Raw genomic sequence first — 72,089 nt, forward strand, 5'->3', positions numbered from 1 at the left:
AAAATTCTAGAGAACCGAGAGGAACGGAAAGAATAAAAAGAGAGGAAAAGAGCCCAGAAAAGATTATAGAAAAGTAATAGGCATAGAGGTATAAGAAGAACCAGGAGATAAACTACTTAGATAGTAAATATATCCAACTCCCTAGTTTCTTCAGTTTGAAATCTTCAGAAAGTAAGCAAATGTTTTATATAGTTAAATATTTCAGTAGTTCAGAAAAACAGTGTGAAAAGGAAATAAATTTGTTTAGCTATCCCTACCATCGAGTCTGGCTGCCCACTGGCTCCTGATTTCATCTATAAGCAAAGCATTTTTTAAAATATCACTTATATTTATATAGTGTTTCATTAGGACATAAAGTTTTTTTTCTGTGCAACCAGCTTATTAATTCTTACACTAAACCTATAGATAGGGATTCTTTTCAAGTGGAGAAAACCAAGGTTTGAAGCCCAAATAACCAATCCAGGAGAAGTTCCCAGATCTTCTGACTGAGTGCCATGTTGCCTCTACTAATATTATCCTCAGCGTCCTAGAGGTAAAGTCTTTCATTCACACCAAACCACTTGGCCTTCTCTGAAAAACTAAGCTCATTTACAGATTGGCAACTCTATGAGCTGCCTAATTGCATCTCTAGGGTTTAGTCCTATGGCACAGACAATGGTTTTTCAGCTGAAAAGACACTTTGATGATAACACTAGGAGGCTTAAAGGGATGTGTTGAAGAATCACATGATACTACAATGACCCTTTAAAATTTCCAAGAACTCAACTGAAATGTCAGCTTAAACCAGAAGTCTTAGAAAACTAGAGAAAAAGTAGGCCTACTTGATTGGATGTGGTCATGAAAGCTCATTGCAATTTGTGGCCAATCAGCTTTGCAAGGTATGAAAAAATAAGGAGAACGTTTTTATCTTCCACTGAAGAAAAGAAAAACAAAAAAACAAGCAAACATGTTTCTGGTGCTGTTTTTTCATGTCCCAGGTTCAAAACACTGTACCTTTAAGACTGGCCTAAGCCATGATCTCCGTGGCCAAACCTGAGGTCTTCAAAACAAAACTCCATGACAGAACCCACAGATTCTGAACTCACTCATCCCTTCAGACTTTCTGCTTGACGGACCCTAGAATACCTTTCTGTGTGACTTGGCCTCTGACTATGAACAACCTCTGGTTTTAGCTTTGCTACTGTCATCCTGGTGCTGCCAGCTCCTAACTAAGCAACCTAAGACTGGCTGTGCCAGCTGAAGATCCCAGACTCAGCCCAGCATTATAGAGAGGAGGATGAGCACAGGCAGCCAAACCAGGCCACTGCTGCCAGAGCACTGCCCTACCCTTCACTGATGTCATTCTAATTTGGGTAGGATTTTTTTAACACTTTTGTGCTACCATATAGTTGTTTTGAAAACAACTTACATGTCCATTTTTTATGTAATCCAGAAATTATAGATCAAGTTAACAAAACAAATACAACAATCCTATTGATATCATGATAAATGAGCTTATGTGTACCGCTACCCACAGATGTGAACGAGACCAGCTCGCTCACCGAGAACTCCTGACTCGTCAGCCAGGAGCTCACCAAAAGGGTACCTGAGAGGATTGGGTGGGAGACAAGAAACAAAGAGAACAGGGACAAAAGCTGGGAGCAGGAGGCCCTCAGCCTGCTTGTAACAGACTAAGACATCGTTCATTGAAAAGGCTCTGGTTATATAGGCAATAAGTTCCTCTTTGTGTAGGGCATTCTAGCAGGGGGCTTTGGCAGGGGGCTTTGAGTGTAGGCATACAGAAACCAGGAACTAGGGCTGGGGATAGAAACTGTAACAAGTCCATGGTGGAAAGTCCTGGAGCATTGTTTCTCTTTTGGGGGTGTCTGAGCCTTGCATATGCAGTTACTAAGCAGACTCTCTTATCCAGCCGCTCCTTCAGGCATAGCGTCCTGCACAGAGACATGTAGCAGTTTGCCACAGCCTCAGTATCCCCAACTGTCCTCAACTGGCTCCCAACACAGATGAAATGTGTGAGATTTTAAAAAATACATATCTTTTCATCAATTATTAGGACTTTCTCCTAAAATTAACTTTTAAGTCATCAGTTTCAGAATGCTTGTAAAACTTTTTTTTCTATAAAATAACAGAGCAGTTTCATTTAATAAATTCAATTCAGTACATGTGTATCTATTACCAATATCTCCAAAGACACCTTTTTTACAAAATGCTGTTGGATTGGAAGAAAACCCATTATTTCAAGAGCAATAGTCTCTTCAACCCTGTTGAGTATAAATTATTATTCACAGTACTGTCTAAACAGAAAGAAATTCCATGACTCAGTGATATGGCTCCTTGAAAAGTTTCAGTTAAAAAGTATTACGTACTATTACTCATGAAATGTTTGAGCCAAATCTTCAAATACACAGTCATTTAATGGATTGTATTGGAAGAATCTTTTACTATTATTTTAAGACTTTTCTATAATTATACATGGAAAACTTGTATTCAGCTGGAAAAATTTTATCTTTTCCCTAATCCACCACCTTAATAGAAATATTTCCTCTAGCAATTATGTCTTCCCATTGTTTCCATCTATATTAAAATTTCCCAAAGATCAAAATTATAGTAGAGGATGAAATAAAAGGCACCATCTATATCTATTAATCTAAGAATGACCTTATACTTTTTGACTAATTTTCCTAGACTCTGCATTAATTATTATACGCATTCATGATTGTAGCTCTAGACAGTAGAGTCAGTCCACAGCAGGATAAGACAATTAGCAAATCAATGAACTTTCCTCTTGTTTATGCTTCAATTTTATATATGCTGCAGCAGTGAGCACTTCTACTTCAATTTCAAAGCTTAAATGTTATTTTGATTAAGATGCTTTATGTGTTGGTCAGAGATGTTTCTATATGACAAGGCTGATTGGGTTTCTCCTTGGTATGAAATATAATTGTATGAAAATCAAACATACATAAGGAAACCAAGTGTGGTTTCATTTATCATATGGCCATGAACATTAAGAAGCCTGTGGAATAAATAAATAATTCAATCCATTCCATTTAAAATACGTTTATGGACTGTCTACATTGTGCAAGGCATTATGCTACCTTTGTAAGCCTTAAATCTAGTAAGTAAACCAGACACACACACACACACACACACACACACACACACACACACACACACACACAGCTAATGCATAGAGTCAGGCTAGAGGAGGGTGTGCTTAATGGCAAAAACACTGTCCACTTTCCCCCAAGTATAGGCAGGGCACCAGCACAGCAGTCCTGTTTATTGAAATGTTGAAGGAGGTCCATGCTGGAGTGCTCCCCTTCCCCTCCGCTGCTGAAGCCCCTCCACCAATCTCCCCCAAACAAGAGGGCTGCAGCTGGAGGCCTTGTGAGTTGCACTGTGGGAACCTCCCATTCTTTCTAGTGGTTGGTGCCTGTGGCTGGAAGCCAGTCTGCACACTAGTCTGATCTCTTGAGTGTTTCTCCTGAGAATAAGGTGGAGGTGCTGCGACACAAGAGAGGTGAATTGGAAGCCGATCAAAAATTAATTGGTTTGAAATGTAATCTGAAAACTATTCCTAAACCTGGGCTCAAAATCTCAAATGTCTACAGGAGCTAAGCAAATAAGGAAGTTGGCAGAGGGGACTGTGGCACACTGGAAACTCTCTGCTCCACAGAAGCTGGAAGCTGCTATTCCCATGCCAGTGTTACAAAGTCTTCTCAAGTGATACTGAAAATCTGGATATGTATGTGAAATCTACCGATTTCTAAATGTTGGCAATTCATCCAAGTAACAATCGAAACACTGGGAGAGCTAAATTATAGACCATGTCTGTTAGTGGGGTTAGATTGAAGCCTCTGGCTTAAAACCTTCGTTCTTTTTCTGGTGAGGTATGAACCTGTGTTTTCTCTTTTGACCTAAATAGTGCAAGTAGAAAAGTCAGTGTTTTATGGCCCTTGTCATTTGATCAGTTCACAGTTATATAAAATGCTGTAGAATTTTATGCCCTGAATATGATCACATGGGTTGAAATCATCTCACAATTAAAATAGTAGGGATTCTTGTGGCCAAGCAGAAAGGCAGATATTAAGGTTGCAGGTTATAATTGATACTCTCCCCACCTCCCCACATTTTTAAATGTTCAACAAGTGTATATTATTCTACAGGAACATAAATTGGTGCTTATTTTGCTTCTGGCTTAATGAAACTCCTATGTGAACCCTAGTCTAGGATTTGTACCTAAAGAAAATCAGGCCAACTCTTTAAAAAAATATATACTAAAAACATGGTTAAATATCATGAAAATAAAACATAGATGCTCACTTTCTTGTTTAAACAAAATGAGGACCAAAACAGAGCATCACTGCCCAAAGGTTGAAGAAGTATTAAAATTTGATGCAGGGAGTATGTAGCTCCTCCCTAGAGCTTTTCCTCCTGCCTGGTGAGAAAACAGTGACTCCTACACACTGCTTAGGAGAGTCACAGTCAATCTAGTACTTTAAAAAAATCTCCATCTCTGAACATGAATATTATTGGGGGAGAAATTATGTGGAGTTGTCATGTTTTGGAACTTCCCACTGACAAGTAGTATGAATATGGGGTAGCAAGTGAAGCCAGAGTTCAGTCATCAGAAAGAACTCTGTCCATCGACTATTTGAGTGACTTAAAGCAAGTTGTTTACCCTCTCAAAGGGTCAATTTGCTCTTCTGTGAAATGGGGATAAAGATGTCTACCAGAAATGTTATAAGAATCAGATGCGATTACAAAGAATTTATAAAGAATTAAATATATTTAGCATGATGTCAAGGTCATATTCATTTTCCTGAGACCTCACCCACCCACCATATGCATGCAACAGAAGCCACAGCTATTTGTAGCCAAGAAGCAAGCGAGATATCAGAAAAAAAGATTGCCAGTGAGCAGGTAGAGAAGGTGCTAGCCCAGATGACCTCTGATGCCCACACAAGTGGTCCATTATCAGGAATTCTACTCTTTGGGAATAAAAGACCTTTGAGAAGTTAGAGGGACTTACCACCCCGCTTTCCCTCTTCCATGTTTCACCTTCTCCTTTCCCCACCTCTAGATCATTAAAGTATCTGGAAGGAAAAGTGCCTTAAATAATTTAACAGGGATTAATTCTGTGACCATGGCAGAGTGACAAAGCAGGGGCAGGATATAACATATCCTCTAAATAAGCTCTTGAATGAAAAAGGTTGTGAGTGAGGTAGTAGCTGGAGGTGAACTGGCTCACCAGGATGGGCAGAGGGAAGACTCAGGTAAGTCAGCACAGCCAACGCCTTGAGACCAGTCCTATCTGATCAAGTATGGTGTAAAAATAACAGAAGCTGTCTTTATTGCTTGCCGAGTCTGTTCCTATTACTGTGTAAAGTGTATTTATAACAATGGTTTCTTTAATCTCTATACCAAACTTATCGAAGGTACAATTACCCCATTTAACGGATGCAGAAATGGGAGATTAAATAATGCATGCTGCATTCAAGAGCATATCAGAACTGAGATTTAAGTCAAGTTCTAGTCTAATTTCAAAGCCTGTGTTCTTAATCAACTCTGTTTCCTGTCTCCCTCACAAAGGAAGAGAAAAGTTTGATGATTTAAGATATGTAAGCAGCCCCTTCCATCAAAGGTATGGAAACTAGTGAAGAGTAGTGTTTGATAGAGAGGGGAAAAGACTCATGCATTTGGTTAGGGAGAAACAGCTTTTAGAGAAGGAAAAAAGGGAAACAGTCAGCATTGATAGAGAGGAAAAGTGATCGATATGAGAAAGAATTAGTAAGAAGGAGATGGGAGAGTTCTTTCCTCTAAGGGAAGTAGAGGTGCTAACAGAGCAAACTGGAGAGGTGGGCAAGTGATAATGGAGGGACATGATAAGAGGGAGTGTGGTGGCAACAGTAAAGGGATCCAGTTAACCTGGCCCCAACCAAGAGATCTGCTAACAAGCTCTGTTGAGACTGCTACCAAACAGCTGTTCAGAGAGCTTCAACAGCCTCAGAAACGCTCTGCAGCCCCAAGGGGCTGCCAGTTCCGATTCTTGAAACACAAGGTTAGAGAATCCATCCAGTTATCTCTTTTCTCATTTTATTACCTAAATCAGCCTGCTGAGGAAAGATTGGCCCAAGAGGGAATACACTTGTGCTCCGAGAAATGAAATTAGGATATATCTCTTTCCGACTATATCGAATATGAAAAGGAAAAAAAAGTGTATTTTTGTGGTCATTTTTTATATATATTTAGAGATGCATTTTAAAATACAGTATGTTATTAGTGCTAAATTATTGACCTGCTATTTCATATTGATACTTTTATAATCTTTAGTTGAAATCTCTAGACTATGATTATTTTTTTCAGGTGCCACTGTAGGTAGGAAGCAATATTTGGGCTTCGGGTTTGGCACAGAGAGAGAATGACATAAACAAGATGAACTCGTACTTCATCAAGTTTTGGCTTCAATTTTACTGAAAATCATCACTAATGCATTCTGCCAATAAATACCAGATGTTCTGTTAAAAACAACAACAACAAATGTATCTGAGTTTCTTCCTAGAGTGTGAGTAGATATCCAAAGCCAGACTTTCATTAGAAAATTCAGAGATCATGCAGAATTTTGAATTCAGAAATTCCCCCTCATACACATTGCATTATTCTAAGTGAGTCAACAGAAATAATTCTGAGTCTCTAACCCATAACTCTGATGCTGTAGCTGTTCATGTAGGGTAACATTTTGTTCACTAAAACAGAAGATTAGATTTAGATTTGAAGTATGGTTTCAAAAACATATACCTCACATGGAAATGGAACTATGTAGGTTACATTCAATCAATACTGAAAAATATTTTACAAAATGAGTTCTAGATATCACTTCTCTCACCTGTTCTTTCCTTAAATGTTGCTCTGTGTGTGTGTGTGTGTGTGTGTGTGTGTGTGTGTGTGTGTGTGAATTTACATTATGTGACCACTTGAGGGGCAACATTAGGTAAATATTTTCAGAAGCACTATGAAGGTTCCCATTCCTAACACATTTCCCACATTTCCTGAATACTGTATCAGTGGTTATAATAACAATAGATAGTGATCGCCTGTAGACATCTGACAGAAGTGCCCAGGAGCATGGGCTTTGGCATCAGAAATCAAAGCTCCACTGCTTACTAGCTGTATGAATATGGACAATCCCTCAAACCTTGATTTCAGTATCTGTAAGATACAAAGACAATTATATCTTGTGAGTTATCATGAAATTGAAATGAAATGATACATACAGCAGGCACATTATATGCTTTTATTGGGCACCTTTTAACACATTATAGCTTTTCAAAATTATTACCATTATCAGAAATAATAGGAAAAATGAGGGAGGAGAACCAAGATGGCGGAGTAGATAAACACCATGACTGCTTCCTCCCATGAACACATTAAAATTACAATGAAATTATAGAAAAATCAACCTGGGGAACCATCGGAAGCCTGGCTGAATGGGAGTTTCATAACTACGGATATAAAGAAGAAGCTATGAGGAGACTGGTAGGAGGGTTGGAGATGCGAAACAGGCTAGTCCCAAACCTCCAAGTGGTGGATGAAAATTGGGAAGGATACCTCAGCTGTGGAGAATCCCCTCAGAAGACCGGAGGACCCCAGCCCCACACTAGACTCCTCAGCCCAGAGTACTGGTGCCAGGAAGAGGAACCCCCATTACGTCTGCATGTGAGAAAGTGGGGATTCCAAACATCGGGTAGGAGAGAAGGCTGCGGGAAACCCAGATATCCTTTTAAAGGGCCCACGCATAGACTCACTCTCTCACAGGCACTCACCTTGGGCTCCAGTGGAGGGACAGTGACTTTGGGGGCATCAGAAACATATGGGGATCATACTGAGGTATGTGGCTTTGAGGTCAGGGCTGGAAGAAAGCCCCATTTTCCTTGTGAGAAGTCCTCCTCCAGTACAGCCAGCAGGCAGCCTGACCCCTATGATTACAGCCAAATCTGAATCTGACTGATCTGCTGAGCTCTGGAGCTCCACTCTGCCAACTCACTGAGGCCCTGTCCCACCCAGCTCCCTAATTGCCTGAGGCACTTTCTCTGTGACCAACCAGCCCACCCGCATTGCACTCTTTCTTAAAAAACTACTAGAATTCACAGGCCCCAGGCGGGCAATGCCTAGCCTCAGTGTGCTCTCAGAGTTTTGCTGAGTAACTCCAGGCCAATCACTGGCATCAAACCTGGACTTACAATAACCTGGTGACTAAAACACTTCCCACTGTAGTGACTCCCTGAGACCCTGCCTCACCCAAGTTGCATACACACAAGGTTTTATCACAGGTTGAACTTTAGGGGAGCTTGCAGGTGGCAGAGAAATTGGGGTGTCCTGGCTTTTTCCAGAGCTACCCCAGGCTCAGTACTCATGGCAGTTGTCTTCATTTCACAGTGTGGCCACTCCCACATGCCTCTAGTTTAGCACAGACAGTGAAAAACTGGGGATCACTTTGTAGTTCCTATCAGGTAGTCTCTGGTCAGTCACAGGCAGTGGGTAACCTGAGAAAGGTCTGAAGTTGCTCCCAAGAGGACCCAGAACCAATGTACTTGGAGGTTGGTTTCAGGTATGTTGAGCACTGCCCAATTGGCAAAGCAACACCCAATTAGCCCCACAAGTGGCACACTGAAAGGGCAGTCTCAACAGGCACCAAAACCCACTGGGGTGAATCTTTCTCAGTAAGGTAAGCCTCCCACACAGTAGTCTGTAAGCTGTGGATGTTGCCAAACACCACAGCCAGTCAGCCTGAGGGTCAATCCCATACATTGACATGCCAATGGCAATCAAGGCAAAACTATAAAATGAGAGTACACATGACCCACACAAGGGACACTCTGGGAGCACCTGGAACAGGAGACCAGGGAAGGTGCCAGGGTCCCACAGCTCACCTACTACGTAAGGCCACCTGGTCAAAACTGGGAGACATAGCCAATCTACCTAATGCATAGGAACAAATAGAGAGGCAGCCAAAATGAGGAAACAAGGAAACACATCCCAAATGAAAGAACAGGAGAAAACTCCAGAAACAGAACTAAAGAAAATGGAGGCACTCAATCTACCAGAAACAGAATTCAAAATAATGGTTACAAGGATATTAAAGGAACTCATTGAGAACTTCAACAAAGAGATAGCAAGAATAAAAAAAAGGTACAGAATTAAGAAAAAACAAAACCAAAAAAAACACACACAAAAAAACCCCACCAGTCAGAAGTGAAGAATACAATAACTGAAATGAAGACTGCACTAGAAGGCATCACCAGCAGACTAGATGAAGCAAAGGATTGAATCAGCAACTCTTAAAACATAGTAGCAGAACACACCCAATCAGAACAGCAAAAAAAAAAAAAGAATTTTTAAAAACAAGACTAGGGCTGGCCAGGTGGTGCGATGGTTGAGAACTGGCTTGGGACGCCGGAGGGCCCCGGTTCGGATCCCACATGTGAAGGCCAGTGACACTGCCCTCTACAAAACAAACAAACAAACAAACAAACAAACAAACAAAACAAGACTAGTGTAAGAGACCTCTGGGGCAATATCAAGCATAACAAAATTTGCATCATAAGTGTACCAGAAGAAGAGAGAAAGCAAGGGATTGAGAACCTGTTTGAAGAAATATTGACTGAAAACGCTCCTAACCTGGTGAAGGAAATAGACATACAAGCCCAGGAAATGCAGAGAGTCCAAAACAAGATGAACCCAAACAGACCCACCCCAAGACACTATAATTAAAATGGCAAAGGTTAAAGACAAAGAGAGAATCCTAAAAGCAGCAAAATGAAGGCATCTAGTAACTTTTAAGGAAGCTCCCTTAAGATTGTCAGCTGATATCTCAACAGAAACTTTGTATGCCAGAAGGGATTGGTGCAAAATTTTCAAAGTGTTGAAAAGCAATGATCCAAAACCAAGAGTACTCTACTCAGCAAGACTATCATTTAAAATTGGAGGAAAGATAAAGTGCTTCCCAGACAAGAAAAAAGTGAAGGAGTTCATCACCACCAAATCAGTATTACAAGAAATATTAGAGGGACTTATTTAAGATATGGGGGGGTGGAGAGAAGATAAAAAATATGAATAATAAAATGACAATAGCTACATATCTATCAGCAATTACTTTCAATGTAAATGGATTAAAGCTCCAATCAAAAGACACAGGAAGGCTGATGGATTAAAAAACCCTTACACATGCTGCCTACAAGAGAATCACTTCAGACAGGAAGATGCACACAAAGATGGAAAGTAAAGAGATGGAAAAACATATTTCAAGAAAATGGAAATTAAAAAAAAAAAGCTGGGGTAGCAATACATATACCAGAGAAAAACAGACTTTAAAACAAAGCCTATTACAAAAGACAAAGAAGGACCCAGTAATTCCATTTCTGCTACCACATAAAATGCTGCTGCTAGGGAATATGTGCATCCATATGTTAATTGCAGCATTGTTTACAATAGCAAGGTGTAAAGACAGTCCTGGGTCTCTGTGAATGGAAGAATGGATGAAGAAGAGGTGGTACATATCTACAATGGAATACTGCTCGGCCATGGAAGGAAATGGGTTTTTTGCCATCTGCAGTGGAATGGGTGGACCTGGAGGGTGTTGAGTGGAGTACGTCAGACAAAGACAGACGTAATGTGATTTCACTTATATTGGAGTCTAGAAAACAAAATAAACAAACAAACAAAACAAATAAACTCATAGATACAGAGAACATTTTGATGGTTGCCAGATTGTGGGGGGTGGGGGGAGGGTGTGGGTGTAAAAAGGAGAAGGGATTAAGAAGTACAAACTGGTTGTTACAAAGTAGTCGTGGGGATATAGAGTATAACATAAAAAATATCGTCAATAATATTGTAATAACTATGTATGGTGTCAAATGGGTACTAGATCTATTGGGGTGATAGATGGGAGTGGGTTGGGGGACATGGTGAAAATGGTGAAGGGAATAAGTACAAATTGGTAGTTACAAAATGGTCATGGAAGTGTTAAGAAAAGCATAGGAATACAGTCAATAATATGGCAATAACTGTGTATAGTGCCAGGTGAGTACTAAATTAGTCAGGGGATCACTTCTTAAATTATATAAATGTATAAAAACTATGCTGTACCCCTGAAATTAATATTACATAATATTGAATGTCAAGTGTAATTGAAAAATTAAAAGGGGGAGAGTGTGAAGGGCAATACATGGTTCAAATTTCCATGTATAAAACAAGCCGTGGGAATGTAATGTACAGCATAGGGAATATAGTCAATAATATTGTGATAGTGTGGTACGGTGTCAGATGGTTGCTGGACTTATCATGGTGATCACTTCCTTAGGTATATAAATGTTGAACAACTATGGTGTACACCTGAAACTCATAAAATATTATATTAGCTATATTTTTAATAATAATCTTTTTAAAAAAGAAATAGTAGGGGAAAATGAGAATCTTGCTGGAAGAGTTAGCATACCAACTCAAATTTAAATCAATGTTTAATGACTATCAAATATTTAGGAACTGCAGGAAAGCAAGAGGGGGTGAGGCTATTGGCCTGAAACTGCTGTGAAAAGAAAGTGCTGGAGGAATTGAAGTCTCACCCCACATGAGTGTTATTACCTATCATTTATTAGATTTTTTTTAATGATCAAAGAAAGTTTTTTCCTCCCAGGCCCTATGTCTACAACTCAAAGATACATCAGTGAAGCCAGTTAAATTATCTGCTTTCATTAGGAAGCTGATAGAAGATAAAGAGCATAATCTTTGAGAACATACATATGTGACTCTCAAACTGTAAACCATCACCATAAAAACTTTGACAAATTACCTCTCTGAAGCTCAGTTTCTTCATCTATTAAATGGGGCCATGATTAACCATCTCACAGACTTTTCAGGAATTGAGTAATCAGGTGACTAGCACCATTCCTAGCACACAGTAGGTACTCAAAAATCATTAATTGCCTTCCCTGCTCTTCTTTTTCTGGTATAAAGAGGTGATACTATAAGACAAAGTCTACACACAAGCTAAATTTTCCCCTATTAATGTTTTAACTCAATAACACAACAATAAAAGTATATATAAAAGTTATCATCTCATGCCAGTTATACAGAAATTCTTTCTTATAATAGCTAATAATCTTCTTTTTATAAATCACACAACTGTAAGGAGCAGAATTAGAATGTTTACATAAGTCGTTCAGTTGTGATCTCACATGCTCTTCATTACACCAGGAATACATAAATGTCTTTATGGAAAAACACAAAGTTAAATAAATGCAAATGCTTGCATATAGAGTGCTGCCTCACTAAACTGTTAATGAATCACTTTCAAATTAAGTGTTGGACTCCCTTCCATTCCTAGTATATCTTTACTTTCAATACAGATCTCTCAGGAGTTAAAATGCCTCGTTGCTTTTTCCTGTCCATGACTTTAGGCAAACTACCTGCAGCTTGAGCCACAAAAGCCCTTAGAGAACTTTCTCCTACATTATGTTTTAATGTAGAATCACCAATAGCTGAACTTCTTCAGTCCTGGCAGCGGGGCTCTTAAAAAAAGGCAGCCTTGCTAATTTTTAGGCAGGCCTTTAACTGATTTTTTTTTTACTACCTTCTCAATTTCTAGACCTTTTTTCTCTTCTCCATCAGAAACAAACAACATAGAGAAACAAACCACATAGAGGAACAAACTATTTGCACCTAATCAATGTAAATTTTTTATTTAAACCCTTTGATGTCATTTTCAATCAAGAAGGTTAAATAACTCATTCATTTAATTGACTTTCCCTTTTCTCCTGTATACATATTCAATGAATTGAATCACTCTGACCAAGTCAGACATTTTAACTCAATAACACAACATTTTTTGTGTTATTACAACACCATTTTTTTCCCCTAAAGGGGCCATTCCCTTTAAAAAATACTTTAAAGAAAATAAACACTTTCTCAAAAAGTTTTAAAATATAGTTACTTTGTGTTTTTTCTAATAATTGAAATTGAAATTTTAACCATCATGGAATCCTTTCTTTATAGGAAAGGATACAGATATCCTTCTGTTTCATAGACTATTACTGGCCAACAAGATAGTCCAATATATGGAGGTAATAAAAAAAATTTAAGAAAATATATGATGATGGACTTAGAAGAAAGATGATAGAGTAACATGGTTGCAACTTACTCCATGGTATATTAGAGATATAATTAGAAATATGAGGGCTACACTTTTTTAAATTTCTTAACTATGTAAGCCAACAATCTCGGGATTACTTAGATGATTTTGATATCCTGCAAGAGAGGAAAGGGACTTAGTTGGCAGATATTGTTTCTACTTATCTAAATCTCTTTTACTGTTGGATCTTATTAAATAGACTAGTACATAAAGCCCATTTGGCCATCTCTAATAAGGAGGCAGGCCTCTTATCATTGTGCAGTAAGCGTTATCTGTGAAAGCAGAGCTAACCCTGTAAACACCCTTTGTGGAATGGCCAGAACACAGTGGTGTTACGGTGCTGGGGGGTTGTGTTGGCATTCTTCTTTCTCTCAGCCTGCTATAATATGAAGGTAAAGTTTGCATGGCAACATCATTTTTAAAGTCTACTAAATCACCAGGAGGAAAAGAAAGCAAAATGAGTATAAGAATTTCAATAACTTCTTATAGATATCAAATGTTTCTTCTCTTACAATACTAAAAATCCATCTTTAAAAATCCACAAGAAATATTGTTAAGAAATGCACACTTACCAGAGAGACTTATAACGACCATTTCAACTATTAAAAAACTAGGCTAAATTATTACTTTTTCGGGATATCTATATATATGAACTAAATGTAGACTTTATATAGAAACTGTTTTTCTTCGGCTTTCTCCTTTTATATCATCCACCAGGCCTTCAGCTTCTATACTACGATGAGAGGTGACAAATTTGTTGCACTGTAACTTTGAGTTAAAAGTACATTGGCCTATTTTCTGAACACAAAATTAGGACATACAGTCTGACAAAAGATTCTATGCCTCTCCCAGTAAAAGAGATAGTCTAGAATAAGTGGCCAACACCAAAAACATAGGAAATTCTAAGATGTTTTAATAATTTTTGGTGATAGAGATAGAACATTTAGAATCAGGCCTGCCCCAGAAAACGCATGATAGTAGAATGTGATCTGTACCCTGCTTTTGAATATCTTTTCTGCCAATGTTTTGGCACCCAACTTACTTATAGACTATCTAATGTAGTCCCACAGTGCCTCACGGCATGTTGAAAAACCTATGTGTTGTACAAACTAGGGCTGGTGGCTGAGCGGTCAGTCCATTCTCTGCTAGGTCTGTTGCAGCGATATTCACCAAGAAAAATCATAAGGACTGGAGCAATAGTAGAGATGCACTTCCCTCAGTGTCTATTGCCCTTTAGTGCAGTGCAGGATGGTGAAGGAATTTCCCATATTAGGATCCCTAACTAGGGAAGCAAAAGCTACACTTCTAGCACAGTGACAGGTGTCAGTGGTCCAGGGCTAGAAGTCAGGGCTAGGTGTTTTAGTTATCTATTACTGTATAACAAACAACCTCACACTTAGTGTCTTAACTATTGTATTAGATCTCATGAGTTCATGCGTTAGACATTCTGGCAAATCTCAGCTGTATGGTTCTTCTGTTTAATGTGGTCTGATCTGGGTTATCTAACATGGCTCAGCTCATACATGTGGGCAATTGGCAAGGATAGCTGGAAAGCATGGAGAGACTCGTTATGTAGACCAGGGCACACAAACATGGCCTCTCCGTAAGGCGAATGTGGCAGCCTCAGGTGGGCAGAAATTTCACATGGTGGCTCAGGACTCCAAGCGTGAGTGTTCCAGAAAATAAGAACAAAACTGCATGGCTTTGGGCCATCTGAGTGGCGCAATGGTTAAGAGCTGGCTTGGGATGCCAGAGGGCCCAGTTCAGATCCCACATATGAGGGCCAGTGACACTGCCCTCTACAGCTAAGATGCTGAACAACAGCTCAACCTGGAGCTGGGCTGCCGTGAGTCGCCGGCAGCAGCGTAGGCTGCAGGCCCTGCGGCAGTGGGTTGCCATGGGCTACCATATGTAGCCAGCAGCCAGCGTGAGCGGCCAGCAACCAGCGTGAGCGGCCAGCAGCCACAGTGAGTGGCCGTCCAGAAGCTGGCGACTGATCTGCCTCACCCAGGAAGAGCGCAATGATGGTGCCAACTTGGGCCAGTGAAGCAACGTCCTCCACAACTAGATGGAAGAGCAAAAGGACAGCAACTTGTCTGTTCCCCTTCCCCCAATTCCCCAGCACTGTTCCCATCCCCCCAATTCCCCAATAAAAAATCTTAAAAAAAAAAACTGCATGGCTTTTAAGGACCCAGCCTTGGAAGTCACATGGTGTCATGTCTGCTCTACTCTATTGGTAGAAACAGTCATGGGTTCACCCAAGTTGGGACTTAGACTCAACCCCCAATGAAAAAATGTCAAAAACTTGGGCTACATTTGTAAATGACAGTGCCAGAATTGAGTGACTTAACCACAGACACATAGCCAAATAATATGAAGCTTTGCAGAATATTTTTTTCTTTGGTAGGCTAACCTATAGACAATGACTCTTGAACAAGTTAACCTTTACATCATACCCTGCTTTCTAATCAGAATCTATTGCTATTGCTATTTGTACATTTTCTTAAGGAAATTTTAAAAGAATTACTCCTAAAATAAAAGACCAATATAAAATTCAAAATAATCAAGTAAACTAAAAACCCCCTGGCCCAGTCATTGGAGCCTGGTATAACTTATATACTACCAACTGTTTGTCAGTGTTCATTCTCTTCCTTCTTTCTGTGTGAGATGCTCTCTCTAGTCCTCTTTTCTCTTCTGAATCAGTAATTCATCTACACACAGAATAAACCCCATGAAGCTTTCCTGAGCACTCATCACCTACTATAACGTATTTTCTGTCACTGCAAATGCTTCACTGTTTGGACCAATCATTTGACTTTCTTTTATTAAGCATTTATGTCTGTATTTTCTGACTCCTCAGCTAGGCTGTAAGCTCCCTGACTGCAGGAAGTATTGCTGTATCCTTCACAGTGTCTAGCACATTGATTGCTGACTAATTCAGTAATTGATATTAAGAGACTATTCTCCATAGACTAGAAGAATTTCCTTGTTTACAAATAGCTGTTAAAATGAGTTTAAAAGAGCAATCTATGATCCTGGTTTGAGGACATGTCACATTTTGCATTTGGAGAAACTTCTAGGTAAAAGATAATGATTCTACAAAATGAATGACTCAACGGAATGAATAAACGACAGTTATTCTAGGTAATTAGGTTTTCATTTCTTGGAGTATGATTTTGGACTTCAGCTTCTTCATCTGTAAAACTGATGTACCTACTCTACAAGAAACCTCATTTTAAGGATTGTGATAATACCTCAAAGTGTTTACACAATGTCTGGGTCTTTATAAGTCCCAATAAATTAGGATAGCAATAATAGTTTCAGGAAAAAGTATAATTGTCGATTTCACTATTAGTATTATGTCCTTGGAAATTTTGACATAAGACATCTCAAAACATTTATTTTGTCATTTTATTCTTTGTTATATGAAATGATTCGCCACAGATTTGAGATCATGTAGGCTACTTAACCTTTTTTTTTAATAAATGGACAGTAGAATGTATGTTTTAAGAGCTCAGCCTCAGGAGTCAGATCCATTTGGCTTAAAACCCCAGTTCCAAGACTCATGATTTTGTGACTGGGTAAGTTATGAAACTTCATTTTATCTCAGTTAATTCATCTATAAAATGAAAGTAACAATACTATAATAATAATCTCTCATTATTATAACGATTAATATTGAAGTTCAATGAGCAGGAGGTAAATCCCCTACATGCCTAGGGTGAACTTTGATAGACAATTTCTTCCTTGTTTATAAATATTTTTGAACATAGAAAAATTTTAAATATTAACTTTATAGTTTTATCTTTTCTGATTGAGCCACTCAATTTTATTATTTCCATCAGAAAGGAGGATCCTATGCTTTGATATATCCTAAAAATTAGTGAATATAGAAAAGTTTTAAATATTAACTTCACAGTTTTATTTTTTCTGATTGATCTACTCAATTTCATTATTCCCATCAGAAAGGAGGATCCTATGCTTTGATATATCCTGAAAATTAGGCTGCTCTTTAATTTCATTGTGAAATAGGCTGACTGTACTCATTAGTTATATCTTAAAAAGAACACCCCTGAGTTGAGAAGACATATTATAAGTGGGTGTTGTAGGTATTATTTGTGATTAAATATCCAATCTGTGTTTCACTAAAAAGGAATCCAAGTGACATAGTACCACATTATCTACCAAGCTTCAGAACAAAATAATGTAGCCTAATTTAAACAACCAAATACAGTTTGAATGTCATAACTTTTTCACATTACATCTCATTTTATTTATTATTAACAAGATTTCCTCGTTAAGATTACTTACCAAAATAAATTTAGAAAGCCCACATCTTGTAATTTTCTTCTTGGCAATTAGGATGCATAGTTGTGGAATTCAAAAGTTTTATGTTATTCCTCATTCATTTAGGCAACCTGGGTGTGTTAAAACATGCAAAGGATCTCTGTCTCCTACAGAATTAGACACAGTAGTGTGGTTTCCTTCACTCATAGAGGAGGTTTGAATAAGTCGATACTTTCTCATCTGTGTCCTCCTTTACTTGAGGGTTGAGATTTAACACTCTTTAATAACTTTTCACTGGAAAAGCAAGGCACAAACAGAGGCAGAAAGTTGATCTCTTGAGGTTTATTAGCCAGATCGACGCAAGGTTTCTATTTCAGAGTTAGGAGAAGATCTTGTTAAGATTTTGCTTTGTAATTTAACTGATTAATCAGAGGACCTGACAACCTAGTCACTGACAACTAGTAACAAAATTGATGTGCTTTATGTTACTAATTTTTAAGGTAACCTTTGAGTTTTAAAATTTAGTCTGTATATTAAGATTTTTTAATCCAGTCATCTACTGATGGGCATTTCAATTGTTTCCAAGTCTTGGTTATTGTAAATAGTGCTGCAATATTACACAGTGGAGTATTACTCAGCTATAAAGAAGAAGGAAGTCATACCATTTCAACAATATGGATAAACCTAGAGAACATTATGGTAAGTGAAATAAGTCAGTCAGAGAAAGACAAATACCATATGATCTCATTTATATGTGTAATCTAAAGAACTGAATAAATGAGTAATGTAAACAGAAATAGTCTCAGAGACACAGAGGAAAAGCTATGATTGCTACATGGGATGGGGGTGGGGAAGGGACAAGACAACATAAATTGGTAACTACAATATGGCCTCAGGGATAGAAAAGACAGTTTGGGGAATATATTCAATAATGTAAATATTCTTTAGGGGGCCAGATGGGCTCATGTCTTGTTAGGGAGACCACTTCATGGACAGTTAGAGGCCTGACCACTGCACTGTACACCTGAAGCTGCCATTGAATAATATTATATGTCAACGATAATTTAATGCATGTATAGTCATGGGATGTGGAGTATAGTGTGGGAATGGAGTCAATGGAATTGTAATAGATACGTATGATATCAGAGGTGGGGGGGATAGTGGATGGGAGAGAGGGTTGTCACATTGTGAAGGGTGAAAAGGATAACTGTTGCATTGTTTTGTACACCTGAAACTAATAATAATAATAACAAAAATAAAATAAAAATAAAAAAAGATTTTTAAAATCCATACTAAATTCAGTTATGATTGATTTCTGAGATACGTTTTTTCAAAAACACCCACCATGATTGTGCATTTGTTGGTTTTACCTTATAATTCTGCATCTTTGTCTTTACATGTTTTAAGGCTATGTCATTAGGTGAAACACATTTGTTTTATATATCTTTTCCCATTCCTTTTCTATGAGTCTTTCTGTGTGTTTTGATTTAGGTGTGTCACTTATACATATTTAGAGTTAAAAAATATAATATATCCAACCTGAAAGTTTTTTACATTTAGTAGAATATTTTATCTGTTTATATTTATTGTGCTTACTAATTTGTTTGGCTAACATTTTCAGAGAAAAATTCCTGGTCTATAGACAACTCTTAGTAAATATTTGCTGAGTAACTAAATATATTTGGCTTATTTTTTCTCTGATTGTTTCCCTTTTTTTCCCAGCCTTTTATTGTACTGGAAGAGTTTTCTTTATTCTCCTTTTTCTTTCCTTCTAACAATTTGGAAGTTATGCAATCTATTCCTATTCTTTCAGTAATTTATTACAAAGCCTTACACAATTATGTTGATGAACAAATTTTACAGATGTTTATTTTAACTATTTAAGACATCATTTTTACACATTTACATAATTTCTAACTATTCCTCAGCCATTATTAAAACAGTATCCAATTATGACAGCAACGGACCTGAGTCAGAAGCAAAAATGTGTTTATGAATATGGGTATTTAAATGCCATATTTATCCATTTAGGATTAAGTCAAATGACTATAGCTTAATAAAATTTAAATACAAGAAAACCAATGTAAAAATATGTAAAACTTTAATATGAATACATTGTATTTTATAAAAGAGTTTTCGATCAAAACAGAAATGTTTTCCTTTAAACTTATTTTTTTACAGACTATTAAAATCACCAAGCAGGATGAAGTACCCAATAAATATTCATATCATTATGACCTGGTTTTGATTGTCATTCTTATGAGGCTACACATAACTATTGAGCTGTTTACATGATTCAGTTTTTTCATTGATGAAAACTGTATGTTCCTTTTGTTGTCGGTGATATGGAATCAATTGCTGTAGCTTTATTTGTACTGTATATTGTAAAAAAGCAAACTGGGATTAGCATAAATAATTGTAACATCTAACCTTTTGGTTAGCATGAAAGCACACATATGTAATAAAATAAGATGCTGCAGCAAGAAAGAATCATCACTTCCACAGTGTAGCTATTGATGGACAAAACTTATGAAAGTCTAATGAAATAAGAACAAGTGTCCCTGTTAATTAATGTTCAAGCATACTAATAGAACCCTTACATGTTGGCATTTTTAGAGAAATGATTCGTTATACAAATCAATTCACAAAGAAAACAGATATTTTCCTCACCCACATGGAAAATTTTGATAAAAGTGATATTCTTCCTTGTTGGGGGTGGGCGAGGGTGGTAAAGAGATGGAAATCTATACAGAGAATCGTTTCTGGCCTTGTGAAGGGCAGAATAATGCATCCCCCACTCACAAAGATGTCCACTTCCTAATCCCTGTATTCTGTACATATGCTACCTTCCATGGCAAAACTGTCTTTACAGATAAGGGTAAATTAAGAACATTGGGAGATAATAGTGGATTATGTGGTAGGTTCAAATGTGATCATAAGGGTCCTTATAAGTGAACAAGGAAGGTAGGAGGACTGGGGTCAGAGCCAGACAAGGAGATGTGAATCAGAGATTAGAGTGACACAACTGATGGTATTTTAGATGAAAAAGGCCTCCATAAACTGGAAAAGGCAAAGAAACAGATACTCCCATAGGACCTCCAGAAGGAATGCAGCCCTGCTGCAGTCTTGATACTAGCCCAGTGACACTCATTTTAGACTTCTGACGTCCAGAACTATAAGATGATAATTTTGTGTTGTTTATGATAATTTGTTACAGTTGCAGGCCTCCAGTAGCAAGAATTTCTTAATGAGAAGGAAAAGTCATTCCAGGCTGAGGAAAATGGCAACTGAGACACAGAAAAGTTAAATAATTTTTCCAGAGACACCCAGCTAGTTAGTGATAGAACCAGACTTCAAATGCCAATCTTTCTTAATGATTATTCCTACCTATATTACTAATAATTTGGAACTATCTCAGTGCAGAAGGAATACAGTCTGTCCAGAGGTAAGTACAAGATTGGCCTTTCCATGGTCAAAGCAGTAGGAAAAATTAAGCTAAATGCTCTTCAGTTCTACATAACATGAAATGTTTTAAAGACTACAAAGGAATTTGAAATTTGTGCATAGTCCTCAATATAATCCAAACACCAAAAACGTTAAACTACTCTTTTACACTGGAGTGGTCCTTGGATGGGACGAGATCTGACTGAAAGGAGTCACACATGGTGATATTTTCAGTATGAAGAGGCTTTTATGTAAAATGCAATTTTAAATAGATGAGCCATAATTACATCCTTGGTAAGTAGAGTGATATAAATAAACATAAGGGAGAAAAAACATTCTAGAGCCTAATCACACATATTTTAACAATAACAGTGGTAGGATCTTGAAAAGAGAATTTCCAAAAGAGACAATGAAAATTATTTTAAAATAGTAAAGAATTTTCTACTTGATTTTAACCAAATTGGAACTGGCTGAAAAACAGAAGCAAATTTACAGTGGTGATTCAAGGCATACTTTATGTTGTCAAAATAAAGGTGATTGGACAAAAAGGGGCAGGTTAATTATTTTGAATAATTTTTTTGAAGTCCAGTGAGGAACTAATTATATTCCTTTCATATTTTTGCATTCTTAGCCTCTTCTGGGTCTTTAGCTATTCAAAAGTTTATTATTATTATTATTATTATTATTATTATTATTATTAAATTTATTGGGGTGACAATGGTTAGTAAAATTATATAGGTTTCAAATGTACAATTCTATAATACATCATCTATATATTGCATTGTGTGTTCATATCTGTTATTCTATGACTTTATTTGCAAAAGTCTACCATACTTCCTCCACTCTCCTTAAGTATCTAACCCCAATGCTGTCCACAACAAACTCCGCAGATGACCTCTTCTCCTATTTGGCATTGAAGACTGCAGCAGTCAAACATTTTTAATCATATCTTTGTTTTTCCCTTCTTGAAGCCTGTCCCTGAGAGAGAATTGTTCTTAGTGGGTGCCAAGACTAGCTCCTTTATTTTTACTATTGATTGCTTTTATTTCACTTTCTCTAAGTTACTGTATCATCTTAAAACTTTCCTCCTACTTTCTACATACAAAAATCTCCAATGTTTAAATAATAATAATAATAATCTATTGACTTTACCACTTCAAATTGCCAGACTTCTCTTTGTGCCTCAATTTTCTTAGTACTCAATAATTCATTTCAATCTAATTTCATCTTCTTCACTCTACTGATGTTGCTCTGTTGAACATGACCACTGACCTTCTAAATCCCACATCAAACACTCTGTGCAGTCTTTTTATGTTTACCTTCTTCACACCATTTTTCTCTATTGACCATGCTCTTTCTTCAAACTGTCACCTAGGTTTCCATAGCCCTAAATTCTATGAAATCTCTTCCCGCTCCTCTGATTGTTCCTCTTCTCTCTTTTGATCGATTGATCCTCTTTTTTTTTTAAACCTGATTCTATAACTATTTCTTTCCTCTCTTCCTCAGGCACTGGGGCCAGCCATTCATTTATTTTATGTAAAATGCAATTTTAAATGTATGAGTCATAATTACATCCTTGGTAGGAAGAGTGGTATAAATAAACATTAACAGGGGCCGGCCGAGTGGCGCGTTGGTTAAGAGTTGGCTTGGGAGCGCCAGCTCTGAGCAGCAGGGTGGCGGTTCAGGTCCCACATGAGGGCCAGTGACACTACGCCCAAGCTGAGCTGTCACTGAGCTGCCAACAGGTGACAGGATGGCTCAGCTGGTGTAACAACAAGATTGCCTGTTCATTGGTAGGCTACGCCCACCCACAACTAAGACTGAACTCTGCACCTTAAGCTGAGCTGCCACCTGGATGGCTCAGTGGATAGGGTGTGCGTTCTTAATAATAAGGCTGCCAGGTTTGACTCCAGCATGGGATGTTGGCTACACCCACCCGCAACTAAGATTGAACACAGCACCTTGAGCTTAGAGGCCATGAGCTGCTGATGGGAAGCCAGATGGCAATGGCACCCTCCACAACAAAGCTTGAAAAACAACAACTTGTCTGGTCCCCTTCCCCAATTCCCCAACACTGTGCCCCTCCCCCAATTTCCCAATAAAATCTTTAAAAAAAATTTTTTTAAGTATCCATCTACTCCTATGTTACTAAGGGAATATCAAGGATGAATATTAAATTTTATAATCACGTGTTTTTTACATCTATGAAGGTGATTATAAGTTTTTTCTTTTTTGTGTATTTAATATGAATTTCTTCACATTATCTTTTAAGCAGTTCTAAAAGATCAATGTTATCCTATTTTATATAGGAGTCACTGAGAGGTTCAGAGTTACATCAAAGTCACAAAACTAACAAGTCACAGTGAAAAAAATGTAGACCTGTTCTAGATTTAAATGAGAGAGAGGGAGAGAGAGCGAGACAGAGACAGAGACAGAGAGGAGAAGGAGGGGAGGAGGGAGAGAAAAGAAATAATACTCAAATGAAATCTAGCATAATAATTCTCCTAAAAAATGATAAAAGCACAACTGCTTAGTGAAGCGAGGGTAGGAAGCACAGCACCCTGATTTCCCAGCCACCCTGAACACTTGGAATAGTCTTTGGTGGACCTGAACCAGAACTCTGAGGGACACAATTTGAAAGCCAAAGCATGCTCTTACTTCTATTACCCATGCTCAACTCATTTATTTGTTCTATAAATTTTTTATTATAAGAGTTACATATGCATATAAGTTCATTTAAATAGTAAAGAATAGTATTCAGTGAAATACAAAAGTACCCTTTACTATCCCCACTTTCTCTCCCTAGACTTAAATACTTTAAACTGTATTAATTCTATAGTTGGTTAACACCATGAATCTAAATAAAGTGTTCATACTTGTATTTCTTAATTTATCATTTTAGACATATTTGTAGAATGCTTCAAAAGATAAGGAACTTAGTTGTAGCTTACTTTCTCCTCTTACTAATATGTATTATACTAATTTTAATTCTCTATTGTTTGCTTTTGTAACTTCATATTATTTACATAATGTAGTAAGTAAATTTTAAATAATATAATAAATTTCTATTTCTTGTTGTGAGGATTTAGATGACATCTCTTAATTTTGAACTATGCAGGATGAGAAAATTTGCCCCACTACACTACCGGATGTGGTCACCTGTTAATTTTCTATCTCTGTGTCTCTTTCTATTAATTTTCTCTCTCTTTCTATTTCCCTCTCACTCACCATGCTTCAGTCACACTGGAGGCCTTGTTCTTCCTCCAGCATGCCAGGCCTGGTGCAGTCTCAGAGTATTTGCACTAGAAGCTCCTTGTTAACTGCTCAACCAAATCATATAGGTCTTATTCATAATCAAATAAAAAAGTTTCCATGACAAACATCTCTATCATATGTTTAATTTCAAAATTCTGAGATATCCAACTACAAGCATTAGAATACTTGGATTATAAATAAACGAATTTCCTCTGTGTTCTATTCCTCCTATGTCCTTGGAGTATCATTCCACTAATCACTTCTATCTCTTTTGCATCTTCAGTTTCTCCCCTCTCCATTGGTTTCTCCCACTTTGAGCCCAAATGTATTTATTGTTTTCTGAAAGCACAACCATAACAAAGATTTCTCTGGTCCCTGCCTCCAACCTCAAGCTTCTTTCCTATCTCTCTCTTCCCTCTCTGCCAAAATTCCTGGAGAAGATTCCATATCGCAGCATCTCCCTTCTCGTCTTTCAGTTACACCTTTATCCAGGCTATCTTGCTCCCCCCATCTAATTCTCCAAAACTATCTTCACCAACATCACTAACAATTTACCAATTTCCAAGTTCAGGTGCACCTTTAAGGTCCTCACCCTGCTTGACCTCTCTTTAGCACATTCACCACAAGTGAGCCTTCCCCCATCTCTGCTGGCCACTCCCACTGCCCTGGCTCCATCCTTTATGGGCTCCTGCCTGAGACACTGGTTTCCAGTAACTGGTTTCCCTCCAATCTACCTTTCCCACGACCTCCAATTTTCTTTTTTGAAACCTACATCTGTTCAATTCAAAATAATTTGGGGGATTACCAAAATAAAGAAGACATAATTCTAAGGATAAATGCTTACAATATGATATTAAGTGAACAAAACATGTAAAAAAAACTGTATGAATTGGATTTTTTTTAATATACAAATACTATCATTTCAACTATATATGAATATATGTAATGTGTACATTGTATGTATATATGTGCAGATGTGTGTGTTTGTGAGAAGAAAAAGATATCAAAATGTTAACATGGTTTCCTCTCGTGGTAGGACCCTGAATGCTTATTTTCTACATTAGCATTTATTACTACTGTAATTTAGAATGCACTGTGATGTGCAGTATGTTAGAGAGCATTTAATTTTGTTTGAGGCACAAAAAAGTCCAGGTGAGCTAATGAGCTGTAATATCACTCCAGCCAGGCTTTGAAGGATAAATGGGCATTTTCCAGGTAGACAAAAGAACAAGTGTATTTTAGGTAAGAGGAGAAGCATGAGAAAATCCAGAGATGTGAAAGCACATTGCATATTCAATACACAGAGAATATTCCAAAGGGCTAGAAAATATGGTGAGTTCTCAATAAGATAACCTCCTCTATATTCCTTGCTAGTATACTAGTATAATGATTCTTATATATCCTTTAAGGTTTGTCTAAAAATTCACTCCTTCTGGCTCATGACCATCTCTGACTATATTATAACTCTCTTATGTCTATTCCCTTAGACTCAGAACACAACATCACATAACGTAAGTGTGTAACAGTCCTCATTGCCTGGCTAGATTCCAGATATTTGTTTCCTACAACTACTTCCCTGCCTCCCTAATCATGCCTTGTGGGGCTTATTTCTAGACAGCAGTATAGAGAGTCACCGATGAACAGTACACCCCTTACCCACCTACACATATATCCATACACACACACTTAGATCTTTCCTCTGAAATATGTATCCACTCCAGGGGCATAAAAATACCATAAAAACCAACCCCCTGTCAAGCCTATAAAAGTGTTTCCCTTCCTTCAATACTTTCAATATTCAGAATAACTTCATTAAACAACACAAGTAACCTGCTTTCTAAATTTGCTAGTCATTTTAGCAAAACTTCATCTCGTGATCCTGTTTCTGATCTTTGCACCATAAGTTAGTGCTTAAGTGTGGCTTAAATGCATTTGAATGAGTAACAAATACACTGTGAGAACAATCAAGTCATTTTCAATAGTTCAGTAGGTCCAAGCCAGCACAACTACTATTTTTTTCTATTCAATACAACCATTAAGTAGGTATTAATTTTGATGTGACAGGGGGGTTGGGGCAGTGGAAAGAATATTGACCTAGTATTCCAGTCCTAGGACTGCTAACTGGTTGTGGGGTTTTAGGAAAAGTTCTAAAGTTCAACTTTCTCATCTTTAAAATGAAGCCCTTAGATTAATTCATTTAAAAAGTCCTCTGACTCTGAGATTCAAGGACTATAAAAAAGAAGTTATGTGAAAGTTTACCTTAATTCTGTATCCCATTTTGTCCATTTGCAAATTGACCTTTTACCTCCCTTCTAAGACTGCAGTCAATTTTTACATTTGAATGACTGACAGAAAAGATAAAGCAAATGTGAATGCCCCTATCTATCAATATGAAGCCAGCTTCCTCAAACACTAGAATAAATTCACTCTAGACAAAATGTTTATAGGCCTAGAAAGTCATTATATTTTAGTCACTTAAAAGACAATTCTTAATATTATTATATCAAAGTGAAATTTTTGTCTTCTCTATAGAAGAGATTAGTGAGCTACATCATTAGATTTCTTACCATAATCATGACCCAAGGCCTAAGACTTCTGAGCAATCATCATAATATTATTTGCAATAACATAAACAAAGCCGATAACAATAAGTATCTAAATGCTCATCATCCTTTCACTGAGATAGTAGCCTTTAAAGTAATAAATGTACTACCTTCTTATAGAAATTAGAGTGCAAACTACCAGCATGCACTTCAGCAATTATTAAAAACAAAAGATACATTAAGCACTGAACTATATGCAAAGGTTCTCACATCCCCCACCCCCACCCCCAAAAGATATTGTGACTGTCCCTTCATGGAGTTAGCTCTGTTTTCTAATGGTTAAAACAAATTCAAATGATTAAAATAAATTCAATATAATATAAAGTCACACAAATGCTAAAATACTTAGTCAAAATATTTTTTAAAAACTAACTAAATTAATAGTTTTTCTTACTGTATTCCATAATGCTTTTGTCCGTTCGATAAATATAAATAAGTTTTCAGTGATTCCCGGGGCTAGGTGGAGAAACCAATTACCTAAATTGACTACACACATTAATATCATTTTGCCAAAGCATTATAAAGTCATTTTGTCTTCTCTGAAGTTGCAGTACTTAAGTTTTGTCAGGAAAATCAGAGCTCCAATAAAACACTTCAGAAGAAACTTAGAAGTGTGGTATCTTCATTAGTTAATACTTACCTCTTCAATTTATAGCTTGATCATATCCTAATTACAGATTCATGATCCTAAAAGTCAATGGTATTTTCCAAGCAGGAATCTATTGAATTACTTACTCCCAAGATTTAAAAAAAAACCCAATCTCCAACTATGCCACTAATATTAACAAAAATCACCCTCGGACATTCATGGGCGTATTGAAGCCTGTCTACAGTGCCAAACGACTGGAAAGAGCAATCAAATTAGGTGTTGAAGATATTTCAATATTTTTAAAAGCCCACTAATTTATTTTTCACTCACCACCAAATCTAGGTCTAGCACAACAAACTATTGTTTTAATCTGCCTGTGCTTATGGTCAAGCATATAGGGAAGTCAGAGCTTTTATTTTAAAACAAATGTGTCCAGCTTAGCGGTGTGCTAGAATTTCTAAATCATGACACCCTACTTCAAAGAGCAAGATTTCAGAGATTCTCTGATTGATTAATCAATTGCACAGCTTTCAATGTAAACACATGGAAAAGAAAATATAAATTCTTTGTTTCCTAGATTTTCAAAGACATAAGGAAAAATATAATGGTTTGTAAACATCAAAAGTTATTTTTTGATGTTGATTGATTAAAGCCTGTTAACATGAAACTGTAGCCATCGGTTTTTTTCTTTATGTTACAGGATTCAAAAATGTATGAGAAACTTGGTCAAATAACCAGTAAAATTATATCCATGCATTAGTATTTTTAAGCGACAAAAATATGATATTCTATTACCATGATGAGACTAGCATTAATTTAAATAACTTTGGGCTTGATTCATGAAAAACAAAAATACTTACACAGTAGGGGGACATTATTTCTGCATTTTTTTATATGCACAAGTCATGGTCTGTATTCAACTTCCAATTCAAAAAGAGAAGTTGCAGATTTATGGAGGCAGGTTTTTGTGTGAGTGCACAGTTCCAAAGTAAAAAATAAATAAGCCTGTAGAGAACTTACGCCTTTTAGCAGAGTGTTAAAAGGATTGCAGGCTGAACTCCAGGCAAAAAAATCTCATCCCAATAAATTATTACCAAAATGTTAGCAAGCACTGCGTTGTCACACTCAGGCAGCAAGGACATAATGGTGACACAGAAGAAAAATGCCACATAAATCACTTTAAAGTAGCCCTTTGGTTGGTATAGGGGAGAAACTTCCATCCTCAGCTGAATCTCATCTCCCACCTTTTCATCTCTATGATAAAATGGCAACTGTCCAAATCACTAAAAATAATTTTAAAAAAATTCCTGGAGATACTGCTGCCAAACTTGGTAAAGCCTTTCATGATTAAGAAAGATACAACTAAAGAATGGGTAAGAAAAACTCTTCTTAGAAATGTTCTCCATTTAAATTTGAATTAATAAAGTAAATCACAGGTTTTAAATGAAACCAAATAATATATAATTTGTTTTTCTTAATTTCTCTTGGGAAATATATATTTTATAAAGTTTAGAAATATAAAGAAATGGATTATATAAGTAAAATAATTTGACATTGTCGGGGCTATTTTCATATAGGTGAATGCACTCAACTCATGAAAAATGTTCTCAGGATTCTTATGTGTATAAAAGAATATTTAAAAAGCTTTTAAGCTTTTACAAGACCACATTTTAAGCTTTTACAAGACCACATATGAAATTATTTTTTAAATAACCATTTAGTAGAAAAATATGTTAAAATTGTCCATCTTTGAATAAAAATGGACTTTGTAATTAATGGTCATGAAGTCACTCTAATTGTAAATAAAGTAAATCAACATTATCATTTTTAAACATAAAATAGGCTATATGTGTTTTTAAAGACCTACTGGTATATTTATAGAAATAGAATAGGTGTCAAAATAGAATTAATCAATTTTATTTTAGCAAAGTATTTAGAAATACTGTCATAACTCTATTGTATCTCACGTTTTTAAAGAACTCATTTTTTGTTGCTTCTTCTTTATCCCTTAAACTTCCAGGAAATCTTAGCTATTTCATAGGTACATACTGTGAAAATTTTTTATCTTCAACTTTATATGCTCCTCTTTAATCATATCTTGAAAAGAGCTGGAGAATAAACCTAGACATTCAAGATAATTTATTAATTCTGTGAAAACTATTGCATAATAACACAAACAGCAATCAACTCTCTTGTCAGTTTTGAAACAGAAGAGTTATTACTGTTACTGCCTTAGATTCAGCATCCTTCTTTAAGCTGAAGGGGGAAAAAACAACTTGCAATTTAGACAGTTACCAAATTACCAAAACTAGTACAGCAACACTTAATGAGCAAAACCATTAACGATTTTCCTACTGGAGCCCCTGTTCAAATGCCTTGGACACCTTGTTAGCACAGAATGAGGTGTTCAATCAAGAGACGGAAAATTGGAAGTACCAGGGCACAGTTTTGAGTGGTGATTACAAGGGCGAGAGGGTGAGTGCCAAAGTAACAGTCTTCGACCCTGCAGGAAGCTGAGAAGCCTTCAAGTCAACGTTTGTAAATCAGGCCCGATGATTACAGCAGTCACAAGCAAAGAACATATGAAACAATTATTTGCACCATTCTTTCACTGTTTTAATTTGCTCTTAAAATGAACACGATGATCCCCAGAGTCACTGGCACTTTTTGTCTTTATAAATTTAGAGCATGCTCTAGGATTTTTCATGGCACTGTAAGCAAAGGAAAAACTAAAGGAATCATTTCAAAGAGCATTCTTTTTTTTCTCACAAGCTATATTATTATTCTGCTTTGCTGTCTCTTAAAATGTACTATGCGGTCTGCAGAGGTTTGTTTAAGATATGTCAGTTGTTGACTTTTTAAAACATAAAATATGTATTTGTTAATTATTAATTTCTAATTTTTTGTTTTTGTTTTCCATTTAAATGAAGTGACTTAAACATTAAAACTCTTGCATTAAAGAGATGAAGAATAACAGTTTTCCTGTTTTTAACTATTTTAACCATCTCTTTCCCAACTGACAACTCACAGATAATTTGCTGTAAGGTTTTTTTTACTTTAAGCCTTATCAAACTTGTGTGTAAAAGAATATATTTAAGCAAAAGAGGTATATGTAAAATAAGCATTATTTTTCTTAAGTGAAAAAGCTGCACTGAAGAAAACAAAACTAAACAGAAAACTAAACATTTCAAATGCCAATACATTGGGTTGATTTTATTGCTATTAAGCACATTTTTTAAACCAAGTTGATCGTTGTGAGAAATTAAAATTTAGGTGCTATAAAATAAAGTATTTATATTTAGAAAAAAGATTTTCAAATATGTATTTTTAGTTTTTACTCTAAAATATAAAAACCTTACCATATTTTTAAATATATAACATTTTGTGCTTAGTTTTTCTCTTTTTAATTATTTAGGGGATGCTATTTTATTTGGGGAAGATAGCTTTGCTAATTAATTACAGACACGAAGGTTTACATATAAGATGACCAATTGTATTTTATATGTCTTTATAATTTCAAAAACAACTTTATTATTGCTTAATCTGAAAATAATTTTCAAAAGAACTTAAACAAAAATTAATTTTTATTTCATTTTATTGTGCAAACATAATTAATATATTAGATCGTAAGTATTTTTCTTCAATAGTTGGATACCGAAAACTATAAAGCTTTTTTACAAAGTCTTAGGGCCATTTCTGAATTTGAAAACATCTCAATGTCCTGTTTGTATAAGCAAAAAAGAAAAATAACATAATTTTAACTGTTTACAACTGATACTGAAAATCTAGTAAATAATATAATTAAGCTTAATTTTAAAATAGGTTTATATATTTTCCTAAAGAGCCTTCTATTTACTCTTTGCTGTTATTTTTGTTAGTTTGTTTGCTGAATGGTGCAATAGCAAGTTTCCAGGGTTTGATTTCCCATACTAAATCAATGGTTTAAAATACTGCAAACTTATATGAGCGATCACCGTGTAATTTTGTAATGCATTACAATCACATTATTTGTTCCCAAACCCACAGTGATTATTGTTAAAATGCTCCTTTTCTCAACCAGTAAAACCTTTTTCATCATGTGCTATCCAAATGTAGAGGGCGCTGCTGTTCATATATTTTGAGAGTGTTTCATAAAGCAAAACACATTCAGCTAATAGTTTGTTTTTCAAATCCTGCCTATAAATTACAATAGAAGTATTAAGATGTAAAGCCTAAATTTAAATTTAAAATAAATGAAAAAAATGTTTATGTAGTAAATATTAAAGTTGTTGTATTTGTCATGAAGGATATATGTATTTTAATTGTCCCCGAGTTCTAATTTATCTTTAATTCATTTTAAACATTCCAATTGCTAGATTTTATAGTAATATTTCAATTTTCTAGTATTAAAGTTATGTAAGAAGAACAGTCTTGTGCTTAGGAGATGCATACTGAGAATATTAGAGGTATCATTTTCAAAAGGTTCAGGAAAGAAAACGAAGCAAATGTAGCAAAAATGTTAATAATTCTTGATTATGGATGGAGGACATGAAAGTGTTTTTTTGTATTGTGTTTTCATCCTTTTCTATGTTTTTAATTTTTCAAACTAACAACTTGGGTAAAATATTCTGATAACAACACATTTTTAATTTCTATAGTTATTTTTGTTATTTTTCTAAGTAAATACATATTTCAAAATATCTCACTGTCCATGCTAGTAGGTTCTTTATGGTTAGTTTTTAATGCAGTCCTAAAATATAAAAATTTTTCTTGACTACGTGACAAATACAACATTTCTTTCATTAATTGATTAAGATTGAACAGGTAAAATTAATTTCAAAATAAAAATTTATATTCATTTCTAGCTTTACAAAATGTTTAAAAATGAGTGTGCAATAGTGATTTCTCTGATTTTTAAACACTTTTTTTCAACATCATGAAATCATATGAGTTCACCTCTCTTCTTTTGTTCTTTGACATTATGGTTGACGTAAAACAATTAAAAATAGAGTAAAAACTCATTTAAATTATAGTCAATCTTGTTCTAAATGCAAAGTGTAGGTAAGATATTATTTTAACTTATAAAATAAATTTTTAAAATCTAAATATTTGGTGCAACTTTCTGTTGAAAGCCTTGGATAAATGCTACACGAAACTAACCAGCACCTCACCAGAATCAGTAAATGCTGTACAAGTATCACAATTCTAGATTTAAAATGCATTAAATTACAAAACTCAAGTCAGATGCTAAAAAAAGAATATATTCTAATGTAGTTTTCATTCTTAATTCTTTACTTTTAATTTAATACTTAGCATAAACTATTTCAAAAACTTTCTTTCCATGTATATATTTAATACATCTAAATGTATTTTTATATTGTTATATGCTGAATAGCGTTAATAAGGTGATATTCTCTCTATTTAAATAAAATTTCATTTGAAATCATTTCAATTTTAGTTAAATATTTCTTTTTCATTTATATTATCAGGCACCATTGAAGCAGCTATAATACTTTTTTTTAAATGTAACTTGCAGAAAGAAAGGGGGAGAGAACATTAATGACTAGTAAATGTAAATGTATATTCTATGCATAGCCAGGAAGCTAAGTCACCAGAAAAATACAAACATAGATTAAAGAAAAGTTTTCAGTGTAGCTCAGACATAAGTTTTCAGCACTTCAAGTGATTTTTAAAACCAAAATAAGCATGGCAGAAAGCACAGGAAGAAAAAGCAGTTCACTAAAATGGCACATAACTTGCTCTTTTGAATAGGGTATCTGAAACTTTGTTTGATTAAACTGTATCTAATCTAGGACAAATAGTCATTGTCTGATTTTTATGGTGTCCATGAACATTCAAGAAGTTTTCCACCTTAAAAACAAGGAGGGGAGGGGAGGGGACAGTGTGCGGGGAGGGCTGATCCCTAACTGAGTAACACTTGCCTTTTATGATTGGCAAGTTCTTTGGGACCAAGATACCCCCCAGCCGGACTGCCTAGGACTCTGAGATGCAGTTCGGCCCTGTCTTTATGTCAAATCACTGCCATCAAAACAATGGCTCATATTACATGAAAATCTTGTGCAAATGAGCCATAATGGGAGTGAATGACAATCTCGTAAGACCATTCAGCAGGGTCTGCCTTTGATCCAAAATACTGTTAATCTTTCTCAAACATAGCACACTAAGTATACTTGCCAAATCCGATATGAGAAAGTCCCTGTAGCAGAGATCTAGAGATAAACAAGCTTCCAGTGAAATAGATACCAATAAAAAGTTCCATATTGGTCATGGATTTCCATTTTACTTGAGTGTTTTTTAAATTTTGTTTTGTTGTTGTATTGTTGGTTATCATTTTTGTTTAGTCTTTTACAGAACATTTATACTTCATACTTTCTTATTTTAAAATCTTGGTTACAATTGCTTTACGTACATTGGATTGAATTTTACATAGCTGATGTTAAAAATTATTTTGAAAAGACTTACAAGAGTTACAAGAATGTATGAAATGCCTCATTTACATAGGCTTTTGTCATTCATCATAGTAGATTCAGACTGATAATTTATATGATGTTGCACCAAAACAGGAAAAAGAGAGAGAAGAGAATTTTCAAGAGTGATGTTTTCTAGTGTAAGAAAAGAATGATTTTAGGTGTTTCTATTTCTAAGGTGGTTTAAACAACCATTGAAATATCTCACAAGGAGTTATAGATTACTCTTTAGATAAGAAAAGGTGTTTTCTTTCACTCTCTAATATCAAAATCAAATTGTTTGGTCGGGTAGCCAAATACATAAGGCACATGTAGACTAACACAAGCTGAGTCAATCACGGTGATTCAGTGTCGGTAGGAAATATTCCTCTTCAGTTGTGCTCTGCTTTTGAAGTGTTGCCTAAAAATCAGCCCTGGGCTTCAAAGAGAGAAGGATTATAGCCTTTATCCAGCAATTAATATGGCTGGAATTCAGAATGTCAGCATCTAACCACGCTTCTGGCTGGACAGTAGCATAGCAGGAATTCAATCTCCTTCAAGACTTGGAGTAAATCATAAAAATGAATAAATAAGCACTGAAATATTATTCATGTGTGGCAGGATAGAAGAGAAGAAAAAATAACCCCTGCCTGTTTTTTGACATGCAGACAAACCCTCCCCAAAAAATGGTGTCCCCAGGCCTTTCACCAGTCTTCTCCACCTAGATCATTTTAATCTCCCACCAACTGTTAAGCAGAAAGAAGTGCTATCAGAGAGAAAGCTATTTCTCTTGCTTTCTAACACAGATCAGATGACAACCTCTCCAAGCCCCTCTTCTCTGTCAGAGTTCAAGAGTTCAAAAATGGTCAGAATATCATACCACAGAAAAGCAGCAGGATTTTGCAAAAAGAGTTTAAATACATTAGATTATGCAGAGTGGTTAGAAGAGACACTGGTGCTGGGTTTCATTTTCATTCTCAATCTTATGTTAAGTGCCCTCTGCCAATAGCTTAGAGTAGGGGAGTGATCCCCTTTGGCTACTGGGTTACTGTAGAATGCAAGTCCTTAAAATACCAGTCATTTCTACTTAATACCTTGGTATGTGTGAGGTTGAATATTAAATAACAAAATGGCCTCACTTTCATAGCAATAAGTTATTTGGAATTACTATTTCCACATGATATATTTATTTTAGTCTAAAGGTGGAGGGGTGTTGTGTCATCTCTTCTAGGACTTGTGAACAAAAATGAAAAGAATCCCTCACTGAGTTTGGGAGAAGGAAATTTCTGCCTTGGAATAAGTAGACCTCCCAGGAAAACCAAGCAATCTGTCTTCAAAATTTTATACAGTTGTTGCTGCATGTTTCTTTACCATTTTTCTACTCTGAGGGAAATCCATGCATATAGTATTTACAGAGGAGTATTGTTGCATTATGACAAGCTAAGCAACGTGTTTCAATAATAATGTTTATTGCTCAGTACAGAGGTTTTGTGTGGAAGATGCTTGAAGAATGATCATTATTCACTATAAAATCTAATATTAACACAATTTTTAACATGTAATAGTCTCTTTGATATCATATACATATTTACCCCTAATCCCACACATAAATATAGAATTGAGATCACAAAGGCATTTGATTTTCTATATTCTTCTTGCATTTAAGGTATTTCCTATATTATATAGCCTTGCATTTGGCACTACAGTGAGGGACCTGACAGTGCATTTAGTTCCACAGAAAAGTGGAAGGAAAAAGAAAAGGTGGAGGATGGGTTAAGTATCTAAGAGTAAGAAAAGTGATGCCTGTAGGGCTGAATCTGCTGAAAATATGGGCAAAATGTGTGCAAACATAAGTAGAATCCATTTTCTCCTTTTCATTTTACCATCTTGCTATTGAAGCAGTATGATTCCCAGGTTCTAGTTCAAGTATCACAGAATCTACCCTGGCTATTTTGCCATAGAACAACAGAATCCTCAGTGACAGAAGACATGAGTGAAGGAAAGATGTTTCAGGAAACAGGAAAACAAAATTCTTCAGCCAGTAAAAAGAAACAGGAGCATGGAAGAAAACCTGCTTTTAAGATTACAGCTGAATGATTTTTTAGTGACATAAAATTCTCTGGTAGTGCATTATCGTTATGCAAAAGTTGGGGGTTTGGGCAATGTCTACATATACAGAGCATACCATGGAATAGTCCTGCAATGTATGAAGTTATCTGTGGGACCCAGTTGTTAGATCCAAACTATTTAAAACTATTTTCTAAAGAACCATAACCAATTTACAGTTCAACATTACTAGACACACCCATAATCACTATCTTATCCCTGCCCCATCAATGCCCCTCAATGACCTCACAGTTATAAATCTATAGATTTATATATGTATAACTATATATAAATGTAAAAACAGGTTTTAATAAATCTCTAAATTTATTAAATAAATCTATTTAACTGTATCACTTTGTCAAAATATCTTGTCAAACAAAGAATTGGAAAAATATTCCTATTCCATGTTCATTGATTGGAAGATTCAACATAGTGAAAATGGCTATATCACTTAAAGCAATATAAGATGTAATACAATTCTTATCAAAATCCCAATGGTATTTTTCAAATAGATAAAACAAAAATCATCAAATTTGTATGGAACCACAAAAGATTCTGAATAACCAAAGCAAACCTGAGAAAAAAAAGGACAAAGCTGGAGGTATCCCACTCCTTAACTCCAAATTGTACTGCAAAGCTACAATAATTAAAACATGACCATTATATGGTATTGGCAGAAAAACAGACATGCAGACCAATGGAACAGAATTGAGAGCCCAGAAATAAACCCACAATTATATGGGCAACTAATTTTCAACAAAGGAGCCAAAAACATACAATGGAGAAAAGAATGACTCTTCAAAATGCTGTTGGCAAAATTAACTCAAAATGGATCAAAGATCTAACTATAACACCTGAAACAATAAGATGCATAGAAGAAAACATAGGTATTAAATTTATGAACCTTAGTCTTAGAGATGATTTTATGAATGTGACCTCAAAAGAAAGGGAAATAAAAGCAAAAACAAATGAATGGGACTATATCAAAATAAAAAGCTTCTGCACAGCAAAAGAAACCATCAACAAAACAAAACAAAGAGGCAATCAACTGAATGGGAGAAGATACTTGCAAACAACACCTCTAATGAGGGACTAATATCCAAAATATATAAAGAACTCATACAACTCAACAACAACAAAAAAACACACACTCCAATAAAAAATGGGCAGAGAACCTGAACAGACACTTCTCCCAAGAAAATATACAGGCAGCCAACAGATATATAAAAATATGCTCAACTTTACTAGCTATTAGGGAAATGCAAATCAAAACCACAATGAGATACCACCTCACACCTGTTAGAATGGCTATTATCAACAAGACAAGTAATAACAAGTGTTGGAGACGTTGTGGAGTAAAAGGAACCCTCATACACTGCTAGGCTGATGTGAATATAAATTAGTACAGCCACTATGGTAAACAGTATGGAGGTTCCTCAAAAAATTAAGACTAGAATTATCATATGACCCAGCAATTCCTCTTCTGGGTATCTACCCCCAAAATTTGAAAACATTTATTTGTAAAGATATATGTAACCTTATGTTTATTGCAGCATTATTCACAGTGGTCAAGACATGGAAGCAACCAAAGTGTCCTTCGATAGATGATTGGATAAAGAAGGTTTGGTACATATATAGACAATGGAATACTACTCTGTCATAAGAAAAGATGAAATATTACTTCAAAAAGAATAAAGTACTTAGGAATAAATTTAATCAAAGAAGTAAAAGACCTGTACTCAAAAAATTGTAAGACATTGAAGAGAGAAATCAAAGTAGATACAAATAAATGGAAATACATACCATGTTCATGGATTAGAAGAATTAATATAGTTAAAATGTCAATACTACCTAAGGCAATATATAGATTCACTGCAATTCCTATCAAGCTACCAAGGAAATTCTTCTCAGAAATAGAACATATAATCCTAAAATTTATATGGAACCATAAAAGACCCCAAATAGCCACAGCAATCTTGAGAAATAAGAACAAAGTGGGAGGTATCACGCTACCCGATATCAAATCATACTACAAGACTACAGTAATCAAAACAGTATGATACTTGCATAAAAACAGACACATAGACCAATGGAACAGAATAGAGAGCCCAAGACACTCCCATAATATCATCAGCTGACTTTTCTACAGAAACTCTGCAGGCCAGAAGGGAGTGGCAGGAGGTCTTCAAAGTGATGAAAAACAAAGGCCTGCAACCTTGATTGCTTTATCCAGCAAGGTTATCATTTAAAATTGAAGGAGAGATAAAGAGCTTCCCAGAAAAGAATAAGCTGGGGGAGTTCATTACCACCAAGCCAGCATTGCAGGAAATGTTAAAAGGGCTTCTTTAAGCAGAGGAAAGAGAAAAACAACCTAACTAATGAAGACCAGGAACACAAATAACAAAATGGAAATAACTATGCACCTATCAATAATCTCATTAAATGTAAATGGATTGAATGCTCCAATCAAAAGACATAGGGTGGCTGAGTGGATAAGAAAGCAAGACCCTTGCACATGCCTTATACAAGAGACTCACCTCAGGTCAAAAGACACATATAGGCTGAAAGTAAAGGGGTGGAGTAAAATATTTTATGCAAATGGAACTGATAAAAAAGCTGGAGTAGCTATACTTATATCAGATAAAATAGACTTTAAATTGAAGACCATAATAAAGGACAAAGAAGGGCACTTCACAATAATAAAGGGATCGATCCAACAAGAGGACATATCCCTAGTAAACATCTATGCACCTAACATAGGAGCCCCCAAATATATAAAAAATATATTGACAGACATAAAGACAGAGATCAACAGTAACACTATCACAGTAGGGGACTTCAACACCCTCCTGTCACCAATGGACAGACTCTCCAGACAGAAAATCAACACAGAAACAGTGGCCTTAAATGAAACATTAGACCAGCTGGATTTAATCTATATTTTAGAGCATTTCACCCCAAAGCAACAAAATATACATTCTTCTCAAGTGCACTTGGAACAAGATAGACCACATGTTAGGCCACAAAACAAATCTCAATAAATTTAAGAAGATTGAAATCATATCAAGCGTCTTCTCCAACCACAACGCTATGAAACTAGAAATCAATTACAAGAAGAAATCCGGAAAGCACACAAATATATGGAGGCTGAAAAATATGCTACTAAATAGTGAGTGGGTCAAAAAGAGATCAAGGAGGAAATCAAAAGCTATCTCAAGACAAATGAAAATGAAAGCACCATAACCCAAAATCTCTGGGATGAAGCAAAAGCAGTCCTAAGAGGGAAGTTCATAGCAATGCAGGCCTATCTAAAGAAGCAAGAAAATTTTCAAATCAACAGATTATCCTTACACCTCAGGGAACTGGAAAAAGAACAGCAAAATAAGCCCAAAGGGAGTACAGGGAAGGAGATAATAAAGACCAGAGCAGAAATAAATGAAATAGAGACCAGAAAAACAAAACAAAAGATTAATGAAACCAAGAGCTGGTTTTCTGAGAAGATAAACAAAATTGACAAACCTCTAGCCAGACTCATCAAAAAAAAAAAAGGAGAGAGAGAGAGAGGACTCAAATTAGTAAAATAAGGAATGAAAGAGGTGAAGTGACAACAGACTCCACAGAAATACTAAAAATCTTAAGAAATTACTATGAGCAATTATATGCCAACAAATTTGACAATCGGGGGGAAATGGATAATTTCCTAGAAGCACACAACCTTCCAAAGCTAACTCAAGAAGAAACAGAAAACCTGAATAGACTGATTACCATCAAGGACATTAAATCAGTAATCAACAAGCTCCCAACAAACAAAAGCCCTGTACGAGATGGCTTCACAAATGAATTTTATTAATCATTCAAAAAAGAATTATCACCTATTCTTCTCAAACTATTCCAAAAAATCCAGAAGGAGGGAAAGCTCCCTAACTCTTTCTATGAAGCCACGATCACCCTGATTCCAAAAACAGACAAAGACAGTACAAAAAAGGAAAACTACAGGCCAATACCTCTGATAAATATTGATGCAAAAATCCTCAACAAAATCTTAGCAAACAGAATTCAGCAATATATTAAGAAGATCATATATCATGACCAAGTGGGTTTCATCCCTAGTATGCAAATCAATTAATGTGATACGCCACATCAACAAAATGAAAAAACAAAAATCATATGGTCATATCAATAGATGCAGAAAAAGCATTTGACAAAATACAACAGCCATTTATAATAAAAACTCTTAGCAAACTGGGACTAGGGGGATCATATCTCAACATAATAAAGGCCATATATGATAAACCCACAGCTAACATCATACTCAATAAAACCATTCCCTTTAAGAACAGGACTAAGACAAGGCTGTCCACTTTCTCCACTTTTACTCAACATAGTTCTGGAAGTTCTAACCACAGCAATCAGACAAGAAAAAGAAATAAAAGCATACAAATTGGTAAGGAGGAAGTATAATTGTCATTATATGCAGATGACATGATACTATACAGAGAGACTCCCAAAGACTCCATCAAAAAACTATTGTAACTGATAAATGAATTAAGCAAGGTACAGGATACAAAATCAATATTCAGAAATCAGTTGCATTTCTATATACCAATAATAAACCATTGGAAGGAGAAATTAAGAAAACAATTCCATTTACAATTGCTCCAAGAACTATAAAATACTTAGGAATAAATTTAACCAAAGAAGTAAAATACCTGTACTCAGAAAATTATGACACTGAAGAAAGAAATAAAAGAAGATACAAACAAATGGAAAAACATTCCATGCTCATGGATAAGAAGAATTAATATAATTAAAATGTCCATACTCCATAAAGCAATATATAGATTCAATGCAATTCCTATCAAACTACCTAGGGCATTTTTCACAGAAATAGAAAATATAATCGTAAAAGTTATATGGAACCAAAGAAGACCCCAAATATCCACAGCAATCCTGAGAAATAAGAACAAAGTTGGGGGCATCATGCTACCAGACATTAAAATGTACTACAAGGCTACAGTAATCAAAACAGTATGGTACTGCCATAAAAACAGGCACATGGATCAATGTAACAGAATAGAGTGCTCAGAACTAAATCCAGGCATATATGGGCAGTTAGTCTATGACAAGGGAAGCAAAAATTTACATTGGGGTAGAGATAGTCTATTTAATAAATGGTGCTGGGAAAATTGGTCTGACACATGCAAAAAAATGAACTGGACCACCTCCTTACACCATATACAAGTACAAATTCAAAATGGATTAAAGACCTAAATGTAAGACCTGAAACCATAAAACTCCTAGAAGAAAATATAGGGTCTAAATTTGCAGACATCACCCTGAGCAATATTTTTACTGATATATGCCCAAGGGCAAGAGAAATAAAAGAAAAAAAATGAACATATGGGACTACATCAAACTTAAAAGTTTTTTCACAACAAGGAAACCATCAATAAAACAAAAAGGAAGCCTATGGAATGGGAGAAGATAGTTGTCAATGAGATATCTGATAAGGGGTTAATAACCAAAATTTATAAAACACTCATTCAACTCAACACCAAAAAGCAAACAATCCAATTAAAAAATGGGCAGAGGATATGAAGAGGCATTTCTCTAAAGAAAACTACAGATGGCCAAAAGGCATGTGAAAAAATGCTCAGTCTCACTAATCATTAGAGAGATGCAAATAAAAACCACAATGAGATACCACCTCACCCGGGTCAGAATGGCTATCATCAATAAATCAACAAACAACAAATGCTGGCGAGGTTATGGGAAAAGGGAATCCTGGTGCACTGTTGGTGGGATTACAGATTGGTGCATCCATTATGGAAATCAGTATGGAGGTATCTCAAAAAACTGGAAATGGAACTACTGTATGACCCAGCAATTTCACTCTTGGATATCTATCCAGTGAAACCCAAGACTCTAATTCGAAAAAATATATGAGTCCCTATGTTTATTGCAGTGCTATTTACAATAGCAAAGACTTGGAAACAACCAAAATGCCCATTGGTAGATGACTGGATTAAGAAACTGTGGTACATTTATACAATGGAGTATTACTCTGCTATAAAGAAGAATGAAATTGTACCATTTGCAACGATATGGATGGACCTAGAGACTATTATGTTAAGTGAAATAAGTCAGTCTGAGAAAGACAAACACCATATGATCTCACTTACATGTGAAATCTAAAAAACTGAATGAACGAGCAAAGTAAACAGAAATAGTTTCAGAGATATGGAGGAACAACTGATGGCTGCTAGTTGGGAGGTGGGTGGGGATGAGGGAGAAAGGGGAGGCATTAGACAGCATAAATAGGTAACTATAATTTTGCCATAGGAATATGAAAGACAGTTCGAGGACTATAATTAATAATGTTGTAAATATTTTATAGTGTGTCCGATGGTCAGATGGTTAGGCAGGCCACTTCATGGATGGGGAAGAGGCTTGATCACTGCACTGTACATCTGAAGCTGATGTTGTATAATATTGTACGTCAACTATAAGTGAATATTTATATATAGTCACGGGACATAGAGTATACTGTGGGAGTGGAGTCAAGGTACTTTTAATAGATATGTATGGTATGGCGGGGGGGAGTGGAGTAGCGGATTAGGGGAGGAGGGTTGTCACTTAGAGGGGTAATAAGTATAGTTATTGCACTGTGTTGTACAGCTGAAACTAATTTTTTAAAAATGTTTATTTCACAATAAAAAAAAGAAAGAAAATATTAAATAGTACCATTTGGAATAACATGGATTTATCTTGAAAGTATCATGTTAAGCGAAATAAAGTCAGACAGAAAAAGTCAGTAACTGTATGACTTCACTCATATGTGGGATATAAAACAGAAAGTAACAAATGAATAAGTGAAACAAAGCTCATAGACATACACAATGAAAGGGTGGTCATCAGAAAGGAAGGAGGTTGGAGTAGGATGAAGAGGGTAAAGGGGATCAAATATATAGTAACAGAGGGATACTGGACTTTGGGTGTTGAGCGCACAATGCAATATATAGATGATGTATTATAGAATTGTACACTTTAAACTTATATACTGTTATTAACCAATGTTACCCCAATAAATTTAATAAAAATTTTAAAAATATCTTGCCAGTAAATACTTTTGTCATTTTTGTTTCTATGAAATCATATTTTCTATAACAACATGCACTGAAAATAACTTTTTTTAAAGGAAAACAAAAACAAAACCCATGGTTATGTGTCTTATAAAGCTGAAATTTGCAGTCATCAATATTTCCCAGCAATCCTATTTATTATTAACTGGTAAATTCATTTACAAGTCTTTTTTCTAGTGTTTTAGATAGTTTTATTTAATTTTTGAATGAGTAATGTATTTAAATGGGCTCAAAAAGCAAAATAAAGAATAAAAATGTAAACAAGTGAAAATTCTTTTTCAGTCTATCCAGTTTCTGCTGCTCTCCAGTCAGGTAACCTGTGTAATTTTTGTGTCCTTCCATAGTCTTTTTTTTTTCCAGAAATCTTATTGGGGAACAGTGTGTATTTCCAGGACCCATCACCTCCAAGTCAAGTAGTTGTCTTCAATATAGTAGTGGAGGGTGCAGCTCAGTGGGCCATGTGGGGATCAAACCAGCACCCTTGGTGTTATGAGCACTGTGCTCTAACCACCTGGGCTAACTGGTCGCCCTTTTATAGTCTCTTTGTGAATACACAAGAAATACAGTCAGCCACGATAGCCCCTTCTAAAACATCCACCTGCTGCTTCATCCCTCACTTCTCTCTTTGACTCATACTTTATTGTCACAGTGCTCTCATTTCCCCACTCATCCACTAACCTACTCCATGTGCATCCATCTTTTCCTTTTCCTCCTCTAACAATGGAAAAGGTATTCTTTGTCCTACTTAAGTCCAATTCTTTCACAAAGGTTTACGCACTATCTTCTGCACTGTCTCAAAACTTAGCTCCTTCAGTTCTCCCCTTCCTCCTCCTGTATCTCCACTGTCTACCTGTCTAAGTTCTGGAGCTAGCTATTTTCATTTACATGAATTGAAATGAAAAATTATCTTCCTCAGTGGCACCAGCCACACTGCAAGTGCTCAGTAATCATGTGTGGCTGGTGGCTATGGAAGTGAACTGCTCAAATGCAAAATATTTTCATCATTGCAGAAAGTTTTGTTGGACAATGCTATTCTAGAGCATGTTTGAAAAGTGATAGCATGTCCCAGTTTCATTACTAAGTGTGATTTTGGTTAAGTTATTTTCTCTACCAATCTTCAGTTTCTCTAGCTAGTAAAGTGAGAAAAACTAGTATCAACTTTGCAGATTACTGTATGCAAAGAACGTGTATTGTGTACACTGTCAAAGAATTGAATATACAACTCATAAATATAGATAAGTACATAGGTATAGGTATGAATACAGAAATAGATATATAGAGATAAAATTATTTCAAAACAATTCTTAGTTTTCTCTTTTCCATAATGGAAAATTTCAGTCCCATTGAATCTACTTTTTTCAACCTTAGGCAATTTTATTAAATTCTATTTACATACTCAAGACCTCTAAAGTGTGGACCCACATTTATGCTCCTATTTCACTCTATAAATACTTTTAAAATAAGCTATTATTATATTGTCAGTAAGTGCAAAGACCATAATGTTGTATTCAGTTCACAAAATAAATATTCAATTAATTTTGTTGAAAATGGGTTAAATCTAGCTACAGACATCTGATTAATATTTTTTGTGTGAGAATGCCATTCACTTCATCAAACTATACTCCCATTTATATGTTTAAGTATTATGTTTTCTTATTATCTTCTACCATAGAATCTATAATCATATAAATTTTATTGCTTCCTAAGTCTTCAAATCTTCATTAGCCCATCTGAACTGCTTTTGAATTTCTTCCAATTTAAAGATTATTGTTAAAGAATCTACTTATAGTCAAAAAGCTATACTTGACTATCACTAATAACCAAATAATTATGTTTGATAAAAATCTTTGATTGTACTCGCAGACTCTATTATCTGAATAAATAATATAATTAAAAGGGGAAGAAACAAAATATAATAAAGAATTTTATAGTTATTACCCCTTGCTGTCTATATAAAAAGTCACTTTTTCCCCCTAAAAGAAGCACTTTCCTTCTAGATGCTTGCCTTGAGATATTTTAAATACATGATTTTAAAATTGTTAATTTTGTATTTGAATACATTTTTTCAGTAAAAACATGTTGAAAATACAAATTACTAAAATTTTCAAGTAAGAGGAGCCCTTTCATCACTTTAACTGTTCTCAAAAGTAAATGCATCATGATTCCCTTATGTCACCTTAAGAACTCTGCATATTTATTAAACATACTACAAATACTTATTGAACATTTGATCAAATATTTCCTTATAAGCAAACACATTGTACAGAAACAAAAATTTACAGAAAAGATAAAACAAGATATATTCACATAAAAATTTATTTTTAATCAGCATTTACAATTTAATTTAACATGTTAAGTATTTTTACATAAATCATTTCATTTAATCTTCAAGAATGTTTATGACTTTTGGGTACTGAAATTCATGCATTCAAAATTAACTTGTACACAATTTTTATATGTTCACTGACTACATAAGGCCATATACATTTTAAAAAGAGGGATTCAAGTGTCAAAAAAATTAGGATACAAAATGGAAGAGTGGGGAGGTATTAAAAATAAAATAAACTAGGTAGCTATAAATAAATAGTTAATATTTAAAATATATTGCTAATGTTTTAAGTTGCAGAAAAGAGTAGTTTACTAATACTCATGTAATAAAAGATATATCCATTAATATTTATATATTTGAGATTATTTAGACTATTAATGGAACAGGATTTTTTTGTTCTGTTTGAATTTCTACCAATTTTTTAAATATTTTAATTTTTATCAATTCAATGTATCTAGTCTTGAAAGTCTTAAAACAACAACAAAAACAATCTTCTATGTCATATCTCCTAAACTACTAAACTATTTTCTCCAAGAACAATACTTTCTTAATATATCTATTTGCTTCTATATTTCTAAATAAATGTATTACACTTAGATTTCATGATCTAACAATTGAATACATTATGCATTAACTTCCTATTATGGTAAGCATCATCCTACACAAACCCTTCCCATATCTCCTTTGTGATTACATACCTTGTAAGATTTATATGTTTAGGGATATATAAATATTGCTCCCTGCTGAGCCAAATGATAGTCAAATGTTTTATCATTATTTTTCCGTTCTTATATTACTTGTTATGTTTCCAAGAGTCAAGATTTACCTTTTTAAGTTAGTATATTATTTTGCTTGTTGTACTTTATGCTTACAGTTAACTCCCAAATTTTTCAACAGAATTGTAATACTACTTATCTTAATACTATTTTCCCGACGATCAAAACGAATCAAACAAATCAAATCAAAGTAATTTTCCCCCATAAATCCTCCTCTTTGGGTTTTCTGGTTTCTTGTGAAACCTGATCTGGTTGCTCTCACAGCCTTTTGCAGATTGCAATTTAGAGCTTTTCTTTGCCTCTCTTCTGTGAAAGCCCACATATTTCTCTGTCTTAGCTAACTTTTATTTTTTGTGGAATAGCAGTCTCTTATTGAGAATAAGTATATGGAAAATAATTTGCTGAAATCTTGTATGTCTATAATATGTCTTTCTTTTTATATGAACAGAGAGTTTGGGTACATATTGACTTTTAAGTTGAAATTATTTTCGTCAAATTTCATGTGCTAGGTACCTGTAGACCTTTCCAATCTCTTGACTCATGTTTCTTCAGTTCTTTCAGTTGTGGGGATTTTCATATATTATATCTCCATTTTCTCTTTTTTCTTTCTAGAATTCTTATTCATTTTGATGTTGGACTTCCTGAAAAATCTTCTAATTTTCTTATACTTCCTAATGCTTATTTTATTATTTGTCTTTTCATACTACTTTCTTGAAGATTTACTCTTTATTTTTCAACCCTTTTATTTAGATTTTTAATTTTGGTTTTAATACCCAAGAGCTCCTTTTCATTCTCTGATTATTTTTCTCTTTAATAACATTCTTTCACTGTTTCATGGAATCAATAGTTTTTTTTATCTCATTGATGTTATCAATTAGATTTTGTTTTCTTCTGCTCCCTAAATTGTCTCTATTTCTTTTTTTCCTATTACAAATGTATATTATTTATTTATTATTGTTTCAGGTGTACAAAATAACATAATGATTAACCATTTACATACCTCACAAAGTGATAACCCCAACAAGTCTACTACTCATCTGACACTGTACATAGCTATTACAATATGATTGACTATGTTCCATATGCTGTACTTTATATCCTTTGATGATATATTTGTATATTTTTAATTATAGTTGACATTCAATATTATTTTGTATTAGTTTCAGGCATACAGTGCAGTGGTTAGGCATTTATATAATCTATGAAGTGATCTCCCTGATAAGTCTGGTACCCACCTGATACCCTACATAGTTTTTACAACATTATAGACTTTATTCTTCCTACTGTATTTCACATCCCCATGACTATTTTGTGACTACCAACTTGTGCTTCCTAATCCTTTCACCTTTCTCACCTATCCCTACATAGCTTTGTAGCTCCTATGAGGTAGCTACCAGCCAGACACAGGAGGGCTTAAATTGACCTGCATAAGAGCCCCTCCCAAGAGACAACAGAGAAAAAACACTTAGAGGCTGACTTCAGATGACTCCAGACTAGTACCCAATTAGCCCCACAAGCAGCAAACCCAAAGGGTGGTCTCAACAGGTATAAGAGCCCACAGGGGCACATCCCTTTCTGAGAGGTGAGCCCACACACACAGCATTTCATACACTTTGGGTATAGATAATCCTCACAGCCAGTCAGCCTGAGAGTCATTTCCACTGACTGACGTGCCAAAAGCAATCAAGACTCAACTACAACAAAAGAATACACACAAGGGACACTCCAGGAGTACATGCACTGATGATTGAGGAGACTATACCACTGGACCACACAGGACACATACTACATCAGGTCACCCAGCAAAGACTGAGAGATATAAGAGATCTACCTAATACATAGAAGCAAGCATTGAGAGGCAGCCAGAATGAAGAAACAAAAGAAACATGTCCCAAAAACAAAACAAGAGAAAACTCCAGAAAAATAACTAAATGAAATGTAGGCAACCAACCTACCAGAGTCAGAGTTTAAAACACTGGTTATAAGAACACTTAAGAAACTTAATGAGAAGTTCAACGAAGAGACAGTAAGCATAAAGTAGGACATAGGAACCATAAAAAAGAACCAGCTGGAAATAAACACAATAACTGAAATGAAGAATATACTAGAAGGAATCAACAGCACAGAATCAAAGTAGAAATTTAGAAGACAAAGTAGCACAAAACACCCAATAGGAACCGTAAAATGAAAAAATAATAATAAAAAAAAGAAGATAGTTTAAGGGACCTCTGGGAAAACATCAAGCGTAACAATATTCACATCATAGGAGTACCAGAAAGAAAGGAGAGGGAGCACAAGATAGAGTACCCATTTGAAGAAATAATGATGGAAAACTTTCCTAACCTGGCAAAGGAAATAGACATACAAACCCAGGAAATACAGAGAGTCCTGAAAAAGATGAACCAAAATAGATCAATACAAAGACAAATTATAATTAGAATGGCAAAGGTTAAAGACAAAGAGAGAATCCTAAAAGCAGCAAGAGAAATATAACTAGTTACTTACAAGGGAGCTCCCATATGACTATCAGTTAATTTCTCAATAGAAAATTTGCAGGCCAGAAGAAAGTGGCAGGAAATATTCAAAGTGATGAAAAACAAGAGCCTACAACTAAAACTACTCTACATAGCAATACTATCATTTAAAATTGAAGGAAAGATAAAGAGCTTCCCAGACAAGGAAAAGCTAAATGAATTCATTACCACCAAGCCATTATTACAAGAACTGTTAAAAGGACTTTTTTAAGCAGTAGAAAGGAGAAAACAAACAAACAAACAAAAGATAAAAAATATAAATAATAAAGTGGTGTTAACTATGCACCCATCAATAACCACTTTAAATGTAGAGATTAAATGCTCTAATCAAAAGACAAAGGGTAGCTGAATGGATACTAAAACAAGACTCATGCATATGCTATCTACAGGACACCTACTTCAGATTGAAAGACACACATAGATTGATAGTAAAGGGATGGAAAAAGATATTTCACATAAATTGAAGCAAGAGAAAAGCTGGAGTAACAATACTTATATCGGACAAAATAGACTTTAAAATGAAGACTTAATAGGAGACAAAGAAGGACATTACATAATGATTAAAAAGATCATCCAACAAGAGGACATAACCATAGTAAGAATCTACGCACCCAACATAGAAGCACCTGAATATATAAAACAAATATTGACTGAAATAAAGGCAGAAATTAGCAGTAACAAAATCATAGTAGTTGACTGCAACACTCCAGTGAAACCAATGGACAGTTTTTCCAGACAGAGAATCAACACAAGAACAGCAGCCTTAACTGACACACTAGGCCAGAAGAATTTAATTGATAGTTTTAGAGCATTTTATCCCAAGGCAGCAGAATATACATTCCTTTCAAGTACACATGAACCATATTCCAAGATATACCACATGTTAGGCCACAAAACAAGTCTCAATTAATTTAAGAAGATTGAAATCATATCAAGCATCTTTGCTGACCACAATGGTATGAAACTAAAAATCAGTTACAAGAAAAAACTAAAAAGCACACAAACACATCGAGACTAAATAACATGCTACTAAATAATGAATGGGTCAACAATGAGATCAAGGAAGAAATAAAAAAAATACCTTGGGACAAATGAAAATGAAAACACAATGACCCAAAATCAATGGTAAGAGCCAAAGTACTAAAAGGGAAATTTATAACAGTGCAGGCCTACCTCAAAAAAACAAGAAAACCTCAAATAAACAGTCTAATTTCCACCTAAGACAACTGGAAGAAGAACAGCAAACAAAACCCAAAGTGAGCACAGGAAGCAAATAATAAAGATCAGAGCAGAAAAAAACAAAATAGAGGCTAAAAAAATCAATATAAAAGATCAATGAAACCAAGAGCTGTTTTTTGAAAAGATAAGCAAAATTGACAAATTTTTAACCAGATTCATCAAAAAAGAAAGAGTACCCCAATAAATAAACTTAGAAATGAAAGAAAAGCGACAACCAACACCACAAAAATACCAAAAAAAAAAAATTAAGAAAGTACTGCAAGCAACTGTACACTGCAAATTGGAGAATCTGTAAGAAATGAATAAATTGCTAGAACCATACAATCTTCCAAGGCTGAATCAAGAAGAATCAGAAAATCTTAACATAATGATTACTACTAATGAAATTAAATCAGTAATCAACAAACTCTCAACAGACAAAAGTCCTGGATCAGATGGCTTCACAGGTGAATTTTAACAAACATTCTAAAGAGAATTAATACCTATTCTTCTCAAGCTGTTCCAAAATTTCAAGAGGAAAGAAGGCTACCAAGCTCATTTTATGAGGTCACCATTACTCTGATTCCAAAACCAGACAAAGACAACACAAACAAACAAACAAACAAAAACATATAGACCAATATCCCTAATGAACACAGAAGCAAAAGTCCTAAACAAAATATTACCAAACTGAATACAGCAATACATTAAAAAGTTCATACACCATAATTAATTGGGATTCATCGCTCGAATGCAAGTTTAGTTCAGTATCCACAAATCAATTAATGTGACACACCACATAAACAAAATGAAAAATAAAAATCATATGGTTATATCAATAGATGCAGAAAAAGTATTTGACAAAATCTAGCATCCATTTATAATAAAAACTCTCAGCAAAGTGGGTCTAGAGGGGACATAGCTCAACATAATAAAGACCATTTATGACAAATCCACAATAAATATTATCTCAATGGGGAAAAACTAAAAGCATACTCTTTAGATCAGGAACAAGACAAGGATATTCACTTTCACTACTTTATTCAGCATAGTACTGGAAGTTCTAGCAACAGAAATCAGACAAGAAAACAAAAACCCAAATGGGAAAGACGTAAACTGTCATTTGCAGATGACATGATTCTATACATACAGGACATGAAAGATGTCACCAAAAAACTATTAGAACTAATAAAAGAATTTAGTAAAGTCACAGGATACAAAATATTCAGAAATTGGTTGCATTTTTATACACCAATATTTTTATACACCAATAATAAACTATCAGTGAAAGAAATTAAGAAAACAATTAATTTACAATTGCATCAAAAAATGAAATGCATTGGAATAGATTTAACCAAGAAAGTAACAGACCTGTACTCAGAAAAGTATAAGACATTGAAGAGAGAAATTAAAAAAGATACATATAAACAGAAACACACACCATGCTCATGGATAGAAGGAATTAATATAATTAATATGTTCATACCACCCAAAGCAATTTATAGATTCAATGCAATCCCTATCAAAATAACAATGGCATTTTTTAAACAGAACTAGAACAAATAATCCTAAAATTTATATGGAACCATGAAAGACCTCAAAGAGCCACAGCATTCCTGAGAGGTATTATACTACCTGATATCAAATTATACTACAAGGCCATAGTAATCAAAACAGCATGATATTGGCATAAAAACAGACACATAGATCAATGGAACATAACAGAGAGCCCAGAAATAAATATGTGCTTATATGGCCATTTAATTTATGACAAAAAAGGCAAGAATATTCAACAGGGTAAAGACAGTCTATTCAATAAATGGTAAACTGGAAAACTGGACAGACACATACAAAAAATTCAGCTGGATTACCCTCTTACGCCAAGTAAAAGAATAAACTCAAAATTGATTAAAGACTTAAATGTAACACCTGAAACCATAAAAGTCCTAGAAAAAAATATAGGAAGTAAACTCTCAGACATTACCCTTAAAACATTTTTAGTGATTTATCTCCTTGGACAAGAGGAACAAAAGAAACAAATAAATGAGACTATATCAAACTAAAAATTTTTTGCACAGCAAAGGAAACCATCAACAAAATGAAAAGACATCCTACTGAATGGAAGAAGATATTTGCCAATGATACATCTGACAAGGGGTTAATATCCAAATTTATAAGATACTCTTACAACTCAACAACAATAAATGCACAATCCAATTTACAAATGGGCAGAGGACCTGAATAGACATTTCTCCAAAGGACATATAGATGGCCAATAGACATATGAAAAGAGCTCAATGTCACTAATCATCAGAGAAATGCAAATAAAAACCACAATGAAATATCACCTTGGGCCAGCTGAGTGGCTCAGTTGGTTAAGAGCTCGCTCAAGAGTTTGAGCTCTGAGCAACAGCAGTTCGAGTCCCGGCCCAAGCTGAGCAGCCACTGAGCTGCCAACATGTGGCAGGATGGCTCAGCTAAAAAAAAAAAAAAAAAAGAAATATCACCTTATACCTGTCAGAATGGCCATCATCAATAAATCAACAAACAAGAGTTGGCAAGGATGTAGAAACAAGGGAACCCTTGTGCACTGTTGGTGGGATTGCAAATTGGTACAGCCACCATGGGAATCAGTATAGGAATTCCTCAAAAAGTTAAAAATAAAATTACCTTATGGCCCAGAAATTCTACTCCTGGTCATATACCCAAATAAATCCAAAACACCAATTCAAAAAAGTATATGCACCCTATGTTTACTGCAGCACTATTCACAATAGCCCAGATATGGAAAAAACCAAAATGCCCATCAATAGAAAATTTGATAAAGAAATTGTGAAAAATAAATAAAAAATATAAAAAATGTGGGGAAAAAAAGAAATTGTGGTATATTAATACAATGGAGATTACTCAGCCATAAAAAAGAATGAAATCTTACCATTTGTCACAACATGGATGGGCCTAGAGGGTGGTATGCCAAGTGAATAAGTCAGACTGAGAAAGACAAATGCCATATGATCTCACTTACATGTGGAATCTAAAGAACAAAATAAACAAACAAACAAAACAGAAATAGACTCAGGGGTATAAAGTAAAAATCCAATGGTTGCTAAATGGAAGACGGGTTGGAGGGTTGGGTGAGAAAAGTAAAGGGATTTAGAAATAGAAATTTGCAATTACAAAATAGTCATGGGAATGTAACGTACAGTATGGGGATTTTAGTCAATAATATAGGAAAAAACTATGCATAGTGTCAGATGGGTACTAGACTTATTGGGGGATAATTTCATAAATTATATAAATGTCTAAACACTGTACACCTGAAACTAATATAAAATAATATTGAATGTCAACTATAATTTAAAAAATAGCCACAGGAAATAAAGGAATACAGTCAATAATATTGTGATAACTATGTACTGTGTCAGATGGGTAATCAACTTATTGGGGTGATCACTTTGTGAGGTATAGAAATGTCTAATCACTATGTTGTTTTATTCACCTGAAACTGAAAACAAAACAAAAAAAGAATGAGGAATTTACAATAGCTTCATGTACGAATTCACAGAATGTTAAAATAAGAAGTACTGGAGTTCAATTATCACAACCCCATTATTTTATAGATGAGATAGCTATGTCTAAAGAGGTTTAACAACTTATTCAAAGGCTTAAAGACTATAAAATATATCTGTGTAATTATTTTAGGATTTTCATTGAAGGGTGGTAAGAGTCTATAAATTCTAAGATATAATTCATGACTAGCTATGAAGACTTTCTAGCTAATTTATATTTTAGTCCAAACCATAATTTATCAGAAAACTTTATTTAAATCACTTTCATAAAAGCAACCAAAGTTATTTTAATGTGCCACCCAGCAAGTTTTTTCTGAAATGTCACTGTCACTGAAATATATAACAATAGTGTGATTATTCTGAATTAAATAATATCAACATTAGTCTTTGTGAACTCCTGACAAACACCCACCTTTAACCACCCACTTCACTTTATATGTGAAACTAGTAAAATGCTATATTTATTTCAGGGTGCATTTGCCCAGGTAATTTCCAAACTCCAACTCTGGTTCTGGTGCCCAGATTTCTTTTTTAGCCCTTTGACTTCACACATCGAAATTTATGGTGCATTTCACAGTGCTCCCTGCTGTGGGCCTCATGAGGTCCTGGCTGCCAGGCCACTAGGAAACAAGAAATGAATGCTGGAAAAGCCTGTGGCTGTTCTTAACTAAAGAACTGCAAACATGACCAAAGTTCCCCGCAAATCCTGCTGGATTGTTGGAAGAAAAATGGCAACAAGCTGCAGCCATTCAGTGAAGCAATATTTTCCTTATTACTTGCAAAGTCTTTTATTTAGACTCAACAGTATCATATTTGAAATGATTTTATGCCTGGGGGCAATACTTGGGTAGCCATCTGTTCTCTCAGATTAGCTGTCAGATGAGTAGAGTTGTTTTCAGTCAATGTTTTCAAATTACTTTAAAATACCAACAAATTCAATATTTGTTCATGACATTAATGAGAAATATTTTCATGTTTTTGTCCTAAACAAAAAGTTGGATTTTCCAATGATTTCATATTATCTCCATAGTCACTGGTGCAAATTGGTAGATTCTGACATGAAAGAAAAGGAAAAAAGAAAAAAGAAAGGTGCCCAAAACGTCAAGATGGATTTGGTATACCGGAGCTATTTTTGCACTTGCAATTTTAAAAGTAAATCTTTAATTTGGAGATTTCTGCCTACCCACCATTACAAGCCCCTTCGGGGCAATGATCTATCAAGTTCTGACTGTCTCAAACTGTTTGTGCCGGATTCCACATTGATCACACTCACACTTGCTGCACTTTCAACCAGAGAGCCAAGAAACAATAATTTTCAATTAAGAAACCAGAAGAAGACTTGGGGATTTGATTTATGGTGCATGACTAATTATCAAATAGCTGGCCTAATGAAAATTAAGCTGCTGGTTACTACAAAGATTTAACTTCATTTTCTTGAAGAGATGCTGATATGATCCAGAATATAATTTATTGAAGTAGTATGATGCATTTTAAAAGTCATAGACATGTAAATGAGATAATTATCATTTTTAAATGACAAGGCTACTTATTTATATTATGATGAATTTTATATTCAGGGAACATATACACCTGAAATAAAAGATTATCTTTCCTTCGTTCTTTTTCTACTGGAAGATCTAAATACATTGCACATAGTGTAAGGATTAGAGGATCTTTTTCTAAAAAAGGAAAGTTAAAATTAATAGCTTCTTAATTTTTTTGAAAATGTCTTGATCTAAATTATTCAGAATAAATAAATGAGTGAAAACTTTAAAATCATATAAAATATTATCAAGTGAATGTATCAGACGATATTTATATTTTATGTTGATTACAATTTTTTTCTTGTATTGTTAAATAAGACTTACAAACACAAATATCTAAAATCATAAATATGCTAGGATGCAGATTTTCTTTGTTCCATAAATGAAACAATTTAATGCTATGTCATATGTGATATTCTTTGCCATATTAACCTGGGCCCTGTTTACAAATACTCAACTTTCCACCATTCTTTGGCTCTACTTTACCTCACACATTCTCCTGTGCAACCAGTTTCAACCATTCCTTTTTTCCCAAACATCACATTCATTTCCTGCCAGTCTTCCTTCACTCATATAAGTCTATTTATAAACTTCACCCAAATTTACATCTCCAAATTCTACCATATTTCAAACCCAATCTTAGATGTCACATCCTCCATGAAATGAGCAAACATTTTCTCTTTATCCTTCCACTGTATCCTGAAAGGGTATCTCCTTTCTTGGAAGTCCCATAGCTTGTATGATCATCAGCCAGATCAGGGGTCTCAATCCTGACTGCTACTATGAGGACTCGTTACATCTTATTCTTGATTTGGGTCTTTTTAGTTCATGAAAATTTATCAAACTGAAAACTTATATGCACTCTTCTAAATGCATGTGCTGTACTTCAATAAGAAGCATTTAAAATATATCAGTGCTTTGTGAGGGTGAAAAGGGTAACTATTGCATTGTTCTGTACACCTGAAACTAACAATAAATAAATAAATTTTAAAAAAAAATTCACCTGAAAAAAAAATAATAATAAAAAATAAATAAATAAATAAATAAAATATATCAGTGCTATGACTCCATTCCAAACCAATTAAAGCAAAATTGCTGGAAATGGAGTTTTGAGCATTGGTATTTTTAAAAGTTCCCCAGATGTCTAACATTCAGCCCCTGACCTGGAGAAGTACCTTGAGAAGTTTTCTTCCTTCACAAAGGTAATTACTACTGAGATAACCAAGTGTGAATGGACAGCCAAAACTATAGAACTCCTAACCACAATCATTCCTCCAAGGAGTTTTATATTTGACCCTTTCCTAGGTCATGTGCTTCTGATTTATCATCACTACATGTTTCAGACCTGATCAGCTGTTCTTGACAATGTTTATTTCTAAAATGTGATCATTTCTATGGGGTTGATATTGTAGTCTTTGTAATTTTATATTTCTTATTAAATCCTTGTAAAAATAACATTCTCTCCTTTTGATTGTGTGCTTCTTGAGACCAGCAGCTGGTTCACATTTTTTAACAAATATTCATCGTAGCACCATTTCAATATATTTCATATAGTTGCTTTGCAAACTATAAAAAAGAAAAGTGAGAGGAAGAAAGTCAAAGTAGGGTAAGAAGGAGACTACTTTTATGTCTATGTTTAATTATGTCATTTCAGATGGCAAAAATATTAGAAGTAATCTTTGAATTGTCTAAATTATGATATATCAGTGATCAAACCTTTTTTGAAATAGCTTGTCTTTAGTAGAACTTATTTTCAGCTCTCCTCTATATTGTTCTTAAATTTTTTCATACAGGTATTAATTAATAAGTTTCCACTGGAATAAAACTTCTCAGTGACAAACCCACAATGTACTTTCATTCTATCATATGTCCAGAGCTGTCTTCCTAAAGGACAAATCTAACTGAGCCTCTGCCCTATTTCAGAATTTGACAACATACCTATCTCCTTGCTACTCAGATTGAAGTTTAGGGGCCACCAGAATGGCTGGGAGCCTAACAGAAATGCTGAATTCCTGGTCACACCCCAGAAAAACTGAATCAGAATCTGCATTTTAATAAGATCACCAAAGTGACTCATGTGCACACTGAAGTTTGAGAAACTCAGATGTGACAATAGTAAAGGCCAAGCCCCTCATTGCTTGTCTTCCATCTTCCTCTTCCAGCTATTTCCAGCTCATCCTTCAGACCCAAACTGTGTCCCTTATCGTGCTAGCTGACTTAGAGCTTCTGGAACAAACTGGCATTTTCTTGTATTTGCACCCATTGTTCTGTCCTGGCACCTGGTGAATTCCTCACTGAATTGAAGCAAGACCTTTCCTGACTCCTTAGGTAGAGTTGGAGTCTTTTTCTTCTCGTTTACAAGGCTCTAATTTAACAGTTTTCAAACTGTATTATAGATACTTTTCTTTATACTGTGGATGCCTTGAGAGTAGGAATTGCATCTTGTTAAATTGTACAGTCCTATCCAGAAATATTTTAGACAGAAAGAAGTAAGTCAACAGATGCTTTTTGAGTGCTGGACAAAAGGCCTAGATGAGAGTGTTCCCGAAAAAAGTGTTGCCAAGTGTTCCTTTTACAAGGGTGTACTTGAAAACCTCACATCTAACAGCACTTTATTGTGGTTATTTATTTACTACTGTATTGGTAGTAGAACAAGACATCCATAGAATTACAGAATTAGAAGTGTCTTCAGACATAATCTAATCATCCATTCATTCTCTTTCAAAGATGATTTGGGGTGATTAAGTTTCTCCTATACCCAGAGAACAGATGTACATTTACAAATATTTTTAACCCCTCTTTATGTTTTGGTATATATTTTGTACACAAACCTGATGCTCAATAAGTGATTTCTAAATAATAACATGAACTACTTAGCATTTTTAGTATTATTTTCAAAGGTAACCCTCACTGACCTGTATAAAATAAGATATAAAAAGCATTTATCACAGTGTCAGTATAATGTGAGTGATCAATAATAGATATATTTTCTTTCTCCCAGCCTTGCTTCCCTTTAACTTAAATCTCTCATGTTGATTTTAAATTCCCATTGTCTTTGTTCAATACTTAAGAAAAAAGAAGTTAAAAATCTGATCTCTAAACATTGTTTTAGTTGAAAGGTATCAATAAATAAAAAGTGTACTCATGTGTTTTCTTTTCTTTGCCATACTGCTAATAAAAGTATCAATGCAGAGCTTGTTGTTGTTTTTAAAAACATAGAAAAAGGGTTGGCTGAGTGGCGCGTTGGTTAAGAGCTGACTTGGGATGCCAGAGGGCCCCGGTTCAGATCCCACATATGATGGCCAGTGACACTGACCTCTACAGCTAAGATGCTGAACAACAGCTCAACCTGGAGTTGGGCTGCCGTGAGTCACTGAGAACGGTGTAGGCTGCAGCCCCTGCTGCAGTGGGTTGCCATGGGCTACCGTGTGTAGCCAGCAGCCAGTGTGAGCGGCCAGCAGCCAGAAGCAATGTCCTCCACAACTAGACTGAAGAACAAAATGACAGCAACTTGTCTGTTCCCCTTCCCCCAATTCCCCAATAAAAATCTTTAAAAAAACATAGAAAAGAAACTTATAACACAATATTAAATAATATATATCTGAAGAAGGAAACCCTGAGTTAAGTTGTAGACTGGTGGTCTGCACATCATGTACCCACATAATTTAAACTCTCTGTATCTTGTATTTTATTCTTATGGGATTCCTTGATTCCTACAAGAGAATGGATGGCAAGAATTAAATCTTCAATGGGCTAACTGTATAAGTCATTTAACCAGGGGTTCTCTATCAGTAGCACACAAATCAATCCCAAAGAATCAAGCCCCTGTATGGCCAATGAGTAAGACTTGAGTGAGTATCAATTGTACAACAAGGTAAAATGAGAACTGCTGTATTGTTTTCATTATCTAGGTCTCTAAAACTGTCTTTGAGAAGAGTGGTACATTTTATGGATTTCCTGGTTCTAATGGTGTTCTTTTATTTAAAATTGTATGTCCTAAGTCAGTTAGTCCTCTTTTTATTAATCATTTCCTAATGAAGTAGTAATATGGACACTATCCAATAAGTCACAAATCGAGGAGAACAGAACACAACTTTATGTGTTTGTGGTATATGAGTAGACTTACATGTAAAACCTAAAACAAGTTTTAAAAGCTCTAAATAAAAGTTCAGAATATTGTTGCGTCATTAGATTAAGGAAATATTTCTTAGATAAGATTCAAAAAGCATGAAGCATTAAAAAATGTAAACTGAACTTTATTAAAGTTCAGTTAAAATTTAAGATTTCTGTTTTTTAAAAGACAGTCTTAAAAAAAGGAAAGTAACAGACTAGAAATTATTTGCAAGCAAATATTTGATAAAGATTTTGTATTTAGACGGTGTAAAGAACTCCCAAGATTTAATAAGAAAACAATTTCCTTCCCTCCCCCTCGCCCCGAAAATGGATAAAAGATCTTCACCAAGCAAGATATACAAATGGATAATAAGTATATTAAAATGATGCTAAACATTATTGGTTATTAGGGGAAAGCCAATCAAAACTATAATGAGATATCACTACACACCTACTAGAATGACTAAATTTTTTTTAAAAAACATACAAACACCAGAAAGCATAACTTAAGTACTTGTGAGGATGAGGAGCACCTGGAACTCTAATACCCTGCTGGTGGGTATGCAAAATGGCACAGCCTCTTTGGAAAACAGTGTAGCAATTTCTTTGAAAGTTAAATATGCAATTAAAAAAAACAAACCTGTAAAAAAAAAAACCACCCAAATCTGTAATCTTACTCCTAAATGGGATAATTTATTTCCTGAAGAAACAAAAGTATATACCCACAAAAAGACCTATATGCCAATTTTATAGCAGCTTTAGTAATAATATTGAAAAATTGGAACCATGTTAAATATCCATCAATTGGTGAATGTTCAGATTGTGTAATATTCATACAATGGAATACTACTCAGCAATAAAAGGGAAAAAACTACTTATATATTCAACAACATGGGAGAAGCTCACAATCATGAAGCTAACTAAAAGAAGCCAGAAACAACGTGACTATATACATGATTTAATTTATATGGCATTCTGACAAAGAGAATAATATAGAAACATAAATCATATGAGTTGTTGCCAGGGGCTGGAGGTTAAGTGAGGGGATTGAGCACAGACAAACTTGAGGGAATATTGAAGAAAGGTCCCCTGTTTCTGTTATTGCTTAACTTGAGCCATCTATTACAAAATGGCCTCTGCCCCCCCCCACACCCCGCCTTAGCTTGAGCTACCCAGAATCAGTAGCTGTTTTTGGAAATCATATGTGTGCAAATAATAGGATGTGAAATTATAACCTTATTGTCTCAACTTCTGTAATTGTACTTTTTTTGCCTCAGTTTACCCTGCACTAATAGGTGCCCAGCAAAACCCAAAAGTTCCTCTAAAGGCCCCATAGTTCCATTTCCCTTTTAGCTAATCTCTGCCCAGCAACAGTAACAGGACATATCTAGCTAATGCCTAAAAACGGTCTGTACTTAAACTAATAATCAATAAGGTTAGATATTCATATAACCCTGCTATTTTAACTCCTGTAATAACTCTTTACTAGGACTGGACACTTATCCTAACAGGGACCCCAACCCAGTAAGAGAGGGGGCTGGGGTCTGAGGGACTTTCCACCTGCAGGAAGGCTTACAGTTTCAACATTGCTCTGGGATTTTCCACATAGACATATCTCCCAGACTTGGGACTTCCTCATTTGGATTTGTTGTCAGTTTCTGTATAACTCAATGGAATTTTCTGCCTCAATGTACCCTAGCGGTTTTTGCCTTTATAAACCCTACCCAACTTCCCCTCGGGGCTGCGAGGTCTTTAGAGGCATTAACCCCCTAGTAGTCGCCGGCTTTACAATAAAGACTCCCTCAATTGGCTTAACTGGTATTGTTGTCTGCCTGACTCAGGAGCTTTGCTTTACAACAATATCTTTGTGTGATGGAAATGTTCTGTACCTTGATTGTGGTAATGGCAATTACACAAATATACATACAGATAAACATAAATATAGATATATCTGTATGCGTATGTGTGTTAAAAATTATTGAAATACCCAAAAAGAGAGAATTTTACTGTACTTAAATTACACCTTAATAAACCTGACTTAAAAGACTAATGATTAATTATAATATATTTGGAGCATATACATATGAGTATAATATCATAGCAACAAACAGTTTCTACAGGTTAAGTTCTGTATGAACTAGAACAGTTACTTCTGTGTTTCAGTTACTGATTTCATAATTTTAATAAGAAGAATTGCAAAAACTTCTCTACTTACTTTCTGTAACCTCAGAAGGATCCCAACATCTATTTACATGCTGTTGAATGGGGATCTTTCCTGTTTTCATAGAATTGCCACTAACGTTTCAATGTTAAAAGAACAATGGAAGCTAATTGGCCTCATAAACTAAAGAGTATCATAAAGTACACCCCCATAGAAATCACCAAAAGAAGGCAGAACTGCTTGGCTAGTCCTACCATCATATAATAATGATACTACTACTAATAATAACAACAACAACAACAACAACAATAATGAAATGAGAAGAATCAAGGAAGATGATTGCAGTGGTGGCATCTTCCCTCCTCTCATCTAGAACTAGAAGAGAAGGATTCTAAGAGAACCTCTTAAAGACTCACAGAGAAATCTGGCATCTTATTTCCCATTTTAATTTTTGTTTATAAAGTAAACTAGCATGACTGCCCTCAGCATCTATTGAAGTAAAGGGAAAAGAGAATTGGAGAGACATGGCAGAGCAGCTAGTACTACAATTGCTTAACATGCCTGAGGGCCAAGTGGACCACAGAAGATAGCTAGATTTGGACCATTTTGCCATTTCTTCTGGATAAGGCTCAATCTAAATGAGGAAATTTCAAGACTTAGAGACTTTGTGGTGTGCTGCCTTGAGAATAAGCTGAGGAGGATGATGAAGGAAGATCACAAGATCAATCATTCAAGTTTGGAAACTGTGCAGTAGAGGACTTCCTGGTGAACTCATCCACAGTCCTCCATAAAGCATCCAAACCCAAGAGAGGCCAGTTAAGTAAAGAGCTCTTTGCTTCTTGTTCTCTGTCCAACTTCACCACCATTGCACACAGAGGGATAAAATTCACCCAGAAAGGGAAGCTGAGTATAATAGGTTATGTCTCCCACACCAGTACACCTCCCTCAAACCAACAGTTATTCTGGTGGGAGAGAGTAAAGCCTGAAATGACTTTTAAGTCTAAATTTTACTCTAGACTGGACTGGGTCAACCATTGGAAAACTTGAAAGTAACTGGAAAGCTATGAGTTCAACCTGAGATACTGTTACAAAACAGAGAAGTCAAATCTTAAAAGCATTTTTTAAGACCTTGGAAGAAAAAAAATCCATCCTATTCAACTGAGACATTCATTGAGGAAAAATCAGTTTCTTAGTTTCACCAATTAACGAAGTGTCTACATTGGAGAATGGATGTCAGTGGTTTGAAGCATAATCCTGGAGACAATAGTGGAGCACTATTAAGAAAGGCCATATCACAAATGACCTTGACAGCACAAAGAAAATTATTGTGTAAATTAACATGGACACCAACAATTCTGAACTAAAAAGTGATTCAATAGTCTACATTCAAGTGTAAACAAGTTTTAATAATGCATTAATCAACCTATTGCAACATTACTTGTCTGTGTATGTGTGCACAAAAATGAGATGATATTTTTAAAACTATGAGTAAATATATCTTAAAGAGCTGTTTATATAAATTTAAAATAAAAAATATATGGAATAATATATCACTGAATCATTGTTTAATTAATTTAAACATATAAAATAATGGTTTGTGTTATAATTGGTGGCATATTAAGTTAAATAAAGTAAAGTAAATTCTGGGATATGAATTTAAGTATTGTATGCAACATCTGAGCCCCACTCGTAAAAGGAAACTGATAATTCTCCACTCTTACTTCATTCTTCTATTCCCTTTCTGTGGTACTGGTTTATTGAACTGGACAACTCTCACCATGCAGATGAGGATAACACCTCATGGAATAGCAGATCAAGAAGGAACCTGGGTCCCCAGATGATTCCACACATCAAAATAAAGCCACTAACCTGCTCTGGGCATCTTTCTATCTCTAGACTGTTACAGAAGACAGAAACAAACTTTTATCACATTAAGTCAGGTGTTTCTATCATATTAAAACAGTCTATTTATTATAGCAGCTTTACCTATAACAAGCTATTGCAATAAGTAACAATTTAAAGCTAACATTTACAATGTTCACTATATATTAGATGCTATTTTTTATTGTGATTTATTTATCCCAGAAACACTTAAGGAAGATACTATTATAATCCCCATTTTTAGAGATAAGAAAATAAACTCTTGTTGAGGTTAGGTAACTAACCAAAATCATACATAAATTGAGAAATTGAGATTTTATACCCATACAGAGCCCCTGCTCTTCTTCACTGTGATATTACTGTTCCCAACTAACACACAGCCCCATGAAGCATACCATTAATATTAAAAAGTTTTGATATGGTACATTCATACATATTTATAACTCTACATACCAATACAAGAAACTTCCATCCAAATTACATATGAATTATCATAATTTCATCCTAATGTAACCATAATATTGGATTTTTAATACTAAGAAATAACTCAAAATACATGCACTAGATTTCTGGTCAAGATGGTGGAGTAGGTAAAGGCTGTGCTCATCTCTTGTCAACACCACATCAATTACAACTAAACCACAGAACAACCATTATTTGAGAATCACCAGAAGTCTAGCTGAAATAAAGCCCTACAACTATGGACATACAGAAGAAGCCACATCAAGACTATAGGAGAGACACAGATTCAGAATGGGCTTGGCCCACACCCACATATGGCAATTAAAAATTGGGAGGATTATCTCAGCTGTGCAGGTCCCCACAGAGGAGTGAGGGGTGCCAGTCCCCCCCTCCCCCAGCCTAGAGTTTCAGTGTCAGGGAGAGTAGTCCCCATAATTTCTGGCCCTGAAAACCAGCAGAGATTGTGGCTGAGTGAAACAGAGGGGAGCTGCACTCCCGGGTGCTCCTCTTAAAGGGGCCACACATCTACTTACTCACTCTGAGCTCCAGCACTGGGGCAGCAACTCAAAAAGTGCCAGAGTCATATGGTGAGGAACTGAGTTGTCTGGTTTCAGATTGAGGGTTGGAGGGGCAACTTTCTCCTGGATGCAGGAGCTGGGAGAATCCATTGTTTCTTTGTTGATCCCTCCCCCTCCCTGCATGCAGACACAGGCAGATGCCATATAGAGTCTCCATCAAACTGGCTACCACCTTTCATATGCTTCACCCTAGTGATTCCCTGAGACCATGCTCACCCAACTTTTAGGCACACCCAAGCCACTTTCAGTGGCTTTTACTTATAAACTGCCTGCCTTGGCTCATGCTATGGACTTTTCTAAAATCTCTCAAAGATTCACAAAACCAAAACGAGAAGCATCTGGTTTCAACCTGTCTCTTACCTCTGGTTGAATAGTCCTAAGCCCAGCATTAGCAATAACTGGCCTTGGTTCACACATTGGCCTCTCGAGGGACCTCCAAGCCAAATGTGGGTGGTGACCACCTGCAGATTATTTTTTGGCTCATACCAGGTGGTCCTGGGCAGAGCACAGGCTGAGACTAAACATGGCCTAGAGCGTGTCCCCTCCAGGAAGGCTCCAGGGCTGCTACACTTGAGTGCCATCTTCAGCTCAAGCTGGAGCATGACCTGGCTGCCTCCTAGGATGACACACCCAAAAGGAACACTAGGCAGGCACCAGAGCCTCACTAAAGCAAATCCTGCTCTGGAGGGTCAGCCCTTGCACAACAGCTCCTCCACTGCAGTCACAGCCAGTCCTCACAACCAAATCAGCCCTGAGGGTCAGTCTCTCCCACTGATGTGCAAACAACAGTCAAGTCTCAACTATAGCAGGAGGACACACACAACCCACACAAGGGACACGCCTGGAGCACCCAGCTCTGGTGACAAAGGAGACTGCACCAGTGGGTCCTATGGGACGCCTGCTCCATAAGGCCACTTTACCAGGAGGCATAGCAGCCCTTCATAAAAACAAACACAGGAAGGCAGCCAAAATGGGGAGACAAAGAAATATGTCCCAAATAAAAGAACAGAACAAAGCTCCAGAAAAGAACTAAACAAAATGCACATAAGCAATCTGCCAGACACAGATTTCCAAACACTGGTCATAAGGATACTCAATGATCTCAGGGAAAATTTCAACAAAGAGATAGGAAACATAAAAATAGAGACAGAAAATATAAAAAAGGACCTGTCAGAAATGAAGAATACAATAACTGAAATGAAGAATACATTAGAGGAAATCAACAGTAGGTTAGATGAAGCAGAGTTTCAAATCAACAATTTAGAAGATAAAGCAGCATAAAACACCCAATCTAAACAGCCAAAAAAAAAAAAAAAGAAAAAAAAGAACCAAATAAGATGAGGATAGTTTAAGGGGCCTCTGGGACAATATCAAGCATACCAAAATTTACATCATTGGTGTACCAAAAGGAGAAGAGAGAGAGCAAGAAATTGAAAACATATTTGAATAAATAATGACTCAAAACGTTCCTCCTAACCTGGCGAAGGAAATAGACATATAAGCCCAGGAAGTGCAGAGTCCCAAACAAGATAAACCCAAAGAGGCCCATACAAAGATACAGCATAATTAAAATGCCAAAAGTTAAAGACAAAGAGAGAATATTAAAAGCAGCAAGAGAAAAGCAGATAGTTACCTACAAGGGAGCTCTCATATGTCTATCAGCTGGTTTCTCAACAAAAACTTTGCAGGCCAGAAGAGACTGGCAGGAAATATAGACAGTGATAAAAAAACAAGGAACTACCACCAAGATTACTCTACACAGCAAGCTATCATTTAGAATCAAAGAACAGATAAACAGATTTCCAGACAAGGAAAAGCTCAAGAAGTTCCTCACCACCAAACCAGAATTATAAGGAATATTAGAGAGACTTTTTTTAAACAAAAATTAATTAATAAAAAATATGAATAATAAAATGGCAATAACTATATATCTATCAATAATTACTATCAATATAAATGGATTAAATGTTACAATCAGAAGATTGGGCCCCTGAATGGATAAGAAAACACAACCCTTATATATGCTTTCTACAAGACACTCACTTCAGATTGAAAGACACACACAGACTGAAAGTAAAGGGATGGAAAAAAAATATTTCATTAAAGTGGAAACAAACAAACAAAAAAAGCTGTGGTAACAATACTTATACCAGACAAAATAGACTTTAAAGCAAAGGCTACAACAAGTGACAAAGAAAGACCCAGTAATCCCACTTCTAGGTAATTATCCAAAGAAACCCAAAATGCTACTTCGAGGGGATGTGTGCATCCATATGTTCATTGCAGCATTGTTTACAATGGCCAAGATGTGATCTGGGTGTCTTTCAATGGAAGAATGGATAAAGAGGAGGTGGTACACATATAAAATGGAATATTGCTCGGCCATGGAAGGGAGTGGGTTCTTGCCATCTGCAGTGGCATGGATGGACTGGAAGGTATTGTGCTGAGAGAAGTATGTCAGACAGCAAAATATAGATGCAATGTAATTTTGCTTATAAATGGAACCTAAAGAACAAAATAAACAAACAAACAAAACAGAAACAAACTCAGACCCTAGACCCTACAAACTGACTTAAACATATTTATCAGATGTTATCTATCATCAAATACAAAAGAACTCTCTACTTGTTTCATATATACAACACAGTGATCAATGCATCACTGGAAATCTTCTCTAAACAAAATGAATGGTTTTATCTGTCCTCTTCCTAGAATACTGCTGTTTTCCAAGGGTTCCTGTCAGGTGTGGGATAAATATTTCAGCAAGTCACACTTAGCCTTTAGTGCTGTCCTGAAAGCATTCTTTACAAAAAGGTATTCAGGTACATCAGGTCAAAATGTTGCTATATCATTTCTCTTTATTTCGATATAGTCTTTAGTCCTCATAGTCAAAGAATAAATATTATCCTAAATGTTACCTTTCTTATGAAATAAATTTAAAGTTTGCTACTAATAGGACATTAGGAAACTTACTTTTTTAAATATGAAAACATAATCACAGGAGGCTGAACTCTACTATTGTATAATGTTTCTCAATGCACAATACTAAGTTTTATATTAAAAAGACATGAAGATCTACTTTCACAATATAATTTGAAGCACAGAGGAAAAAATGTTACATGCTGAGCAATGAAATTGATTTTTTTTTTTACTTTTGAAGAAGACTTACCTATTTCATTCAGGTCTTCCATATTTTTAAGTTAAAGAAAAAGAAACTACAAAATATTTTGGTAAAATCTGTGGAACTCTGCAGGGGTCCAGGGAGTAGAGTTGTATTTCTTCCCTGCATTACATGAATAACTCATTGGCCCCATCCCCATTCAACTCCAATGAAATAATAACAGGGAGGCTTATATAAAAGTAATTTTCTGTCCACTATAATCTCCCATGTTTGTTTTACAATTTTTAATCAAAACCCAAACATGTTGAATATACAAGACTAAAAAGAGTTATCCAGTGACTTTAGGCCTGCAGCTAAGTATTTAGAGATGACTTTCTTTGTGCTGTGGGAAAATACTCTATTGCAAAACAAGTTGGGCAGGCCAAGTGGCTCAGTTGGTTAAGAGCGAGCTTAAGTTCGAGTCCCGGCCCAAGAGGAGCTGCTGCTAAGCTGCCAACAGGTGACAAGATGGCTCAGCTAAAAATAAAAAAAAAAAAAAAGTAGCCATGAAAAGGCAACTTCATCATGAAAAACTGGCCTGAACAGAAATTTTGGCCTTAAAAAAAGCCACAATCAGCATTAACAGGTGTCATCAGAAACACTGTAGTTTGGGACATAATTCATTTTACTGTCAAAAGAACTATGCTACTAGCATATGAGTCCCTTTTTCAATCAACAGACACCTTAGGAATTCAAACATGTAGCATAAAACCTAAAAATGTACCAAGATATTCCTTTTTTTAAGATTAAAGCTTAATGGGGTAACAATGGTTAGTAAAGTTACATAGGCTTCAGATGCACAATTCTGTAATACATCACAGCAAAAGAACCCATTGACAAATGAAAGAGGCAACCAATCAAATGGGAGAAAATTTTTGCAAAAAGCACCTCCGATAAGGGGCTAATATCCAAAATATGTAGGGAATTCATACAACTCCACACACACACACAAAAAAAAGAATCCAATTAAAAAATGGGCAGAGAACCTAAATAGACATTTCTCTAAAGAGGACATACAGATGGCCAATAGACATATGAAAAGATGGTTAACATCACTATGTCAGAGAAATGCAAATAAAAACCACAATGAAATATCACCTCACACCAGTTAGATTGGCTATCATCACCAAGATATTCTTTTCCACTTTCTTCTAAGATTACATAAGAGCTACAATTCTCCACAATGCAACTCTTACCAGTTTGTATCTCTTTGGTTCTGTGAGTTTGACCACCACCAGTAGGATGGCAGAGCCCCATTGTTTTACTGTGAGACTCCATTAATCTTTTGTAAATATTTATGTATGTAAGCACTGTGATTTTAATACCCAAGGAAAAGTTTAAGTTAAATTATGAAGTAGGGCAAAGTTCAAGAAGGACAGTAACCTCTCACCACCATTTTTAATGTTTTCTCCAAGAGGTGACCCACTCTCCCAGAGCTTCTGTTGTCCTCCTGACTCCCCAGAGGCTTTTCTGTAGTACCTAATATACATCTTCTCTTCCTGAGAAGCTCCCCTGCTCTAGATCTTTATTATATCCTTTTCATGTTCTGCTCTGATCAGCATCCTACTAAGTTATTCTTTGGGCTATATCCATGTATATATTTTTAACTCATTCATAAATTGCTGATTTGTGCCTCTGACAACAAAGCAATTAGGCTTCTTGTGTTATACCTCCCAATGGCATTCAAAGGATGGTTAAGTTCATCATCCCAATAAGTCTCTAATGGTGAAATGTCAGGTACTGATGAAGGTAAATGAGCAAGATATACCAGGGCAAGAAAGCCTTCTTGACATTTTGCCAATAATCAACTAGAGCTGTATTATCTAACTGTACTTAAAATTAGCCTTACAAAATGACTTTTTTAAGGTATTACTTAACATATCATAAAATTTACTGATTTTAGGTGTATAATACAATATTTTTAGTTAATATCCAGAGATGTACAACAATCACCACAATTCAGTATTCACATCAACATTATTCATAATAGCCAAAAGAGTGAGAACAAGTCAAATGAACATCAGTAAGCAAATGGACAAACAAGGAAACAAAGAGAACCTAGCCTTTTTAATGAGGTCACTGCTAGTTTCATAAAATCTTATGATTAATATTATTTATTTGTCCTTTGGAAAAATACTTTAAACTGTTTAAATTTCTCCTAATTTAGAGAGAAAAGTTTGTACTTCAAGGAAAAAACAGTGTTGAATGTCACTCAAAAGTAGCAGATAATTTCATCATCTACATTTCTACTGGTTCCATTTACATAATTTATATGTTATTATTTTATGTATATGAGATGGTTTGCTCTTTCAGTGAGCAGCAGTTCAGTTATCCAGAATAAAACTCCAGAATTATGTCATATGGTTCCAAAAATATAGGACTTAGCTAAGTGGTCATCTAAATATTTCTAGGCAGTCTACTATTTATGCTTTGAAAACTTAAATGATTCATAGTTGGCAAAGAAAGAGATGGTGGAAATAAATGTAGCACTGGAAAATAGTTCTATGTGTCTTATAGAATCAAATTCTAATAAATTACTGTAATTTGAGTGCTACTAGCCCCACTCTGGGAAAATCCTATTCACCAAAATATGACCAAATTTTGGCTGAGAGGAAAGATTTTATTGGAAGCAATCTCAGTCTTTCCATTAGAAAGAAACAAAGAATACAAAGACTGCAATTGTATATACACTATTTCTCCCACATCCAGAAATATATGTCAGGTAGCTTATATTAAAGAACAAAAACACAGTGGAAAACACTTCTACCTCAATGTTGAATGACTTATGTCTTAATGTTCTGACTGAAAACCAGATAAATCAAAAAATTAATTCAATGTAATTTACATTTTCATTGTTAATTTTAAATCTTCTTAACACTCTGTACATCAGAAGACATTTTGTTTCTTATACATTTTGGATATTAGCCCTTTATCTGAGACATTGTTTGCAAATATCTTCTCCCATTTGGTTGGTTGCCTCTTTGTTTTGTTGATGGTTTCTTTTGCTGTGCAGAAGCTTTTTAGTTTGATATAGTCCCATTCATTTATTTAAGCTTTTACTTCCCTTCAGTTTAGTGGTTACCAGAGGGTAAAGGGGGTCAAATATATGGCGATGGAAGGAGAGTTGACTCTGGGTGGTGAACACACAATGTGATATATAGATGATGTATTATAGAATTGCATACTTGAAACCTATGTAATTTTACACTACTGTCACCCCCAATAAATTGGAATTAAAAAACAAACAAACAGAAAAAGACATTTTGCTATGTTTATCAAGACAAATCCAAAGCAAGTCTACTCTACTCAAGGAATTACTTTACTCTTAACTATTTTAAATCATGATATTTGGTTTACCTCTTTAAGGAATCAGTTTGATTAAATATTTTGTGATAAGGACTCAATCACTATTTGCAACATCTGTTCTGACCCTATCTAATGTCAATTGGTACTTTTCATTAGATATTATATTCTTAACACTGTGGTTTAAAGAGAATTTCATCTCTATTTTGCTAATATATCCAGTCTCCATAAGGATTACCAAAAGGAAAAATATTATCATTATGGTTATATGAAAAAAGAAAAATATGTGCCTTCTCTCAAAACATAATGCCTGGAGACTTCTGGTAAGATGGCGGAATAGACAGACGCTGTGCCGACTACCTCCCAGGATCACAACAAAATTACAAATACTTTATAAGATATTCAACCTCGGAAGTTCCCTGGACCCTAGATGAACAGAACCTCTAAATGAAGGACTTAAAGAGGAGGCCACGTCAAGTACGGTAGGAGGGGCAGAGACGAGAGAGGGCAAACACCATGAGGGACACCGCAGCGGTGGGGAGGCTTCTCCAGTTTGGAGCGAGACCCTCCGGCCCCACACCGTGCTCACCAGCCCAGAGTTACTTTGCTGGGAAGAGGAGTTCTACGATAGCTGGAAGGAGAAAATAGTGAGGACTCTCTTTGCTCGGCTCGGTGAGGCTGGGGGAGGCTGGAGAAACAGTGGAGCCTGCAAACCGACTCACTCGCTGGTGAGCACTTACCCAGTTCCTGGTGGAGGGAGTGGCTGTGTGAGCGGGGCCCAGGAGCCTCCGGGAAGGACTGAACTGAGTGCCTTTGGCGCGGGAACTGGAGGTTTTTGGGACCATTGTTCCCCTGGTGTGGAGCTTGCGTGCGGGTGGTGCACAGGAGGGCGCCATTTTTTAAGGCTGGGCCCTCCCACAGAGGCTCAGGTCTGGGACTGTATTGGTCTGCTGGGATTGGCACAGGAGTGCGTGTGTGCGTGCGTGCATGCACGCATGCGCATGCGGCCTTGGATCCCCACCCTCCATACTGCTTGTGCTGGGTAGCCAGGGAAACGCCGGGCCAGTGCACTCTGACTACAAGAGACTGCTCATTGAGACCCGGAAGTGTGCGACTCGCCTTAGGTCCCTGATTTCCGCACTGCGCATGCAGAGTTGTCTTGGTGGCAATTGGCTGTTAGGATGCTTGGCCTGATCTTTGAGCGGCTGATTGGGACAGGCTGAGACAGAGAGTTTTCCTGGGAGTGTAGGGCCGTGAGCTGTGCGCCTGCGTGATTCAGCTGGGGCTTTCCAGGCAAGTTTGTGAGGGTTGGCTGCTGATGCAGGAGTGCATGCTCCTCTGACTTGGTGGGGGCCACTGACCACACCCTATGGTGCCTTGGGGGCCTGCCCCGCCCACCT

The sequence above is a fragment of the Hipposideros armiger genome, unplaced genomic scaffold (assembly GCF_001890085.2).
Source record: "Hipposideros armiger isolate ML-2016 unplaced genomic scaffold, ASM189008v1 scaffold_427, whole genome shotgun sequence".
Taxonomy (NCBI): domain Eukaryota; kingdom Metazoa; phylum Chordata; class Mammalia; order Chiroptera; family Hipposideridae; genus Hipposideros; species Hipposideros armiger.